General features: G+C 38.1%; 2 protein-coding genes and 1 non-coding gene across 4 annotated transcripts; 2 read left to right on the top strand and 1 right to left on the bottom strand.

The window, feature by feature from the left end:
* Positions 1–23,778: 23,778 nt before the first annotated feature.
* Positions 23,779–23,885, bottom strand: LOC113781809. The gene has a single exon (XR_003469714.1). It is a non-coding gene; the product is annotated as a small nucleolar RNA R71 (small nucleolar RNA).
* A 23,140-nt stretch (positions 23,886–47,025) lies between these two features.
* Positions 47,026–50,100, top strand: LOC113780268. The gene has a single exon (XM_027326082.1). The coding sequence runs from the start codon at positions 47,026–47,028 to the stop codon at positions 50,098–50,100; it is 3,075 nt and encodes a 1,024-aa protein (XP_027181883.1).
* Positions 50,101–52,542: 2,442 nt separating this feature from the next.
* On the top strand, positions 52,543–69,452 carry LOC113779650 (alpha-glucosidase 2-like). Of its 2 annotated transcripts, none has more exons than XM_027325316.1 (23): positions 52,543–52,817; positions 53,571–53,868; positions 53,991–54,059; positions 54,137–54,274; positions 54,353–54,470; positions 55,523–55,605; positions 55,907–56,002; positions 56,489–56,657; positions 56,756–56,898; positions 56,964–57,050; positions 57,235–57,420; positions 58,617–58,784; positions 59,791–59,911; positions 60,010–60,079; positions 60,708–60,795; positions 60,891–61,011; positions 62,749–62,942; positions 63,050–63,158; positions 64,438–64,593; positions 64,773–64,875; positions 65,637–65,810; positions 67,807–67,952; positions 68,970–69,452. In XM_027325316.1, exons 1-23 carry the CDS (start codon positions 52,630–52,632, stop codon positions 69,158–69,160), a joined length of 3,216 nt encoding a protein of 1,071 aa, XP_027181117.1. In that variant the 5' UTR covers positions 52,543–52,629; the 3' UTR covers positions 69,161–69,452. The 2 variants fall into 2 exon arrangements, with proteins under 2 accessions (XP_027181117.1, XP_027181118.1); XM_027325317.1 differs by having other exon boundaries at positions 52,739–52,817; positions 53,612–53,868.
* The last annotated feature ends 2,637 nt before the right edge of the window (positions 69,453–72,089 follow it).

The following is a 72,089-nucleotide window of genomic DNA, read 5'->3' as shown; positions in this document are numbered from 1 at the left end:
TTTCGTGGACGAAATTCTCTTAAGGACTCGAGGATGTGAGGACTCATGTTTGTATTCTTAAAATAGTATTTTTATAATTATTTACTCTAGAATTAGTTAATTATATTATCGTTACATGAACGAGTCAAAAGTTCGCGTATTGCACGTAGAAACGACTAAGTGGAGATTTAAAAAAGTTATACTAGACTGATAAGAGTGAGTAAATATAGTGTTAAAGGAATACATTGGAGGATTAGTGCACAAGTGAATCAAACAAAAGAAAAAAGTGGTAGTACGAAACACTATTTGAGCACTATTCAAAGTTGACTTTGGCTAGCTTTTATTTCCTTTTTTCCTCCAATCTTCCAAAGGAAGGTTCACACAAACAAACTCTCTCTCTCTTCTCCCCTTGCTCGGCCGAACCTCAGGAGGAAAAGGAAGAATACAACTCCATTTCCTTTGGCTCCAATCTTGTTCCAAAACTTCATCTAATCTTCTAGTTCTTGGAGATTCATCTTAACTTGAAGAAAGACAACTTCTTGTGGTGTTTCTTGGAGAGTTTTTGGGTGAAAATTTCTGGTTTCATCAAGGGTTAGGAGGTAACCTTTCATCACCTTTAATCTTTCCATTTTCTTTAAGATTCATGGTTAGTTTTGCATGGGTTTGAAACCCTAAGCAAGAAATAGGCTAGAGGACTTGAGGGGTTTCATTTCTTGCTTTAATCTCTAGGCTAGCGGTCTTGAGGTGAATTATAGGTAGCTGACTTGAGGATTAAAATGCTTGATTTTTGTGTTTATGTGTTAGATGAAAGGATTACGGTTGGAAAATGGAAAAAAAAGTTGAGAAAAGTGTGAGGGTAGAGCTGGCCGAAACTGTCCTGTTGTTGTCTTGCTTGTATTTCGAATATTCGATGCTTGTTTGACTGTGAAATTGAGTAATATATGTTGTATATTATGTGTAGAATGTGCCTTCCAAAAATTGTTTCAATTGGTTGTTTAAAACTAGGGTTTTCGAAAATGGAAGAAATCTGGAATTTGTGATCAGGATGTCCGGACAGTAGCTCTTTGTTTGAACGTAACTCTTTGTACAAAAATCAAAATCTAGTATCATTTGCGGCATTTGAAACTAGACATTTGTAGCTTTTTAACGGTATAAAAATCACCTGCTAGTTCATTTTGAATCAACTGTAGTGATTTGGCAAAGTTGACTGCCTTGTTGTGACTGTCTGTCCGAGAGGAATGGAGAAGCTGCATCTTGTGGCTTTATTTTCTCTCACTTGTGAACTGATTTTGGAAACGTTTCCTTCTAATGAAAAGTGAAATTTTGAACCTAGTTTCCAACGCCATACACCATTCTTAATTTGAACTTGTATTGAGTGAGATGTGGTCTGATTTTAAAAGTACGACAAAACTGGAAACTGGAAAGTTTTTCCCTTCTTGCTGGCCGAATGGTCAGGTTTGTTGTGGGATGTTTTGCTTCAAAAATTTTGATGTCAATTACCCACCAATTGCTCATTAGATGTTTATAGGACCTTGGTTTCAAAAATGAATCGAATTGGGGCTGATTTCATTGTGCAAAACGTTTGAAAAAGAAAGAAAGGCAAGAGGGCAGATTAGCCTTGAAACATTTCACGAACTTTAGTCGTTTTGTTAACTACCTTCCCACGTGAGTTTAAGGAAGTTTAAGTGTACCAAATTTGGTGTAATTTCAATACCATTTCGATACCCAAATGATGTCCCAAAGATTACTCGTCAAATCTTCTTCATTTCCTTGTTGTGTTGGCCGAAAATTGGGAGAGAAAAAGAGAGAGGAAACCACCAACTACAACCTTGAATCTTGCCTTGTTTGAATTGAAACCACAAAACTAAACCGATTAAACTAGCACGAAGGAGTTAAGGAAGCATGTTGGAGTGTACAAAATCCAGCCGATTTTCCACTATTATATCTTGATACTCAAAACTCCAAATTTAATTCCGCTTATTATGTTTGAAACTCTTATTGTGTTGCAAATTTCAGAGCATGATTCGCTTTTTGTGAATTATGTCGAATTCCCAAAGTTGCAGAAAAACCAAAACTGGTCCAAACCTGTCTTTTTCGAACTGAAATTTTGAGCTGAAAATCGAATGCTTTCCGTTTAGAATATTGGAAAAGTATCTTCTAAGAACTTTTAGTATTTTGGATCTAGTTTCCAACGGTACAGAGTTTTCCATTTTTGGACATACTGAGTGTAAGATCTAATTTTTCTAAGTTTGATGCGCAATACTGAAATTTTTCCTATTTCTTAGGAAATGAATTTTTAGAACTGGTCACTTTCTCTCGATATCGATAGACTGTTTTAAACCTCGATTGTATGGAAGAGGCAAGTCTCTCTTGGGACTCTAAACCCTCACTTTTGAATCTCGATTTCGAGAGATCTAAGGTTCTCTTTCATGACATTGTCTTATTATTGCAAGTGTACATTCTTTCTTGTTAGCAAGGGATTTATAAGTAATTATGAGTGATAGTCAATTATTATTTCTTCAGGCGCTTAAGAGGATTTTCAAGAGAATCTCGGGGTGGACGCCTAAAAATTTACTTGCTTATTTACTCACTTTTGACTTGGTGAATGTCAAGTGCATGAATAGTTGTCAATTATGTGAATTGCTTCTTATAGATTAAATGATTTATAAATGTCGAGTCGAGTGTATACATTAGCGCACTCGTTCTGTTTTAATTGATTGTATAACCGAACTGCTCATAATTGAATTATGTGTGATTGTTTGAATACCGAGTGGAGTGAATCTCATCGGCCTATAATGGTATTAGTCGATTGGAGTGAATCTCATCGACTCATAACAGTAACTGGGGGACGCCCAAATCTAAATTGGCCGACCTTGCGATTCGAGCCAGCAAGGGCTTGATCGAGAAGTTCGGTGAACCATGAGATAATCAAAAGCTTGATCTATTAAGAGATCTCGCTTGGTCTACTCAAGAAGTAGTACCTTTTATAGAAGAGCGGGCCTGGGACTGGGGATTGTAACGGTGAACGGGAACTGTAAAATAAGTGGAGTTCTACGGATCTAATACCGACCCGGTTGACGGAGTGTCATCGCGGGGAAGTATGTGATCGAGTTTTGACGAAGCAAGTGGAATCTAACTCCTGAGAGCTCCTGTATCCTTATTGAGTGTGTTTTATTTTAAGTTGTGAATTATTTGAATATTATAGCTTTATTTCCCGTATAAGTGATATTACTACTTGTACTATGTGCTTGCATGTTTTTCTTGGTCTCACTGAGTATTAACTCATCCCTTTAGCTTTATTTTTCTTAACAGGAGCCGAAATGGGATGAATTATGGAGAAGCCAACTTGATGGACTTTTGATTAGGATTTTGAATGTAATTGTTTAGACGACTTTTTGGAGGTTGTATATTTTGGGAATGTTGATGTATTTTGGATAACTTGTGATACAAGATTGAACATTCTTAAGGATGCGACTTTTCTTCACTCCGACTTTTATTTACTCGGTCATTTATCCTTAAGTTTGAATTGAAATTGTATCGAGTCCTGGCGAGAGTTGGGCAGGCATCCCGCAGATACCCTTTGGTTCGCCTTAGGGAGAAGTGAGGGCATCACACTCAAACTTTAGGGGGGGAACAAGAAATCAAATTCTCAGCAGACCTTCAAGAAGATCACTCTTGAGGAATTTCAGTATAGAAAAGACCACAACTTGTGCTTCATGTTTAGAGACAAGTTCACACCTAGTTATGTCTATAAAAACAAAGAACTTCACTTATTGTTGGTTGAGGAAGAAGAGGCTGTTGAGAGCCCATTGAAGGCTAAGGAACAGGATATCATAGAGTATAAGGGTACCGGTGCAATTCATGATATTATGTTGACTTTACATTCTGTATCTGAAGAGTTATCTACCAATATTATCAAGTTGCTAGGACTTTATAGGAAGCATCAACTATAAATCCTTCTTGATGGTGGTAGCACTAACTATTTTATCAAGTCTATAATTGCATAATTGTACCTTGAAAAAATCAAGAAGCATAAGCCTTTCAAGGTTAAGATAGTAGATGGGGTGGTTCTGCAATGTGATCAGTGGATATCTAGAATGCAATGGGAGATTCAAGGGCACAAGTTTACACACAATACATTCATACTAGAATTGGAGCCCTATGACACGATCATTGGGATTGATTGGATGAAATCTTAGTCCCTTGACCTTTGATTTCAAGGAATTGCACTTGTCTTTTGAGAAAACAGGTAAATGGATAGTGCTCAAAGGAGATTCTCACAATACTCCGGTAAAACTGAAGCAAGGATCAGTTGCTTAGATGTACATCAGACACATGGTCAAGGAAGCTTTGCAATAGTCTTGTATGGTGAAAGTTCACAACTCACATGTAACTTCTGTGCCACAATCTATTACTTAGTTATTGGTCAAGTATGAAAGACTTTTTGATGAACCTAAAATCTTACCCCCATCAAGAATTCAAGACCACCAAATTTCCCTTGAACTAGATGCCAAACCATTCAAAATTGTGCCATACAGATATCTTCACTTACAGAAGACAGAAATTCATAGACAAGTGAAAGAAATTGTCTTTTGAAATTATACAAAAATGCCACAGTCTTTTACATCACTAGCTCTTTTAGTCGAAAAGAAAGATGGGAGTTAGAGACTTTGCATTGAACATCAAAGACAAATCTCTCATAAGATTTACTGGATGAACTAGATGGTGCAAAAGTCTTTAAAAAATAGACTTAAGGTCAAGACACCACCAAATAAAAATGTATCTTGCTGACATTCAAAAACTGCATCTAGAACTCATTCTGGTTTATATGAATTTCTTGTTATGCCCTTAGGCTTGATAAATGCACTGCCACCTTTTAAGCTTTTGATGAATTATGTATTTGAGCCATACATCAAAAAATTTGTTCTTGTATTTTTTGATGATATCTTGACCTACAGCTTGATTATCAAACTCATTTGTACCATTTATCCATTATCCTTGAAACTTTTAGAACCCATTCTCTGTAAGCAAAGATGTATAAACGTTCATGTGGCCAAGATAAGGTAGAGCATTTGGGGCATATAGTTACCAGTGCAGGTGTGTGTGCTGATCCAATGATGACTTGGCCTTCTCCTACAAGTATAAAAACTCTTAGAGGTTTTCTTAGGTTGACTAGTTACTGTAGGAGGTTTGTGAAGCGGCATGGTGTATGTCAAAAACACTTACTGATTTATTGAAAAAGGGGCAATTCAGTTGGGTTTTTGCAGCAGAGATAGCATTTGAGAAACTTAAAGTTACTGATTTACTTAAAGTATGAGGACCAAAAAATGATTCTGTTAAAAAAGTTGAAGGACTATTTCAATAATTTCTTCTTTTGTTTCTTTCTTTAAATGTTACATCAGTGAAAAACAATGTTCTTGTGAACTATAGTTTGAAAAGATGAATACCTAACTCCTAACTAATCAAATAGTTGTAGAGATACATAGGGCTGTTAAACATAACAAGTAGCTCGAAAGCTCGTTAGAACTCCACTCGATAAGGCTCGAGCTCGGCTCATTAGTTGTGGTAAACGAGCCTAGCTTGAGCTAGAAATGTGCTCATTTAATTAACGAGGCGAGTTGGTATCTAGGTAGCTCGTTAGAACTCGTTAATAAAGGGCATATTTGTCATTTTAGAAGTCAAAATATAACACTTGTGATTAGGGTTCTCACTTCTCACTTCTCCGTCTCTGTATAATTTTTCTTCTTCTTCTTTGATTTCGTGGTTTCGCCTCTGTGCCTCTCCATCACAACCAAGTGGAGGTTCATTTCGTGGCTTTAATTCCACGATCCACCATCTCCTCCTCTCTGCCTCTCCGCCACATCCTACCTCTCCATTAGCAATTTAGCACCATAAAGGCCTTCATTTTTCACTGCTGCATCTTTAGTTCAGTCTATTTGGTTACCTCCAGCTCCAGCCATCTCTGCTCCAGTCATCTCTAACAAAAATCACTGCAAGCATTCAAGCAACCACTGACCAGTCCAATTTGACTGGTTTCTCCAAACCACCGTGAATTTTGGTAAGTAAAAATACCTACTATTACTTCGTTGGCAAGCTGCTTTAATTCTTGATGAATTTCTAAAATCTAATGAAGCAGGTTGGATGGTACTTGCTTAACATATCTTTTTTTTTTTATCTATAACAACCCCACCACCCACCAAAATTGAAAAAAAAAACACTCCCCTTCTTTCTCATTGTTGTCTACTCGTCTGGTTCAAAGGCTCATTTATTAGGATTTCTGAATTCTTCAACTTTGTTTCTTTATCTTAACATCAAGAATCCATTTATGCTCTTCAGATAACTGATGCTATAGTTGTTGCATGGATTCTTAATGCTACTTTAGTTGTACTAAAATTGGATCATTAATCTTTTTGGAAGGATGATAGGTAGGCTGAGATTTCAATTAAATACCATAGCAGGAGGATATGTAATCTAGTCCTTTAGGGGATTTCCATGTGTTTGAATTGCATTGATATTAGTCATGTGAGTATGCTTGTGGTAATGTGTTTATTTGTTAATTGACTTAACATGTAGTGACTTCTTAAATATTTTCGATGTTGACTGGTTCATCTCTTATCTTGGGAATGACACCGGCTACCTAAACTCAACACAAGGGCAGAGAGGGATCTGCCAAACTCAACATCCCCGATTTTTATATGTAGCCATAGGAAGCAAGAATAATAGTAGTGATCAAATTCAATGCCAATAAAAAAAACACAAACATGGAATTATTATAAAAACAATATGGTAATTGCCAATATAGTAATGTAATGTTTTCTTTACTAGACTAGTAAATTTATGATATGGTAATGTTTTGCTTTAGTCATCTAGTTTAGTTTTTTGTAGTACCCTTGATACATATTTTTTAGTGTCTAAGTAGCAATATCAATATACCATACCTTTGTTGTTATGTTCTTCTTTGTATTCTTTTTGTTAGACTTCACGGATATTGTTAGACTTCACGGATATTGAAGTTTTTGTTGATGTCTTCTTCTTTGAACTTCAAATTTTGGGGCACATGAACTTATCTAAGCTTTAAGGCTATGGCTAGTTAATTAAGTCTTTAAATATTGATATAGAAAGACATAAACAAAGTTATTAATTAAGTTTTAAATTCATATAGCGTATACTCAACTACTGACACTATTAACAATATTTGTGATAGGCTGTTTGACATATATGAGTGCAATTAAATACCTATTTTTATCTGTCTTCTTTTTCATTCTTTTTCTGTCATTTTTTCTTTCTATTTTGGATCATGCTAACAGCAACATTGATTGATTTTTTTCCCTTTCAAAAAACAAGTACGTACAGTCCTCTATTTCATTCATACCAAGGATCATCATCAAGTCCTATTATGGAGGTTGAAAATGAAGTTGTCGATCAAGAACTTGAGGTAGAGGAAAATACTGATGAGATGAGCTAAGAAGAGCCGAATGAAGGAGCAAAAACAGGGCAAAAAAGTGATAATGAAGGAGCAAAACCGTTTGAAAAAAAAATAAAAGAAAAAGAAGTCAACAATATGGGAGGATATGAAAATAGTAAAGCAGGCCGATGGAACAATGAAAGTGCAGTGCAATCACTGCAAAGAACTGTTTGCCAAAAGTGCATCTGGAGCCACTTCTCAACACAAGCGTCACCAAAAAAATTGTCTACAAAAGAAGTTGGCTCTTGGGGAAGAAAATAGAAAAAGACAGCAAATCTTATCCTTCACCGAAAGACTCTCGGATGGTATAATTTATCTAACTAATTTTTCCTATGATCATGCCAAGGCCCGAGAGTTAGCAGCTCATATGGTTCTTGTACATGAATATCCTTTCTCTATGTTGGATCATGTTGTTTTTAACAAATTTATGAAATCTGCATACCCGTTTTATAAAAAGATTAACCTACAAACAATAAAGGAAGATTGTGTGACTACTTACATGCTTGAAATGAGAAGACTGAGAAATACATTAAAAGGCATCAACATGGTTAGTATAACTACAAATTTGTGAAAATCTGATCAAAAAATTCAATACATGGTTGTGACGGGGCATTTTGTTGATAGTGATTGGTATTACAAAAACGGGTCCTAAATTTTTATAATGTCCCACCTCTTCACATAGGAGTAATTATTGCCAATGCTTTAAGTAAGTGTTTTCTTGAGTGGGGGATTGAGAATAAGGTTTCTATTATAACCGTAGACAATGCTTCTTACAATGATGTATACATTAGGAGTCTTAAAGAGGATTTTTCTCTTAAAAAAGGTTAAGCATTGAAGGAAAAATTTTCATGTTAGGTGTTGTGCATATATACTTAATTTGCTTATTCAAGATGGGTTGAATCAAATTATTGATGTGATTGATGTTGTTCGAGAGGGGATTAAGTATTTGAAAAATTCAGAGTCTCGTTTCAATGACTTTGCCAAAATAAAAAACAGCTTTAATTGCCTTCTAAAAAACTTATTTTGGACTGTCCAACTAGGTGGAACAACACCTATTTGATGTTGGCGTCGGCTCTAGAGTTTAGAGATGCATTTCCAAGATATGGGGACATTGATCCGGGGTTTCACTATGTCCCAAGTGAGTATGAGTGGATGAAAGTTGAAGAAGTTTGTAAATTTTTTTGGGTATTTTTTATGAGATCATTAATAGCATTTCTGGATCAGATTACCCAACTGCTAACCTTTTTCTTGTTGAGTTGTATAGGATTAAGGAACTGTTAAATGAAAAAACTCTTGATTTTTCTGATCATATTAGATCTATGGCTGAAAGTATGGCACAAAAATTTGACAAGTATTGGGGAAAAAGTAATGTTTTGATGTCTTTGGGTGCTATTCTTGATCCGAGATATAAAATAGTCCTTGTTAATCATATTTTTCGAGTTATTTATGGCAAGGATACAACCCCTAGGTCTATTGATGAGATTAGACACATTTTTTATGAACTCTATAATGAATATGTAGATGCTCACATCTTATCTCATGGTGAGGAACCACAAAGGGAAGCTGGAAAACGAAAATATGCAGAAATTACAAGTAAATCTACCCAAGGGGCTGCTAAAAATCTTGGAGTTAATGTTCTAATTGGAAAAGAAAATTTTCAAATGATTGTTAGTGAAATTAACAAGGCTCCACTTGAAAAATCAGATTTAGATGTCTATTTAAAAGAGGGCATGCATGTTTGTGATGCAAATACAAATCTTGAAGTCTTGAGTTGGTGGAAAGGGAAGGTGGAGGTTTCCTGTATTGTCAAGGATGGCAAGTGATGTACTCGCTATTCCAGTTACAACCACGGCTTTCGAATCTACTTTCAGTGTTGGTGGTAGAATAATCGATGATCGGCGTGCTTCTATGTCAGTTGAAATAGTGCAAATGTTGCTTTGTGGCAATGATTGGATCCTCAATTTTCATGGGTAAAAAAACAAGTCTCGTGTAAATAAAATATATCTTTTACTACCGGTTTATTTGGTACCTCATTTTACTTTGTTAGGAGTCGTAACTTTCTTGTTTTCGTTTTGTAGGAACCGCTTGATGTTCCCGAATCATCTACAATTGAAGAAATTGATCTTCCAGACATCTGAAGGCTGTTTTCTGGGATATGTAATGCTGTTTGTTGTTGAATTTGTTTGTGTAAAGATGAAATTTTCTTGTGATTGATTATGGAGCTGGATTTGTGAAGCTGGACCTTTCTACAGATTTGTAAAGCTGGATAAATTTTTAGTTATCTAGCATTGTTTTATATAGTTATTTGGCTGCGGTTTGTGTATTTGTTCAGTTGAATCAAATCCTTGGTCTTATGGTTGTTGTCTCCAATGGAATTTGGTTGGAGTTTGTGTAGTTGTTTACTTTTATTCCTGGAGTTTGTGTTTTATGGATGTTATGGTCTTGTATGTTTGTCTCGGATGGAATTTGGCATTGCATTTGGCATTCCTAGATGTTATGGCATTGAATTTCGCATTGTATTTGGCTTATACGTTGTCTCAGACTCTCAGTTGAATCACTGTGAATTTGGTTAAGTTTTGTTGAGTCAAGTTTTGTTGAATTTTGGTTCTGGATAGGGTGTAGCATTTGTTTGCATTTGTTCACTGTTTGACAGAAATTTTGTGAGAACCCGTAATTTTTCCCTTTTCTAGGTTTTATTATATTCAATGGCATGTTTTTCTGCATTTTCTTTATTAGGAAAAGTTTCTAGATAATTTTTATGAGTAAATATAGTTTTTAGGTGAGTTTTCTAGTATTGGTTAGTTTTTAAGAAATTAAGAGCGTATACCGGACGTGGGACCCACTAAGGCAAAAAGTTTGGAAAAATTCGGCTAGTTAGGTTAAGTTTTGGACACTGGGTTTAAATTATCGGGTGCTAAGAGATAATTAGAGATTACCCAAGTGGATTGGTGTGAGAGGAAACAAAGTGATAGCTATGCATTTAATGAAGTGACAAGTGTCACTTAGAGATTGGTTGTACTTTATGACTACTATTCACCTTTTACCATTTGACCAAATAAATCAAAAAAATTACCAAAAATGTACCATTTTCTTCTTCTTCTTGGCCGGCCACTTCAAGCAAAAAGAAAGGGAAAAGCTCTTCAAATACTTGCTTCCATCTTGCTCAAATTCAACAAATCAACCATTTGATCTTGCATTTGTTCCATAAAACCCCTTCACTTAGTGATTGTGAGGTGTTTAGTGGAGTTGTTTGGAAGGCTAAGGTGATTAGTTGCTCCCCCTCTTGTGTTGCTAAGGTGAGTAGTGAAGGAACCCCTCTCCTCCATCTAATGATGTTTAATTCATGATTTGTGGTAGTTTAAGATGTAATTTTATGGATTATATCTTGATTTTGGTTGAATTGGTGAAGTTTTAGAATTATTGGTGATTTTTCTGTTTTCCTATGATTATTATTATGTGGTCATGTATAATGATTAGAAATGATATTTAAGGAAGCTAGAAGGTGGGAAAGGTGGTTAATTGTAAGAAATTTCTGCTTTGGAAAGAAATTTGGAAAGTTAGGGTTTCATGTTCTTACATTCTGCCCGGCACTGTACCTCATAGTTAGGGGCTGAATTGGCCTTGGGTTAAAACATGAAAGTTGTAGGGAATGATAGTTTAGAGATTCCTGCAAAATTTCAGGTCAATCGGAGCAACGTAGCTTGAGAAAAGACTGAAATACCCCTGCTGCCCTGGTTCTACCCGAATTTGATAATTGCGTCTTAATTGGTTAATTTGGTTGGGAATGCTTCTGATTTGGTTGTTGGTGCCTTCTGATTAATTGTATCCTTGTATCTTATATTTCGTATGGCTTTGGAATCACTTGATTTGGACTTAGGTAGCCTGACTTATGATGTTTGAACCAGAATGCGGTTTGTGAACCTGTTTTTGCGGTTCTGGTGTAGTATATTGCATTTTTGACCTGGTTACACTGGAAACTGGATAGAGTAGCCTTCTTCAACATTGTAGCCCTATCTCTTAGCTTCATAACGGTGTATCTTGTACCTCCATCCGATAATCGTAGTGCCAATGATACCAAAACCGCAAAATGATGTCAAAAACTATTTTTTTTTTGGGTAGAGCTTAATTCCATTTCCGGATTTTCCTGGTTTACTCTAGTGCTTATGTATTCTTATGGAGCCCTATTTTGGTGGTATTTGGATTGGTTTATGACCGGTAATCGAGTTTTATTGTGCTTATTTGAATGTTTTAGGACGTGACGGTGGTCCAAGACGCTCTTAGGCGGAAGTGCATGAAATATCATTTGCTTGAGTGGTGAGTGTACTACTCACTTGTTGTTTACAATGTGGCTTTGGTATGTGTGAACTTGATGCCTTGAAGGCTTATTCGCTCCGTTGAACTTAATTGAGTGAGGGTGTACTTGATCGCCCTCACCCATTTGGTATCTCATATGACCGTCTAGGCCTGTCAACGGGCCGGGTCCGGGCCGGAATTAATAATTCCGGACCCGGACCCGTTATACTGGATTAATCCCGGATTCGGCCCGAATACCCGACGGGTCCTTATTATTTCTATCAGACCCGCACCCGACGGGTCCCAAATCCGGGTCGGGCCTACCCGACCCGTCGAAAACCCATTCATGCTACAATTTTGTAGCCTGATTTTTATCACATTTTGCGGACTGTGCAAGCCTTTGCGAAATCAGGGGAGTTAGTTAATTTGCCGAAGAAGCAGAATCAAGCTTTTCTTGCCGAAAATTACAAATAAAATATGTTTTACGCTAAATTACAAACTTATTCGAAACCAATCACAAACATAAATTACAAATTACAAATCTAAATCACAAACCACACACAATAGGATCCACGTACTTTGTGAAACAGATGATCTTACAATTGTTCTTTATTAAAGTCGATGATTTACACAATTGTTCTCCCTCGTTAGTTTACAAAATATCTTCATGCACTCTGCACATTACTGGTCAAGTAGCCTTTTTTTTTAAGACTTGATTAGATAATATCCTCCTGGTGCTCCAGTATTGTTGGTCATGTTCTTGGCCTTTCGTTGATTTCTCGGAATTTGTAATATGGAATTATGGATTCAATTGTTAAATTTTTATATACATACGGTCAGTGACTGTAAGAAAGAAAAATAAACAAAAGGATTCTTAAGGAGTCCACAGATTGGCTACTAGATGAAAGTGAGAATATAGGAAGCACATACCTGGTGCGGACTACGGAGAGGAAAATGTTTGTGGGTCGCGGTCTTCTTCAATTGTTCACCGGAAAAGAGGAGAGAGTGAGACTGCAACTCTGCAAGAGCTGGGCTTCCTTGGAGATGGCCAGATCCGGCGGTTTCTTTGGAGCTGGAGATGGAGAGTCAGACAGCGTCGCTGGTTTCACTTCACTGGCGTCTGGACTCTGGCGGAGGCGGCGGACACAGGACTACGGGAGGCAAGGCAAAAGAGAAAAGAGTGTGAGGGATTGAGGGGAAGAAACCAGAAGGGATGTGCGGTGCGGTGGTGGGGAGTGCCGGAGTGGGTATTAGGGTTAGAAAAATTTGGAAATACATATGAATAATTATGATAGATATCTATATATTTTTAATTATTAATTAATTAAAACGGGTCCGGGTCGGATACGGGTCGGAATTGTATATTCCGTATTCGACCCGTAATTTTATTAGACAAAATGGGTCCGGGTCCGGATCCGGGTCGCGGGTCTATATCTCTATCCGTACTCGACAAATATAGGCGGGTCCGGGTCCGGGTCCGGGTCCAGACCCGGACCGTTGACAGCCCTATGACCGTCTACTGTTTTACTGTATTGATTGAATGATACATGAAATACTGAATTGGTTCATGAATTTGGTGTCGCTTGGACGAGTATCCAACGACCATTACTGATACGACTGAGCTCAACCCCATTGGTAGTCGATTGGATCGAGCCGGCGAGGGCTTGGTCGTGAAAATTGACAAGCCATGGGGACTGCTATATGGAATCTTGTAGTAGTGAGACTCTTGATTCCGTTATACTCGAGTATTACCAAATTTCTACTGTTTGGAGTTCGGATCCGGTAGGGGTATGTTGGGTGGAAGGAATGGAAGTAAAGTGGAGCCTACGGTTGGTTACTCTTAAACATTGACGGAGGGTCAATGAGGTTCGATCAAGAATGCAAACGAGGAAAAGGGCTCTTGAGAGCCGCCCATATCCTTTTATCACCACTATTGATGTGTGCCTTTGCTTACTTTTGATGAATTGGAATGAAAAGTTTTATGCTTATGTGAACTTTGCTGCTTGAGTGGAATTATCTCACTGGGCGTAAGCTCACTCTATTCCCTTTTATTTTCCTTACAGGAAAATAAATACTTTTGGATTGGATTTGATAGTTGGTTGCCGAATTGAGCTAGATGGACATATCTTTTGTATAGCTCCTTGATTGAAACCCTAAATGTCCTTTTGGGTCCGTTTCTCTTTTGATTTGGAAAATCGTACATGTATCCACTTTTGAATAACTTTTGTATGCTACTTTGGATTGTATATACTTAATTTCAACATGTAAATATTTGCTTGATGTTTGGTTGGGTTTTGACGTGTCGGTTACTATTCATGACCGACTCCGATTTCTTTTTTTTTTTATTTTGACATTGTGAATTGTTTACACGCGTTTGTATGTTCCAGAACGTATTAGATCGCTCTAAACTGAACCGTTAGTCCTGGCGAGAGTTGGGCAGGCAGTCCGCTAATCCCTTTGGTTCGCCTTAGGGGAAGGTAGGGCTGTCACAGGTGGTATCAGAGCCTAGGTTTGAATTGGCCTAGGCGTATTAGAAAGGCTCGACTTGAGGATTATGTTAAGTATGTTCCTTAAGGTTATTTTCTTTTATTTTTTCTTTTGGTGTAGGATGGACGGACGGGGTGAGCCTAGTGATAGCCCTCCGGGCGAGCGACCTCGTGGAGCGCTCCCAGTGATTCCATACCAGATCCGGTCCAGAGGGGCCATTGTGCGTTGGAGCCCGGCTAACCGCCTCCGACATTGCGAGTGTCGTCACACGTACGCCTACCCTAATGCCTTAGTGTGGGCCGTGGCTGAGGAGCGTAAGGACTTGGCCGCGGAGAATACTAGACTTGAGGCCGAGGTGACCCAGCTTAGGGCGGCCAATGAGAAACAGGCTGAGCGCATAAAGGGGCTGGAGTACGACGTGCTTGAGGTAGAGGATAGGGTTGATGACCTCTGCACTCAGTTTAGGGAGACACGTGAGCGCGAGTCTAAGCGAGCTCGAAAGGTTAAGGTTCGAGCCGCATCTATCCTAAACCTCTGCGCCGACGTGGTCGAGAGAGTGAGCGACGAGAACTCGTGTGCGGGGCCCGAGGCTGGGGTTGGATCCACCCCGTCAGGTGGGTCTACTAGCCCGTCGACGAACTAGGTCGCGACTCCTAGGATTTTTGGGGATAGTTTTGTTTTCTGTATATAGGGCGGATAGGGAGAAGAGCCTTAGCTAATCGTTTTGTACGTTTGGGTTAGCTATGTGTATATTTCTTTTGATGGGGCCTTTCCCTCGTGAATTGTCCATGTTTGTACTTGACTTGACTGTACTTGACTTGACTGGTTGTTGATATGTGTGTTGTTGCCTTGTTTGGAATGTATATATATGTTTGTAAACGTTTTTGGGTTTTACATACATTGTGCTTGTATGGGTTTAGTACATTTGCCTAGACCAATAGCAGTTCATGAAGGTACACATAGTGGACGGGGACGTGGCGCGGAAATAAGACAACCTACACCGGACAGGGGTACTGGGGAACCCTCATCTGGACCTAATCCTGATCCCAACGTGCAAATCGCTGCCGCTATGCAGCAAATGACCAATTTGCTGGCACAAGTGGTGCAGCAACAGGGCCAAAACACAAACCCTAATCCTGGAAACCCTGGCAACCACGTCGAGAGCGAAGACAGAGCTCTCGAACGATTTTAAAAGTTTGCTCCACCCAAGTTCATTGGGGGGCCCGATCCGGATGTCGCTGAAAGGTGGCTCGAGAAAATGGTCGATATTTTTGCGGCCTTGCACTACACCGAAGAACGGCAGGTGACTTTTGTCGTTTTTCAGTTGGAAGGGGCGGCCCGTTCCTGGTGAAACGTAATACGGTAAAAATGGGAACGGGAACAAACGCCCAAGACTTGGGTGAATTTCATAAGGGAATTCAACGCGAAATTTTTTCCTCCTCTAGTTCAGGAGAGGAAGGAAGATGAGTTCATCCGACTCCGCCAAGGGACTCAATCTGTGGCGGAATACGAGAGTCAATTTACCCGCCTGTCCAAATTTGCGCCTGAGCTGATCATGACCGAGCAACGGCGGATCAAGCGCTTTATCCAGGGCTTGAATGTCGAAATCCAGAAGGACCTCGCAGTGGCTCAAATCAATGCTTTTAGCGAGGTCGTGGAAAAGGCCCAACGAGTAGAGAGTGCTAGATTGCAAGTCCGGAACTTCCAGGCAAAGAAGCGGGGTTTTCCTGGGAGTAGTTCAGGACAGAGTGAGAAGAGTACCCCCTCCAAATTTGGATGAGAAATGGGAGGTGGATGACAGTCGGGTACAGGCAGAGGGACTCCGTCTAGGGGTGACCAAGTTGGGCGAGGCCAAAGAGAAAATTTTCTGGGAGGCTCAGCTTCAGCACCTCGCGGTCCCTGTGGGCATTGTGGGAAGCCAAACCACACGAAAGATAACTGTTGGAGGAAGGAGGGCAAATGTCTGCGATGTGGAAGCGCAGACCACCAGTTGGCTACTTGCCCAGTCCTAAAACAACACGGAAAGGGGAGTCAACCACCGTCGAGGACCAATGCTGGACCAGCTAAGGGAGATGGGTCCAAACCTAAGGTGCCAGTTAGAGTGTATTCGTTAGAACCCCAACAAGTCCCAGATTCCTCAGAGGTCATAGAAGGTACGATCCCTATTTTCCACCGTTTTGCCAAAGTTTTAATTGATCCTGGTGCCACTCATTCCTTTGTTAACCCTGATTTCATGTGTGGCATCGATATAAAACCTGCTAGTTTACCATACGACCTAGAAGTTAGTACACCTACGGGGAATCAACGTTTGGTTACTAGTATGGTTGATAGGGATTGTGAAGTGTGGGTAGGAGAGAAGAGATTGTTAGGGGATTTAATTAGTCTGGCCATCAAAGGGTATGATGTAATTTTGGGTATGGACTGGCTAGCCAAGTATAATGCCCAACTGGATTGTAAAACGAAAGTGATAGCATTCCGTATTCCGGGTGAGGCAACCTTAAGGTTGGATATAAGGGGTAGGTTAGCCTCATCTGCTTTGATTTCGGGCATTCGGGCTAGGAAACTGCTAAGTAGAGGGCCGTAAGGATTTTTAGCCTTTCTGATTAACACCCCCTCGGATAAGTTAAAAGTGGAGGACGTGGCCATAGTAAAGAAATTTTCGGATGTATTTCCTGATGAGTTAGTAGCCCTACCTCCGGAAAGAAAGATAGAATTCAAGATAGACCTGCTACCTGGAACTTCACCCATCTTAAAAACACCATACCGAATGGCCCCTGCAGAGCTCAAGAGAGCTAAGTTGCAATTACAAGACCTTCTGGAGCGGGGATTCATTCAAGAGAGTGGGTCTCCTTGGAGAGCTCCTGTCCTGTTTGTCAAGAAAAAGGACGGAAGTTTGAGAATATGTATTAATTACCGGGGCCTGAACAACGTCACGGTTAAGAATAAGTATCCACTGCCCCACATTGATGAATTGTTCGACCAGCTGCAAGGAGCAGTGGTCTTCTCGAAACTGGACCTCCGACAAGGGTACTACCAATTGTTGATTAGGAGAGAGAATATTCCGAAAATCGCCGTCAACTCGAAATATGGGCATTACAAGTTTGCAGTTATGCCCTTTGGATTAACCAATGCTCCTGCCGTCTTCATGGACCTAATGCATAGGGTTTATAAGCCCTATTTAGATCAATTCGTCGTTGTTTTTCTTGATGACATTTTGGTCTACTCCAAAACTCGCGAGGAGCATGAGCAGCATCTAAGAGTGGTGTTGCAGACTTTAAGGGAACATCAGCTATACGCCAAGTTCAGTAAGTGCGAGTTTTGGCTGGAGAAAATTTCTTTCCTAGGGCATGTAATCTCCCACGAAGGTATCTCGGTTGACCTGGCGAAAGTAGAGGCCGTGACGAATTGGAAGAGGCCAGAAAACCTCACAGAGATCCGCAGTTTTCTAAGGTTAGCTGGGTATTACCGACGTTTCATTAAAAACTTCTCCAAATTAGCAGGTCCTTTAACTGACCTGACGAAGAAACATGGTCGGTTTTTATGGAATGCCCGATGTGAGACGAGTTTTCAAGAATTAAAGAAAAGATTGACCATGACTCCAGTGCTAGTCTTACCAAACGGGGTGGACGGATTTGCTGTGTATACTGACGCGTCACGAGAAGGCCTGAGTTGTGTATTAATGCAGAACCGTAATGTGATCTCTTTTGCCACTAGGAAGTTGAAACTTCATGAACAAAATTACCCAACGCATGATCTGGAGCTAGCTGCCATTATTTTCGCTCTTAAAAAGTGGAGACACTACCTATATGGGGTAACTTTCGAGGTTTACTCCGATCACAAAAGTCTTAGGTACCTCTTCTCACAGAAGGAATTAAACATGAGGCAGCGACGGTGGATGAAATTGTTGGAAGATTACAACTGTACTATCAACTACCATTCGGGAAAAGCGAACGTGGTGGCCGATGTCCTAAGTCGCAAAGCTCAGGTAGCAAGCTTAATGATCAAAGAATGGGATATGTTAGACACCGTGTGTGAGTGGAAACCCTGCCTTGGGAACCATAAAGTGATTTTTGGTAACATTAAGGTAACCTCCACCCTCTTGGAGCGGATTAAAGAAGCGCAAAAAGATGATGCTATGGTACGGAAGTGGGGAGAGAAAGTAAAAAGAGGAGAAACGACTGATTTCAATTTTAGTCCTGAGGGTATTTTAAAATACCGAAATCGAATAGTGGTGCCGAAAGATGAAGCGTTGAAAACGGAGATTTTAGCGGAAGCTCATCGGTCCAAGTATACAATCCATCCGGGTAGTAGTAAGATGTATCAAGATCTGAAAGGAACCTATTGGTGGGATAATATGAAGAAGGAAATCGCTCTGTACGTGCAAAAATGTCTTGTTTGCCAACAGGTTAAGGCGGAACTTCAAAAACCATCGGGTTTGTTACAACCCCTTGAGATACCCGAGTGGAAGTGAAAAAATATCACAATGGACTTCGTTTCAGGTTTGCCACGAACGCAACGAGGACACGATGTCGTTTGGATGATCGTCGATCGATTAACCAAGTCGGCCAATTTCTTGCCGGTAAACATGAAATATTCCATGGACAAGTTGGCTCAACTGTACATGGACGAGATAGTAAAACTACATGGTGTTCCGATCAGTATATCTCCGATCGAGATCCACGTTTCGTATCTAGGTTTTGGCAGAAATTCCAGGAAACGCTAGGGACGAAACTCAACTTGAGCACGACCTATCACCCTCAGACGGATGGACAATCGGAGCGAACCATCCAAACTCTCGAGGATATGCTACGGACTTGCATTCGAGATTTTGGAGGCAACTGGGGTCAACACATGACCTTAGTAGAGTTTGCGTACAACAACAGCTACCATTCATCGATTCAAATGGCCCCATACGAGGCACTATATGGACGAAAATGCCGATCACCGATCTACTGGGACGAAGTTGGCGAGAGAAAGGCATTAGATCCAACCACTATTCCATGGATGGAAGAGGCTCGAGAAAAGGTCAAGTTGATACGGCAACGACTCCAAACAACTCAAAGCCGACAAAAAAGCTACGCAGATAATCGAAGAAAAGACTTGAAATTCGAAGTTGGAGACCATGTGTTTCTCAAGATCACACCCTTACGGAGTGTCACAACAGGCAAAGGAAAGAAGCTCCAACCGAGGTTCGTTGGACCCTACAAGATCCTCCAGAGGGTAGGAACGGTAGCGTATCGCTTAGAGCTGCCATCCAGTCTCTCTAGAATTCACGACGTTTTTCATGTTTCGATGCTAAAAAAGTACTATCCCGACCCATCCCATATCTTACAACCAGAGGAGATCGACATAGACGAATCGCTTGCTTACGAAGAAAAACCTGTCCAAGTGCTTGACCGGAAAGTCAAAGAACTAAGAAACAAGCATATTCCGTTGGTTAAAATATTGTGGAGAAACCATGGGGTAGAAGAAGCTACCTGGGAAGTGGAAGAAGAAATGCGAAAGAAATACCCTGAACTTTTCGTGAGTTAAGGTGAGAAATTTCGAGGGCGAAATTCTTTTAAGGGGGAGAGAGTGTGAGAACCCGTAATTTTTTCCTTTTCTAGGTTTTATTATATTCAATGGCATGTTTTTCTGCATTTTCTTTATTAGAAAAGTTTCTAGATAATTTTTATGAGTAAATATAGTTTTTAGGTGAGTTTTCTAGTATTGGTTAGTTTTTAAGAAATTAAGAGCGTATACCGGACGTGGGACCCACTAAGGCGAAAAGTTTGGAAAAATTCGGCTAGTTAGGTTAAGTTTTGGACACTGGGTTTAAATTATCGGGTGCTAAGAGATAATTAGAGATTACCCAAGTGGATTGGTGTGAGAGGAAACAAAGTGATAGCTATGCATTTAATGAAGTGACAAGTGTCACTTAGAGATTGGTTGTACTTTATGACTACTATTCACCTTTTACCATTTGACCAAATAAATCAAAAAAATTACCAAAAATGTACCATTTTCTTCTTCTTCTTGGCCGGCCACTTCAAGCAAAAAGAAAGGGAAAAGCTCTTCAAATACTTGCTTCCATCTTGCTCAAATTCAACAAATCAACCATTTGATCTTGCATTTGTTCCATAAAACCCCTTCACTTAGTGATTGTGAGGTGTTTAGTGGAGTTGTTTGGAAGGCTAAGGTGATTAGTTGCTCCCCCTCTTGTGTTGCTAAGGTGAGTAGTGAAGGAACCCCTCTCCTCCATCTAATGATGTTTAATTCATGATTTGTGGTAGTTTAAGATGTAATTTTATGGATTATATCTTGATTTTGGTTGAATTGGTGAAGTTTTAAAATTATTGGTGATTTTTCTGTTTTCCTATGATTATTATTATGTGGTCATGTATAATGATTAGAAATGATATTTAAGGAAGCTAGAAGGTGGGAAAGGTGGTTAATTGTAAGAAATTTCTGCTTTGGAAAGAAATTTGGAAAGTTAGGGTTTCATGTTCTTACATTCTGCCCGGCACTGTACCTCATAGTTAGGGGCTGAATTGGCCTTGGGTTAAAACATGAAAGTTGTAGGGAATGATAGTTTAGAGATTCCTGCAAAATTTCAGGTCAATCGGAGCAACGTAGCTTGAGAAAAGACTGAAATACCCCTGCTGCCCTGGTTCTACCCGAATTTGATAATTGCGTCTTAATTGGTTAATTTGGTTGGGAATGCTTCTGATTTGGTTGTTGGTGCCTTCTGATTAATTGTATCCTTGTATCTTATATTTCGTATGGCTTTGGAATCACTTGATTTGGACTTAGGTAGCCTGACTTATGATGTTTGAACCAGAATGCGGTTTGTGAACCTGTTTTTGCGGTTCTGGTGTAGTATATTGCATTTTTGACCTGGTTACACTGGAAACTGGATAGAGTAGCCTTCTTCAACATTGTAGCCCTATCTCTTAGCTTCATAACGGTGTATCTTGCACCTCCATCCGATAATCGTAGCGCCAATGGTGCCAAAACCGCAAAATGATGTCAAAAACTGTTTTTTTTTTGTAGAGCTTAATTCCATTTTCGGATTTTCCTGGTTTACTCTAGTGCTTATGTATTCTTATGGAGCCCTATTTTGGTGGTATTTGGACTTGATTTATGACCGGTAATCGAGTTTTATTGTGCTTATTCGAATGTTTTAGGACGTGACGGTGGTCCAAGACGATCTTAGGCGGAAGTGCATGAAATATCATTTGCTTGAGTGGTGAGTGATAGGGTGCACTTTAGTGGGGTATTTTGGGCGTTATTGCACAATTGTTTGACTAAATATTTCATTAATTGGGTGGATTCTACTGATATTTCATTTTGGTGCCAATTGCAGGATTTGATGCTGAAAAGTGCTTAAAATCGAAGTTCAGAAGAGTCGTCGCACGTGGGGCCCGCTTGATAAGTTGAAGAGACTAATTTGTAATAGACTTTATATTATCTTACTTTTGAGGGAGTCTTGTTGCAAATTCTGAAAAAAATAACAATTGGCGATAGGGAAAAATCCCTTCCCAGAACTTCGGACGAGAACAGAGGGAAGTATTAGACTTCCGTAGGTAGGCAAAACAGAGACTTTTTTAACTTTTTGTCGGGTTTTCTTTCGATTTTTTTATGTTTTTCCTTGGCTCTGAAGGGGGTTGCCCGTAGCTTTTGTAAGAGGAGCAAAAAGCAAGTGAGCCACCATTGTTGACTTTGTATTGTTCTTTCATCTCTTGTTGACTTTGGAATTCTTTGGTTTTTCCCAATTGCATTGACCGAAGTGGGAAATCAGGCAATTGAAACCCCTTCTCTCGTATGTCGCTTGGCAAATAAAGAAAAAGGAAGCAAGAGAGCCGCCATTGTGGACCAATTGAATTTGCTCTTTCAATTCTGCCTTTGACCGAAAATAGAAAGAGAGCCTCAGACTCTCTGCACGATTCGCCGTGGACAACAATTTACAGCCATTGACGTCGGTTGACCAATTTGGAAAAAAAAACAAGGATTGATGGCTCCTGTCAAATACAATCGCTCGGGCCGTCCTCTAATTATGGGGAACTAAACCCCTATTTCTAGTCAAGGGGGCAACTGATGAATTGGTTCAACTAATACTGTGAGATCTAAATCATTTTAATTGTTTTCTTCATTTATTGATATTTATATGTTCCTTGTTTTTAATCGTTATAACCTTGTGTATGATTGATTAGTACGCAATAATTAGTTATTCATATAGGCTATTTTGCTAAATAGGGGGAATTGAATCCGTAATTGTTCGTTACCTCTGTGTTAGTAGCAACTGGCGTAATTGGGTTTATGTCAGGGGAACATATGATCTATCTTAAATAAACCCTCGTAGCGTGTTTGTTAGTTAGGATTGGGCCTTTCTAATTATTAATGCAATCTAGAAATTAAATCCTACGGTCGTACCTAGGGTTGTTTTTGGGTTAGAGAAATAGCTAACGGTCGTACCTTAGCTATCGAGAAATTAAGGAAAGGTTGGTTGTTTATCGCGTGCATGACAACTATAACTAATCTGTTGATAAATGTTGGAATTATTTCTGCATCAATGATCAGTGCATGAACCATTTCTGAAGTGTACCCTTGGCTAGAGCTTCTCTTAATTATTTCTTCGAATTAATTACTTTCTGCATTTAATTTGTTTAGTTGGCATTTAATTCCAAAAACCCCCTATTCATCTTGAATTGAAAAGAAACAAATTTTTCGCTAGTCCCTGAGGAGACGACCCTGCTTACCACTGTCTACTAATTAGTGAATTCAGTTAAATAATTAATTCAAGTATATCGGATTAAGCAAACTCTTCGGGAACAGGGTGAATCAAGTAACCCATTGCACACCTAGAGTCCATGCTCCAGTACTAGAATTGATTATTGACTGCTTCAGGTGGTATTTAGGTTTTATTTATTATTATTGCACAGGTTCGGCACCTGTCAATTTTTGGCGCCGTTGCCGGGAACTTGCGTCTGAATTATTTGTTTCTTTTTTAATTCAGTTTTTATTTTATTTTATTTTATTTTTCTTGGTATTTTTGCTAGTTTATGCCCCATTCTTCTCGCACAGGTGAATTGGTATACGATCCTGAGATTGAGAAAGCAGCGCGTAGGCGAAGGCAAGAGACCAAGAAACGAAAAGAAGGGCATTTATCTACTACAAACGAGTCAGCAGAAGACGAATTTAGCATGGCCAACACGCAAACATTAAGGGAACTGGCTGCCCCGGAGTTGACTCACCAGCCCTTGTGCATCACATTTCTCACTTTCGCTGAGAATACCGCCTTCGAGCTGAAGTCGGGGTTGATTCGCCTCCTACCTTCATTCCACGGTCTTTCTGGGGAAGAACCCCACAAACATGTCAAGGAGTTCGAGGTGATTTGCTCTAGCATGAAACCTCTTGGGATCACTGAGGAGCAAATAAGACTTAGAGCTTTCCCTTTCTCTCTCAAGGATCCAGCGAAGGATTGGATATACTACCTCCCTGCTGGTAGTGTCACCACATGGGCACAGTTGAAAAAGAAATTTCCAGAGAAATTCTTCCTGGCATCCCGGGCTGCGAGTTTGAGGAAGGAGATCTGCAGCATTAAACAGTATCCCGGTGAGTCCTTGTATGAATACTAGGAAAGGTTTAACAAGTTGTGCACTAGATGCCCGCAGCATCAAATTAGTGAACAACTGTTAATCCAATACTTCTATGAAGGGCTCCAATCAACTGATAGGAGTATCATTGACGTTGCGAGTGGGGGAGCACTGGCAAACAAGACACCGAAGGAAGCGTGGGAGCTCATCGAAGCCATGACAGAGAACTCCCAGCAATTTGGCTTTCGTTAGAGCAACCCCACCCGTAGAGTCAACGAGGTAGAGACTTCATCCATACAGCAGCAACTGTCAGAGTTGACGTCTGCTGTTAGGCAATTAGCCATGAGAGACACGCCGCGAGCGAAGGTGTGTGGAATCTGCACTAGCATGGACCATTGCACGGACATGTGCCCCATTTTGCAAGAGGACGGGGCGGAACAGGTAAACATGGCAGGAGGCGTGCCCGCGCCCCGCAGGCAGTATGACCCGTACTCCAACACATACAAATCCGATTGGAGAGACCATCCCAATTTCAGTTATGGGAACCAACCGCAAAACTTACTCTCAAATTGTCCACCAGGGTTTCAGCAACCATGGCAACCGAAACCCCAACCTTCATCCTCTAACACAGGGAGTTCTTTGGAGGATATTGTCAAAAGTCTGGCTACTACTACCTCCCAGATCCAGCAAGAGACTAGACAGCTTCAGCAGGAGACCAGATTATTGACATCGAATATGGCTCAGTTCCAGCAGGAGACCAGATCAGGCATGAAAGATATGGATGCTCGAATAAGCCAATTGGCAACTGCCATCAATCGCCTGGAGTCCCACGCTCATGAAAAATTGCCATCTCAACCCGAAGTAAATCCCAGGAATGTAAGTGCCATGACACTGAGGAGTGGCAAGGAACTGGATGGGCCTAAAGTGGAAAGTTCAAAAAGCAAAAGTGAGGAGGAGATAGAAAAGAAAATCGAAGAGGAAGGACGTATTCGCGAGGATCCTAAGGTACCCTTCACTTCTCCACCCACTATTAAATCTAACTTACCTCCTTTTCCTTGCAGGTTGGAAAAGACAAGAAAAGTAGAGAAGGAAAAAGAGCTTTTGGATGTGTTCCGAAAAGTGGAGATTAACATCCCCTTACTGGATGCAATCAAGCAGATACTGAAATATGCTAAATTTTTAAAGGATTTGTGCACCCACAAGAGGAAGCTAAGGGGAGATGAACGAATGGCGGTGGGAGAAAACGTGTCAGCTATACTTCAAAGGAAACTCCCACCAAAATGTGGAGACCCAAGTATGTTCACCATCCCTTGCAAGATAGGGGGTACCTCGATTAGGAAAGCAATGTTGGATTTAGGGGCGTCAATCAATGTAATGCCTAAAACAATTTATACATCCCTTAATCTTGGTCCGTTAAAAGGCACAGACATTATAATCCAACTTGCAGACCGTACCAATGCTTATCCAGAGGGGTTAGTTGAAGATGTTTTGGTACAGGTCAATGAATTAGTCTTTCCTACAGATTTTTATGTCCTAGATATGGGAGATGAAATGGCACTAAATCCGTCACCTATTTTGTTAGGGAGGCCATTTTTAATCACTGCTAGGACGAAAATAAATGTAAATGAGGGTACCTTGTCAATGGAGTTTGATGGGAAAGTTGTAAATTTTAATATCTTTGATGCGATAAAGTACCCGGATGAGACTAACTCCATTTTTACTTTAAGTGTTGTTGAGCCCCTTGTACAGGAAATGTTTGAATTGGATGGGGACGATGCACTTGAGGTGGCATTAGCCAAACATCTTGAGTTGGGAGCAACTTCTGATGTGGAATTAAGTGAGGAGTTATACCGTGCAGTTGAAGCACTTCATTCGCTTCCATCAATTACTCCAAGGTATGAGCTTATTTCTCTCTTTGTACCAGAAACTCAGACGAAATTGTTGCCTTCTATTGTGCAGACACCTGAGTTGGAACTTAAGCATCTCCCAAAGCATTTGAAGTATGCTTTTCTCGGGGATAATGAGACGCTACCAGTTATCATATCTGCTCATCTATCACCAAGACAAGAAGACAACCTTATTCGTCTTCTTCGAGACCATAAGGAAGCGATTGGGTGGAGCGTAGCAGACATCAAGGGAATTAGCCCCTCCTTGTGCATGCATCGGATCCGGCTTGAGGATGATGCAAAGCCGGTTAGGCAGGCGCAACGGAGATTGAATCCACTAATGATGGAAGTGGTGAAGAAGGAGATACTGAAACTCGTAGAAGTGGGAATCATCTTCGCCATCTCGGAAAGTCCTTGGGTGAGCCCAGTGCAAGTAGTTCCGAAAAAGGCAGGAGTAACAGTTGAAGAGAACCAAGAGGGTGAGATGGTCCCGGTGAGAAAATCCACAGGATGGCGTCAGTGCATTGATTACCGACGTCTGAATGCTGTAACCAAGAAGGACCACTTCCCTCTACCTTTTATTGATCAGATGATAGAAAGGTTAGCTGGTCGTGTCTATTACTGCTTTCTTGACGGTTTCTCAGGTTACTTCCAGATCGCAATAGCACCGGAGGACCAGGAGAAAACTACCTTCACCTGCCCCTTTGGTACATTTGCCTACCGGAGGATGCCGTTCGGCCTCTGCAATGCTCCGGCGAATTTTTAGAGGTGTATGGTAAATATATTTTCTGAATATGTAGAAAAGATTATTGAGGTGTTTATGGATGATTTTAGTGTATATGGAGATAGTTTTGATGAATGCCTGGATAATTTAGCTTTAATTTTGAAGAGATGCATTGAGACAAATTTAGTTCTAAATTGGGAAAAATGTCATTTCATGATGGATCATGGCATTGTTTTAGGGCATGTAGTGTTGGCCAGGGGTATAGAAGTGGATAAAGCAAAGGTCGATATTATTTCTGCTTTGCCTTACCCCGTAAGTGTACGGGAGGTGCGTTCCTTTTTGGGTCACGCAGGGTTCTACAGGAGATTCATCAAAGATTTCTCCAAAATTGGAGCGCCCCTGTTCAAACTGTTGCAGAAGGATGTAGCATTTGACTTCACTGAGGAGTGCAAGGTGGCATTTGACAGGTTGAGGGAGTCATTGACATCACCACCTGTTATCCAACCTCCAGACTGGAACCTCCCATTTGAGATAATGTGTGACGCGAGTGACTATGCAGTGGGAGCGGTGTTGGGGCAACGGATTGGCAGAGCTGCACATGCAATCTACTATGCATCAAAAGCGTTGAATGGATCTCAGCTCAACTACTCTACAACAGAGAAAGAATTGCTAGCTGTGGTTTTCGCATTAGAAAAATTTAGACCTTATTTGTTAGGTACGAAAATAACAGTTTTCTCTGATCATGCAGTTTTAAGGTACTTGATGACGAAGAAAGATGCTAAACCAAGACTCATCAGATGGATCCTGCTCCTTCAGGAGTTCAACTTGGAGATTAAAGATAAAAGTGGGGCAGAAAATTTAGTTGCTGATCACTTGAGCCGTTTGCTTGCTCATAAGGAGGAGCAACCATTGAGGGAGGCATTTTCAGAGGAGCAACTACTTGCCCTTAACTCATCTACACCCTGGTATGCTGATATAGTGAATTTCCTAGTGACTAATCAATTGCCTGCAGGGTGGCCAAAGGCTAAGAGGGACAAGTTGAGGAGTGATGCCAAGTACTACATTTGGGACGACCCCTACTTGTGGAGACAATGCTCGGACCAGATACTAAGAAGATGTGTAAGTGCAGGTGAATTCCACTCCATGTTGAATTTCTGTCATTAGTTTGCATGTGGAGGGCATTTCGGGCCCAAGCGGACAGCTCGCAAAGTGTTGGAGAATGGTTTTTACTGGCCCACCCTTTTTAAAGATGCTTACTTATTTTGCAAATCTTGTGATAGGTGTCAAAGGGTGGGAAATATTTTTCGTAAGGACCAAATGCTTCAAACCCCCATGTTGTTTGTTGAAATTTTTGATGTTTGGGGAATAGATTTTATGTGTCCTTTTCCATCATCTTTTGGTTTCTTATATATCTTGCTCGCGGTTGATTATGTTTCTAAGTGGGTGGAAGTCAAAGTCACCCGTACTAACGATTCCAGGGTGGTTGCAGAGTTCTTAAAATCTAATATCTTTATCCGCTTTGGAATGCCAAGAGCTGTGGTAAGTGATAGAGGGACACATTTCTGTAACAAGACCATCACTGCCTTGTTCCAAAAATACGGCGTGCTCCATAAGGTATCCACACCGTATCACCCGCAGACAAACGGTCAAACCGAAGTGTCAAACAGGGAAATCAAATCAATCTTGGAGAAGATGGTGCGCCCAAATAGGAAGGATTGGAGTTTAAAGTTAAAAGATGCACTATGGGCGTACCGCACCGCGTATAAGACGCCGATTGGGATGTCCCCGTATAGACTTGTCTTCGGTAAGGCTTGCCATCTTCCCGTGGAGTTCGAACACAAGGCGTTTTGGGCAGTGAAGCAGTGTAACATGGGATTAGACGAAGCAGGGGTCCAAAGGAAATTGCAACTACAAGAGCTGGAGGAGATAAGAAATGAAGCATATGAGAATGCCACGATCTATAAGGAAAAGAATAAAATCTTCCATGATCAGCAAGTTGCGAGGAAGTCTTTTGTAGTGGGGCAAAAAGTCCTCTTGTATCACTCGAGACTTAAACTCTTTCCTGGTAAGTTACGTTCTTGTTGGATTGGTCCATTTGTCGTTTCTAATGTATTTCATTATGGTGCAGTGGAGATCTAAAGTTTAAAAAAGGAGAAAAATTTCGTGGTGAACGGCCATCGTCTCAAGCCTTATTATGAGGGGTTCTCTATTGAAGAAGTAGAAGTTGTACACCTCCAAGATCCACTTTATCTTGCTTGAGGGTTTCGGCCATATCTAGCCAAAGACATTAAAGAAAGGCGCTACTTGGGAGGCAACCCAAGACTATTTGTTTCAGTTTTCGTACATTTTTGAAGTTTTAGTTGAGTGTTAGTGTCATTTAATCGTTTGATGTTTGGTGGCAGGGAGTTGGCAGTTAGACGTGCCCACGCCAAGTGGTCACGTCTAAGGAATGGAGTTGGAAAGCGACGACCAGAAGACTCTATAGCAGTTAAGCATGCCCACGCCAGGTGGTCACGTTTAAGTGAAGAAAATTTTCGTCCGCGGACAGAAGACTCTGTAGTAGTTAGGCGTGCCCACGCTAGGTGGTCACGTTGAAGAATCAAAAAGAAAAAATTTTAGAAGGATGGTAAAAAAGACTAGAGAGCAGTTACGCGTGCCTACGCCTAAAACAGGGGCCCCTTGGACAAAAAAAAAAAAAAAGGGGCGAAAAGACGAAATTGTCCTTGTCAAAAAAAAAAAAAAAAAATTTTCAAAGGACCCGAAGCCCTACTCTTTTCCTTCTTCTTTATTTTCTTTTTCTTTCTTCTTCTTCCTTCTTTTCTTTCCTTTTCTTCTTCTCCGCACGCCGCACGATCCGCCGCCACTGCTCACCGCCACTGCTCGCCGCACGCCGCCGCCCCACGCCACAGCCACGACTTGCGCGCCTGCCATCCCAGCACCAGGACAGCGCGAGCCCAGCAACTCGCGCCCAGCCACAACGCGCTTCTCCCCGCGCGCGCGACCAGAGTAGGGACCACCAGCCGCAACAACCATCAGCAGCCTGCCGCGCGCAACTCCAGCTCCTCTCCAGGCACAACCCACGCAGCGCGCGCAGCACCGCGCTCAGTTGACGCACAAGCCCCGCGCGAGCCACCAGCCGCGCGCGAATCGCCCCTGCGCCGCCTCAGCGAGCCTGTCACTTGCCCATCTCGCGCAAGCAACGCACGACTCCAGTTCGCGCGAACCCAGCTCTAGGCCCAGCAGTAGCTGCACACGGCGCGCAGTCATCCACCAGCCGCACTCGCGCGACGCCATCATCTTCATCGGCCAGCGCGCGACCAGCGCGCGACGCCCTCTCCTCCACGGCGTGCGCCAGCAGTGCGCAAGAAAGCCAGTGCGTGTCCCCTTGGTGCAACTCGTAGCAGCAGCCGCCATCTCCATCGCGCCAGCCGTCACCTCTGCTCTAGCGTTCGCACGCGCGTTGCCTTCCTCCACCTCTTTGCCGCCTCTGCTCCCCACTTCATCCACTGCATACTCCATACCTCCGGTGATTTCTTTCTTTATTTTTCTGTCGCTAATTTGCTGAGGCCAGATTACTAGTTTTTATTAGCTGATGCCAGAATTTTACCTTCTTAGCTGAGGCCAGATTGTCGATTTTCTTACTTGATTTTGGTGCTGCGATATATCTGTGGTTGATTGTTGATTATTTGATAAATTTTGAGCTCAACCAGTGATATTTGGGGAAAGTTTTTATTCTAGTTGCCTGTTTAATTAGTTTTTGAGGAAGTTTGCTGTGTTTGTCTAATTAATTAGTTTTTGGGTTAAATTGGTAGTATTTGGGAGTATTTTGCCGTCCACAGGATTAATTAGTTTTTGGGATGAGTGTATTGTCCGTTTCTGCACTTGTTTGTGATTGGGAGCTGTGACTGGGGATTATTTGCTTTGTTGGCTGTTTGTTGACATATTTTGGACACCATTACCCCGCCTTTGTCTGGTCTACTGATACCCAATGACTAAACCCAAAAACAAAGGCAAGAGCAAGCCTTCCACCTCCACCCCTCAGCCTACAGTCCCCTTAGGGGGACCTGCCCCATCAACTGGTCCGGTAGGGCCCCGGACCCGTCTTGGGCGGAATAGGGAGGTTCATATATCCTCTCCGGCCCACTTTGGCGGCAATTTGACCTTCACCCGGGCTGCCGACAAGGAGCGGTACGCCTCAGCGTGCACAAGAAAGATAATTCCTTGTAAATACATCCACGGCCCTACACTTGATCTCCTGAATCTTAAGGATGAGGTCACATAGAACTTAGCTGACATTGGTTGGACCCGCTATGCTACTATCATACTACCTGCTTTTACTGAACTGACGTGGGAATTTTATGCTACTTTTGAGTTCAATATCCCTGATGAATTCTCCGTTACAACTCCTGGGGTAGTGAGGTTTAGGTTAATGGGTAGAGAGTTCAACCAATCTATTACTGAATTTAATTTGGCCCTTGGGTTCATTGATATTCCCTACTCCCAGAGTGAGGAATGTATGCACAGTGCGTGCGAGTACACGAAGCCATTTTTCTCTCATAACATTGGTTATTGGAGAGAATTGTCGGTTGACCGGCACAACTATGACCCCAGTCAGTCTAAGGCATCTTATCTTAAGAGCGCCGCCTACCGTTATTTACATAGATTTATGGCCTACAGTTTCTCAGGTAGGAAGGATAGTCCGGGTACTTTGACCAAACCCGAATTCTTTTTCATTTGGTGCATGGTTACTCGGACTAAGGTCAATTTGGGTAGCTGGTTTGCCCTCCACCTCCGCACTGTGTTAAGTAAGAAAAATAAGCCATTAATCTTAGGCTCATTTATCACTCAATTAGCTGTAAATCTTGGGGTTTTGGACATAAATAATCATAAGTTGCATCGTGCTTGTACTATGGAACCCCTCGATTTGGTTTGTTTGGAGAAAATGGGTCTTGTGCAACAGGTGCATGGCATTTTCCAGTTTTCCCCCCCCCCGGGGCCGATTTCTGTTCCTCCGAAGCGCAGAGCTTCAAAACCCACCGGCCCGGAGGCCGGTGGTCCTTCCACGGATGCCCCCGGACCGTCTTCTTCGGTACCTCCACCGTTTTCCTCCGCCGATAGCCAGTTAACTGCCCTTCGGTTCCAGATGCAGCACATGGACACTCGCATGGAGCGGATGGAGCGTCAAATGGCCGGAATGGCCCAGAATTTAGCACAATACCTCCACCACGTGGGTTTTCGCCCACCGTGCCCTCCACAGCCTTAGTTCACCTCTGCCCTCCTCCGTATTAAGGGCAGTGTTGTTGCTCCAATCGCTTTATTTTCATCTTTATCGGCTTCCATTGAGGGCAATGAAAGGTTTAGGTGTGGAGGAGGGTTAATTATGCATTAGTTGTGCTTTAAGCTGTTTTATGTGCATTTTCCTTGCCTTAGTAGTTCTCTTCTTTAAATTGTGATGAATGCATTTGAGATATGAGTATAAGTAGCAAGTTCATGCCATGGGGTGCTCTATTTTTCTCGATGGTGAATTGATTGATGAATATGCTGAACTTGACATCAATTTGCTCACTTGTGCAATTTTTTAGCCTAATTTTTCGTTTGTTGAGTGATTAGTGCACATGGTTTGTCATTCTAGAACTTGCTCGGTTATGCATGTCAAGACCATATTTAAATGAGTTTAATGCATTGAAATGATAGGGCACCTAGGATTGAGCCATTTTGGACTTATTATTAAAAAACAAAAAAAAAACCCAATCCTTATGCTCATTTACCAATAGAGAGCCAAGTTGAGCCTTAACCCTTATTCTTTGCTTGAGACCCTAGTTTCAGCTGTAAAACCTCTTTTTGGACTTTCTTTTTGAACCCTGTGTGAAGAAGTGCTTTGATTTTAGTACATGGAAATTTGGAGTATTATTTGAGAGGCAATACACATATCTATGGAAAGAAAGAAAAAGAGGGAGAAAAAGAAAAAAAAAGGTGAACAGAAGACAAAGTGCAAGAAATCAATGAACAAAGTTGACTTTTATGGTGCTGGTTGAAAGAAAAAAAAAGAGGGAAAAAAAAGGGAAAAACGAAAAAAAAAGAAAAAAGTGAAAAAAAAGGAAAAAAAGAGAGAGGAAGTAGATGAATGAAAAGAGGAGAAAGAGAAAATCGAAGGCTGTGGCAAGTGCTGATCTACTTCACTTGTGTGATGGTCAAGAATGCCTTGAAGTTTCAAATGTGAAAAAACCTGTGTAATGAATTTCTGAGCACTTTCTTTATACTTTTACACCCTTTTGATTCCTTTCTATCCTACCTTCTCACCCTAACCCCATTACAACCTTGCAAAGTCCCTTGATTGTTGCATTTAAATTCGTAAGTAAGTGGTGGCGATATGATATATGAGCAAGCTTATGGTAGTGTCATTCTATTGTGTTGATTTGAGAGCCATCCTATATACATATCCTATACACTTGGAGTGAATGAGTGCATTTTAACTGCGAGAATTGTCGATTTGGTATATTCTGATTTCGATGAGGTTATTGGGGAATTTGGAATGCCATTTTTGGTATGAACTGCTGTAAAATACTTGGTATCTCGATCGCACTTCTGAGTTGAAGTATGCTTGAGGGCAAGTATAGTTCAGGTGTGGGGGAGATTGATAGGGTGCACTTTAGTGGGGTATTTTGGGCGTTATTGCACAATTGTTTGACTAAATATTTCATTAATTGAGTGGATTCTACTGATATTTCGTTTTGGTGCCAATTGCAGGATTTGATGCTGAAAAGTGCTTAAAATCGAAGTTCAGAAGAGTCGTCGCACGTGGGGCCCGCTTGAGAAGCTGAAGAGACTAATTTGTAATAGACTTTATATTATCTTACTTTTGAGGGAGTCTTGTTGCAAATTCTGAAAAAAATAACAATTGGCGATAGGGAAAAATCCCTTCCCGGAACTTCGGACGAGAACAGAGGGAAGTATTAGACTTCCGTAGGTAGGCAAAACAGAGAGTTTTTTAACTTTTCGTCGGGTTTTCTTTAGGTTTTTTTATGTTTTTCCCTGGCTCTGAAGGGGGTTGCCCGTAGCTTTTGTAAGAGGAGCAAAAAGCAAGTGAGCCACCATTGTTGACTTTGTATTGTTCTTTCATCTCTTGTTGACTTTGGAATTTTTTGGTTTTTCCCAATTGCATTGACCGAAGTGGGAAATCAGGCAATTGAAACCCTTTCTCTCGTATGTCGCTTGGCAAATAAAGAAAAAGGAAGCAAGAGAGCCGCCATTGTGGACCAATTGAATTTGCTCTTTCAATTCTGCCTTTGACCGAAAATAGAAAGAGAGCCTCAGACTCTCTGCACGATTCGCCGTGGACAACAGTTTACAGCCATTGACGTCGGTTGACCAATTTGGAAAAAAAAAAAAACAAGGATTGATGGCTCCTGTCAAATACAATCGCTCGGGCCGTCCTCTAATTATGGGGAACTAAACCCCTATTTCTAGTCAAGGGGGCAACTGATGAATTGGTTCAACTAATATTGTGAGATCTAAACCATTTTAATTGTTTTCTTCATTTATTGATATTTATATGTTCCTTGTTTTTAATCGCTATAGCCTTGTGTATGATTGATTAGTGCGCAATAATTAGTTATTCATATAGGCTATTTTGCTAAATAGGGGGAATTGAATCCGTAATTGTTCGTTACCTCTGTGTTAGTAGCAACTGGCGTAATTGGGTTTATGTCAGGGGAACATATGATCTATCTTAAATAAACCCTCGTAGCGTGTTTGTTAGTTAGGATTGGGCCTTTCTAATTATTAATGCAATCTAGAAATTAAATCCTACGGTCGTACCTAGAGTTGTTTTTGGGTTAGAGAAATAGCTAACGGTCGTACCTTAGCTATCGAGAAATTAAGGAAAGGTTGGTTGTTTATTGCGTGCATGACAACTATAACTAATCTGTTGATAAATGTTGGAATTATTTCTGCATCAATGATTAGTGCATGAACCATTTCTGAAGTGTACCCTTGGCTAGAGCTTCTCTTAATTATTTCTTCAAATTAATTACTTTCTGCATTTAATTTGTTTAGTTGGCATTTAATTCCAAAAACCCCCTATTCATCTTGAATTGAAAAGAAACAAATTTTTCGCTAGTCCCTAAGGAGACGACCCTGCTTACCACGGTCTACTAATTAGTGAATTCAGTTAAATAATTAATTCAAGTATATCGGATTAAGCAAACTCTTCGGGAACAGGGTGAATCAAGTAACCCATTGCACACCTAGAGTCCCTGCTCCAGTACTAGAATTGATTATTGACTGCTTCAGGTGGTATTTAGGTTTTATTTATTATTATTGCACAGGTTCGGCACCTGTCAGTGAGTGTACTACTCACTTGTTGTTTACAATGTGGCTTTGGTATGTGTGAACTTGATACCTTGAAGGCTTATTCGCTCCGTTGAACTTAATTGAGTGAGGGTGTACTTGATCGCCCTCACCTATTTGGTATCTCATATGACCGTCTACTGTTTTACTGTATTGATTGAATGATACATGAAATATTGAATTGGTTCATGAATTTGGTGTCGCTTGGACGAGTATCCAACGACCATTACTGATACGACTGAACTCAACCCCATTGGTAGTCGATTGGATCGAGCCGGCGAGGGTTTCGTCGTGAAAATTGACGAGCCATGGGGACTGTTATATGGAATCTTGTAGTAGTGAGACTCTTGATTCCGGTATACTCGAATATTACCAAATTTCTACTGTTTGGAGTTCGGGCCCGGTAGGGGTATGTTGGGTGGAAGGAATGGAAGTAAAGTGGAGCCTACGGTTGGTTACTCTTAAACATTGACGGAGGGTCAATGAGGTTCGATCAAGAATGCAAATGAGGAAAATGGCTCTTGAGAACCGCCCGTATTCTTTTATCACCACTATTGATGTGTGTCTTTGCTTACTTTTGATGAATTGGAATGAAAAGCTTTATGCTTATGTGAACTTTGCTGCTTGAGTGGTATTATCTCACTGGGCGTAAGCTCACTCTATTCCCTTTTGTTTTCCTTACAGGAAAATAAATACTTTTGGACTGGATTTGATAGTTGGTTGCCGAATTGAGCTAGATGGACATATCTTTTGTATAGCTCCTTGATTGAAACCCTAAATGTCCTTTTGGGTCCGTTTCTCTTTTGATTTGGCAAACCGTACATGTATCCACTTTTGAATAACTTTTGTATGCTACTTTGGATTGTATATGCTTAATTTCAACATGTAAATATTTGCTTGATGTTTGGTTGGGTTTTGACGTGTCGGTTACTATTCATGGCCGACTCCGGTTTCATTTTTTTTTTATTTTGACATTGTGAATTGTTTACGCGCGTTTGTATGTTCCGGAACATATTAGATCGCTCTAAATTGAACCGTTAGTCCTGGCGAGAGTTGGGCAGGCAGTCCGCTAACCCCTTTGGTTCGCCTTAGGGGAAGGTGGGGCTGTCACAAATTTTGAGTTCGAGTTCGAACTTGTGCGAGTTAGATCTCGAGCTCGCTCGATCTCGGCTCGTTTGTGGTAAACGAGTCGAGTACGAGCTCAATCTCGAGTCTCATATCCCCTTGACGAGTCGAGTTTGAGCCCAATTTAAGGCTCGTTTTTGTAGTCGAGCGAGCTCAAGCTAGACTCGAGCTAAGTCTGAGTCGAGTTCACCAGCCCAATACTTGGCTCGCTCGACTTGATTAACAGCTCTAGAAATACAAAATCCATGAACAATTGTTTCATATTTTTAATTATTATTAAGTTTTGTCAAATATCTCACAATCCAAATTTAAACCAAAAACCTATAAACACTTCATGACAAGCATGAGTTTACAATAAATTACAATTTTGTTTAACAGTATTACTGTTACTGTCCTTTCTAGTAAGGGAAAGGGTAGGAATGGTTATGGTTCTAAAGAGTATAACATGTTACATTAATTACACTACAAGAAATTTGGTCATTAGTGACAACATTTCCTAGTGATGAAAAAAGGTTGTCACAAAATGCGGCCCATTAGCAACAATAAGAAAGGTTGTCACAATTAATTGAAAGGGGCAAAGGCAACAGTGATGACCCTTAAATGTCGTCACAAATGGACTCCCGCCAAAGTGCGGGAAACTACATCTATGGCGACTCTCTAAATGTCATTAGTAATAATTCTCTTTTATTTGATAGTTTGTCCATTGTTGTCACTGATAATAATTGATGTAGTTAGTGACAACTTGCTCTTGTCACTATTTTATCTAAAATATTTGTACACGTTTTATAGCTATTATTGTGTATTTTCTTTTTAATGAATTATTAACTATTGGGAACTCAAGTTTTTTCTTGCAAATCAATGCTAGTACAATAATTTAGAGCAAAATTAACCACTAAAATAAACTATTTAAAGCATAACAAAAGTATATTTTCAGTTGGAGCAATGTAACAAAATTTTGCCAACCATTATGACTATTTTCACAAAAATATTAAAAAGTACCAATTGATAATATATTACTAAAATTATACTATTTCAACTAAAGAGTAAAAGTAAAAAACTTTATTTGAAATTTTGCTACCAAACAAGTAGGGGGGAAAAACTAAGGAATTGAAATTCATTGAAAATGAATAAACAAAGAAAGGCATGGGTATTGTAAAACACTTGCAAACAAAAATGGACAAGACCATCGGCTACCAACTCTTTCACTCACTTTCAACACTTAGAACCAATTCACCAAATAGAACTTCTCCTCCTCCTCTCGGCCGAACCAAATAGAGCTTCTCCTCCTCATCTCGATTGATTGATAATGGCTCCGCAACACTGAACAGAAGACCACGACTGCCACCAACTCTTTGCAAAAGGTATGTCCTTTATCTTTTTCTTCCCTAATTTTCCCCTAAATTTTTTGCCCTAATTTTTTTTGCCAAGAATTTTTGTCCAGTTTTTTTGGGTTTCATTTGATTTATGGATGGAGTCATCTTTTCCTTGTGGAATTTGTTTAATTGTGGGTTTATGCCCTAATTAATTTTGCCAACTTTGTCTTGAACAATAGAAGGGTTTTAGTGGGATTGGAGTGTGGGTATGTACGGGTTTGTGATAGGTCTAGGAGGGCAAATGTAATGCTATATTTTCGAGGGGCATAGATAACTAGGAGATAATTTTGTGAACTTTTTGGCGGTGAGTGGTTGCATGTGAGGAAAATAATTGGTGAAGTGGTGTTGGGTGAAGAGGGAAAGGGGAAATAATGATTGGGGGTTAAATTAAGTGGATGAGTAGCCAGAGATATAGTTACAAGGTTTGGTGAAATTTGAGCTTTCAGTTGTTGTTGTTGGGAGGAAAGAATTGTACCCACTCTCAAGAACTTCATTCGGCATTGAAGAACTTTTGAGGTGGAAAACTGAGTTTCTGATACAGGCAACTCCACATGAACAATGTCAATTCCCTTCTACCCAGTAATTAGAAAAGATTACTTACTGCTCGTCTTATCGCCTAATGGCCTACTCTATTGCACCGACACTTCTCTTAGGGAAAAGGCTGGAAACCAAGTAAGAAGAAAATTCAAGACCAAAATAAACTATTGTTTTAAATTTTTGCATTTCTGGTCAGATTGTTCTCGTTTGCAATTTGTTTAAGAATGTACTTACTGCTCCATCAATGTTATCTTGGAACCTTTTCTTTTTTTTCACTTGTCCTTGCATGTTATGCAACGTCACCAGTCCTCCACCATGTTTAGTAGTTACCAAGAATAATTTGGATTAATTAGATTGGAAGAAATTTCTTCTTTGTCTTTTTGGAGCTTTAATTAAGAGATGAAGATTCAAATTTCTTGATTTCGTCAATACATACATACATATATATATTTATATTTATATTGATGAAAAATATGTTCAAGACCAAGGTGACAATAATGTCAAATTCATTTGAGGCAATTAAGATTTAAGAGTAATTGGATCAAATAGAACCAATAAATTTGATTCGTGATACACATATACAAGGGAAACCAAAAACACTTCAGTCCATAATTACTGTCTCTGGGAGGAATGAAATAGTATGGTGGCAATGACATTGCTGTTTACTTGCTTTAACACAAACGACTCCTCTTTTTTTATCTCCAAGTTAGGAATTTAGAGCAAAAGCTGCAAAGGTTATTTTTTCTGCAACGAAAGATGTATTTTTTTGGGTTAAAATTTGGTAAATTGACATGGAAATTTGAAGAGTGAACTGTTTATCCATTTGGAGTGTGCTTTCTCCTTCACATTACATTAGTTTTCTATGTATGGACCTGTTTCTTATTTATTTGGTTTCAATTGGTAATTTTTGCCTATTTCTTGAAAAGGGATCTCCTCAATTCCCAGAAATAGATTGACCTTTGGACTCTTGCCACTCTTGGTTCATTGCTTTATGTTACTATAGATGAATGCAGCTCAAGATTTGATATTTAAGAAATGGGTCTCAAGAACCACTTGCAACTTTCTTGAGTTTCATTTCAAATTTAACATGTCGATGGATGTAAAAAAATTTTATGTTATTTACAGGAAAGGAACTACAAAGACATGATTTTGATTTAAAATTCATGCATTCTTGGGAGTTAGGAAGGTGTTTGTTGGAAGATCTACTTTGCCTATGTCTTGATTGATTTCTATGATGCAAGTTATAGTTATCATTAAAAAGTAGCATCTTTTCATTATTTTCGAGGGATGATTTTATCAACTAGTGAATATTTCTGATTTGTGTTTTGATTTTCCTGCCAATTAATGAATATGATAGGAGTAATTTTCTTTTCCTTCCTTTTGGAAGTTTTTGCATGGTTTAGTTGAGTCATTTGTGTGAGACTAATTGATTCAACTTCCTTTTTTTTGGCATTATCGTTTGCTGACTTATTGGCCAAGAGGGCTCTCAATTAGTTTTAGGACCAATAATTCTTTCTATAGTTTTCTAGTGCTTGTATTAGCTTCAAGTTAGCTTCTTAATCTCTCCTGCAGTCGACTGATTTTTGTTATTATTTGCAGCAATTGAACCTGTTGACAGAGGCTTCAGATTCGGATTCGGGTCTAGGATATTACAATCTACCAATCAAGCTACCATTTTCACTTGTGGTACCTTTATACTCTCTATCTCGTCTTTGCTTTTTTTTTTTCTATTATTTATAGCCAGTCCAATTTTCTATAAATTTATACTTTCTAAATCATCCTAAAAATTGTAATGTTGCTATACTGCTACTAAATGCAGTATGTATATAATGCATATGTAGGTGCACAGTGGTTAATATGATTTAATAGCTAAGACTAATTACTATGATTTTTTTGTACTTTTGTATTCAAGAAATGTTAAATGACGTAGAAGCAGCTAACTTTGGTGAGAATTGGAGAAATTCGGGGGAATATAATAGGGATATTTCAAATGAGCAACAAGGGGAAGCAAGTAGGTTTCTTAGATTATTATCCGAAGCTGAAAAAAGTCTTTACCTAGGTTGTGATAAGTACTCCAAACTCTTCTTTGTTGTCCATATCTTTCTTTTGAAAACCATGAATTGATGGACTTGCAAATCCGCCAATATGTTACTGAAATTTCTCAATCAAGTGTTTCCCATGGTATCATTTCCTAGTTCATACTATGATGCAAAAAATTTAATTCATGAGTTGGGCCTCAAGTGTGAAAAAATACATGCATGTGAAAATGATTGTGCACTATATTCGTAAAAAAATGAAAGCCTAGATCACTGCCCAAATGATAAATGTAAATAACCTCGGTATAAATCTCCTGGTTCTAAAATTCCTAGAAAATTGCCTCGCTATTTCGCATTACAAATGAGGTTGCAAAGAGTATTTTTAAACAAAGAGATAGCTCGTGATATGAGGTGGCATAAGGAGAGACGTGTTGACAGTGAAAACACAATGAGACACCAGGCTGATTCAATAGCTTGGAAGGAGTTTGACAAAACTCATTCATCTTTGGCTAAAGATCCTCGCAGTGTTAGGCTTGGGCTTTCAACTAATGGTTTCAATCCCTATGGAAATATGAATAATACATACAATATGTGGCTTGTAATCCTTGTTCCTTATAATTTTCCACCTTTGAAATGCTTAAAGGAGCCATTTTTCCTATTATCAATGATTATTCCAGGTCCTAAATGCACATGAAATGATATGGATATATTTTTTAGGCCTTTAATTATTGAGCTAAAAGAATTATTTGACACTGGCTTTGAGACTTATGATGCAGCCATAGGAGAAAAATTTATGTTACTTGCTACCCTTTTATGGACAACAAGTGATTTTCCAACATAAGCCTATTTGTCACGCTAGAGTACTAAAGGCTACAATGCACTTGCAAATCGTCCACCATATATTGATGAATTAGGTTAGAATTACCTTCTGACTACTCCTGTAGTCCAAATTTGATTTGCGCATAGGCTGATTTTTGATCTTTACTACTCTTATTACTCATATCTTTATTGATTTTGATCTTGGCTAAACTTCATAAGTGCAGAAGATGAGTGAGAGGAATAAGATCAATAGTCAAAGCAAAAAACCACTCACACAATTGGAACAAAAGCTATTGTAATTGCACAATAACTTTCAGAGAGAGAAGAATTCAAGAAAAAAGTATAACAAGCCAAAAAGCACTCAGCTGAATTGGAAATGGCAGTTCAATCCCAACAACTTATGGAGAGGCTTGTAAACCAACAAAGTGAAATGCAGAACCAAGACACATCTACTCATAGTGAAGGGTAAGCAATTTTCAACTATATATACTTGTCTAAATTGTGTTATGTTTGTAAATGAGACGCTCTTGTAATTTCCAGCATATATGAGACCTTAAATTGTGACTAAGACATACATTTATTATAGATACAGTGGCTGTTGCCATTCAAAAATAGCATAAGTTATTGAACCTTAATCCTTGGTCTGTGACAATATTACCATGTAATTTGCCAAAGAATTTAGTAAATGCTTGTTACGTTGTTTTTTATTTAGGAAATTTGAAGGCTGTTATACGTCTTTGATATTAACAATTTCCTTTGTCTGTGACAATACCTGGTTTTTACTCTCTACAATTGGTTCCTATGTGCATATTAAGAGCTATCTTTGCTTTTATTTTGTCTCTTATTCTGCTCTTTATGTAGTCACTATTTGGATGAGAGTTTAAATAAATGAGACTTTATTTTTTTGTGAATCCTCATTTGATTTTCCTTGTCTCAAGTTTGTTTTGCCATCTACTAATAATTGTTTTTTTCTATTGCAGATATATTGCACATTTTAGAGTTTTGGAAGATGAGTAGCCGAGGCTACTTATTGACTCAAAGACTGGTTATAGTGCTATCTTATGCTTAGGAAATGTTTCGTATAACACAAAAATGTTTTGGGACTTGGATTCGTTTTGTATTGCTCCCTTGCCTTATATGATACAACTCACTCTAATACTACTTGTCAAACTCTTTATAATGTGATGTTGCACATGACTATGATATTGGAAGGATTATTATGATATTTTGGCATTTTCTATTTTAATGGGTGAATGTGTTTGTTATTCATTAAGCATTGTTGGTGGCTCTCATTTTTTTATATTACTTTAGTAAGAAATACATCAAACTACACAGTGACAAGATATTGTAACTGAATCACATTTCTCCAATGACAAGCGCCTATTATCAGTAAATCAGGTGCCTATATTGACAACAATATGTTGTCACTGTTGAAAGGTGTTTAGTGACGACAAAATTGTTAGTAATTGGACCATATACTGATGACTATTGTTGAGTTTTAGTGACGACATTGCTTCATGCATCATTGACAAGAAGCCATGTTGTCACTAAACTTAAAGCATTTACCGATGAGAAAAGTTGTCACAAAAGCGCCTTATTCACTGACGACTTTTAAGTCATCAGTGTATACTTTTACCGACGGGCATTCAGTGACGACCCAGTGATGACCGGAAAGTTGTCAGTAAAATCCATTAGTGATGACTTTTTACTTTTTTGTGACAAGAATAGGTTGTCACTAAAGACCAAATTTCTTGTAGTGTTACTTGTTTTGGTGGCCTTCATGACCACATAAATGTAATACACAAGCAAATCTAACATTGTATATTTCATCTCGCATGTGCGAGAGGACAAATTAAGTACATATATACATAGTCGTGTACCTAATTAATGAATTATATATAATCAAAGTCATCAATCTAAATTAAGTGATTAATGAACTTATCTTTTACATATATGGAAAATTCACATAAATAAAGTATATATATTTTTTATACTATGTACATTTTTGAAACAAGTGATTCATGATAAGATTTATCTTATCAAGGAGGAAGATTCAATGAGTTTTTATCAATAATTAATGATGGAAAAGGTCATTTAAACCTCTATAAATAGGTTTTTAGTTCCTCTCTTCACAAGTTTATGCATTATTTCATGATTAGAGCAAACGTAAGTGAGAGTAGAAGAGAGCATAAGGTCTGTTTCAATTACGTATTCATAATTTACAATTCATGGGTGAAAATCTTAACCTTATACGCAACATTGTTTTAATAAATTGTGATATTTTGTAACTATTTATATCCATCTCAGCATAATAAATACATCTTTTTTATGAGATTTTACAAGTAGTTAACCATAAATTAGAACTTACTAGGCTTGGTGCCCCGCGGGTTCCGCGGGGTGTCCATTATTGACTATCTTAGAGTAATATAAGATTTATTTACTAACATAGACTTAGAGTATTTTGTATGATAATAGAGTTGGAATAGTAGATAGAAGAGTGATATATTGGATTGATTTATTTATAAATAGATATAGTAAAATTGATGTGATTTGTATTGTGTTTTTTAAAATTAATATGATTTGAAAATTTGATGGGTAATATTGGTTTCAAAAAATTTTATTTTTTTATTTTAATTTAGTGATAAGTAAATATTATTTAGATTAATTAATGGAATATACATTATTTTTTAAAGTTGATAGGATGAAAAATTAGGTGGAGAATTACATTAAGAGTGTTATAATTTATTGTACTTTGGGCATTGGTAGTTTATGTATTTTAGGATGATGATATTTTCATAATTTGGATAGCTAGGATGAGAGTGTGCATTGTTGCGGTGGAAAAGTCTATGGAAAGGATATAAAAGAATGATAAGTTTGTTAAAAATTAAATGGATAATAGATTTTTTTTTGGCAAATTTTGATATAGTATTGGTGTTGTGTGATGAGATAAATTAATAATTTGGAATAATTTGATATTATAGCTTGGTAAAATATGTGTTTATTAATTAAGTAGGTTTTTTTCAATAAGTAAAGATGATATTGATTTAGTTATGAATGAATGTGATTGAAATAGATGGAAGTTGTATTTTTTTTAATTAATAGAATATGAATAAGTAAAGAATAATATTAATTTTGAGAGCTAGGAGATTTTATATTAATAGTTTATTGATAAATGGATATTATTGAAAGTAAGGTGATGCGTACAAATTTTTTTTATAAGAAATAGAAATGATTGCACATTAAAATTATAGAGTTTAATCACTGTAATTTGCAGTAGAATTTTTAAATATTTATTGTTTGATGTTTATGTGACTTATTTTAGGTTACTCAAAGTTGTAGTGAATTTTGTATTAATATATAGATATAGGTATACAATATATTTTGTAATATGTATGTGTATATATATATGCATGTGTGTGTGTGTGTTTAGTATTTTATTTTACGTGATATAGTGGTTTAATTTTTTTTTAGTGTTTATATATTTTGTGGTTTTGTTTGTTTGTTATATTTTTATTATTTATTTATTTATCTATGTGTATATATATATATGTATATTCAATATTTTATTTGTGCTTGTATGATTGTTTAATATTGTTTTGGCGTGTCTATCTTTTCTAGTTTTGTTTGTTTGTTATATTTGTGGCATTCCTATTTGTCTTGTGATTCATGTGTCAATATGATTTTTTTTTGAGTTGCATCATGTATATTTTGTCTATATATATATAGGGGTGTGGTTTTAAGTATTTGTATGTAAATTTCTAGTAGTTTGGTTATCTTTATTATAGTTTTAGAGAAAAGTTTGTTTTTTTTTATTTTGGTATATAATTTTTAATTTTTGAAATATTATCAAAGTAACATTTTTGAAATTTACAAAAAAAATCCTATATTTTTAAAAACAATTAGTCGTATTAATGCAAGCTAATACGAAGCGCACAATTGATTTATACTTATAATCAATATTTCTGTAGATATATATATTTTGCAAAAAATGAATATATATATATATATATAAAAGGGCACACAATTAATTATCACTTTGTATTGACCGCATTTATGTTATGTTACTTAATCTTAAAATGCAAAACCTTTAAATTAATAATTCAGTAGTTAACAAATATTATGGAAGTTACATTTTTTAAATAGAGGGGAATTATCCTATATTTTAAAAACCATTGGTTGTATTAATGGAAGCTAATACAAAGTGGCACAATTGATTTATTTTTATTAGATACACACAAAATTTCTGTCGATATATATTCTCTAGAAAATCATTATTTTTGTCGACATATATATTTTGGAGAAAATGAATATATATATATATAAGGCACACAAATAGGATGCAACAATATATATATAGATTTGTATAGCCCAAAAAATCCGCATCTGCATTAAGGAATGTAAGGTAGCGGCTGCACAGCTGCAACAAACAAAAGCAAAGAATCAATAATTAAGAGAGAATATCATCTAAGCAACATCTATATTTTTAAAGCAAGCATAGAGGGAAATAGAGGGAAACTATCCTATATTTTTTAAAGCAAGCATCTAATTAATCGTCATTTTTATAGAGAATAAAAGTGATGTCCTAAAGAAATACTGTCAAATTAACATTTTTGAAATAGAGGGAAATTATCCTATATTTTTCAAAATAGGCATGTAATTAATCATCAGTTTTATAGAGAAGCATCCATTTTTATTCGTTTATAGACAAGTATCTAATTAACTATCACTTTGTATTCACTACATCTATGTTACATCACTCAATCTTAAAATGTAAAAGCTTTAAGCTAATAATTAAATAATTAACAAATATTGTTGAAGTAGCATTTTTATAACAATGTAAGCAAATACAAAGTGACACAATTGATTTATATTTATTAGACACAGAGGAAATTTTCGTCCATATATTTATTTTGTTGAGAAAATGAATATGTTTATAGACACAAATTTTCGTCCATATATTTATCTTGCCAAGAAAATCAATATTTTTATCGATATATAAATTTTGCAAAAAATTAATATATATAAAAATGGACACAACTAATATATCTAGATTTGTATAGCCAAAAAAATTTGCGCGTTCATCGGGGAATTGAAGGTAGTAGCTGCGGGCCTAACAAACAAAAGCAAAGAAACAATAATAAAGAGATATGACAGGTTAAAGACCACAAAGTGCAAATTTGAGATATTAATTACAAAGAAACCAGGACAAAAGGGCATAATCAGAATATAAGGTGCAGACAATCAACTCCACAACCGGCTCAAAAGACACAAAAGTTCAAAATCAGCCACACAATTGCATTGAAACCAGGAAAATTAACTGTAGATGGAGCTCTGCAGCTTTATGTGGTTTAAGAAAGATAAGATAACACTTATTATATGTTAATACGAAGCGGTATAGTTGATTTATATTTATTAGATATGCATAGAATTTTTGTTCATTTATATATATTACATACACAGGATTTTCATTTATTTGCATGTTAATACAAAGTAGTACAATTGATTTATATTGATTAGATACACATAGAATTTTCATTGATTTGTATATATCACATTGATTGATCTATAAGGAAAATTTAAATTATGATTATTTGATATGAATAACACTTATTATATGCTAATATGAAGCGGTACAATTGATTTATATTTATTAGATACACATAGAATTTTGTTCATTTGTATATATTACATACATATAGGATTTTCATTGGTTTGCATGTTAATACAAAGTAGTACAATTGATTTATATTGATTAGATACACATAGAGTTTTCATTAATTTGTATATATTAGATACACACAGAATTTTCACTAATTTGTATATTTTTTAGAAAATTTTAGAAAATCAATATTTTGGTCAATATACACATTTTGGAGAGAGCTAATAAATATAAAAGGATACGGAAAATTATAAACATAAAAACGCAGACAAAGAAAGTGACTGAAAACCACAGAGCTCTAGCTTAGTGGCCACCACCACTCTTGGTGGGGTGCCCTGACCTCTGTCAGGCTGCTAACCAGGCCTTCAAACGAATAAAGGCCCAATTTGGGCATTAGTTAGTTAGTCATCAGAATTAAGAAAACGGTGTCGTTCCAATTTGTATTTCAGGTAGTTAGTTAGTAGCTGTCAGGTTGTTAGAGTTGGTTAAAGGGTGGGTCCCACTGGATGAATGTAACAGAAAACGCTTGTTGAATTCATTTCCTCTTTCTGATTCTTTCTCTCTCTATTTTCTTCTCTCCTGCTTCACTCTGTGTTCTTCCCCAATTTCGTTGAACATCATCAAACCTTCAATCTAACTTCTACCATTCCAGAATCAGTCCTTAGTTCGTGACAATTGGCATCAGAGCAGTTGGTCCTTGGAATCTATACCACGCTCAATGGCCGAAAGCACCAGGTTCCGCACCATCGAAGAACAGGTGAGGAAACAAGAAGCTAAGCTTCAGGAACTCATGGAATCATTGCAGGAATCTAATTCTGAGCAACAGCAAATCAAGAAAGAATTGAAGATGGAGCTTGAAGAAAGCAACAGGCGGATGGAAAATCTGTTAGCAGGAATGGAGCAGAATCTCAACCAGGTCCTGGAGCAGAAATTCAGTGAGTTGCTACTTATGATGAACTCTGGGAGGGAGAAGGCAACTGAAGGAGGTAGCCGGATGGTAGATCAGCCACCACTTCTTCCAACTCCACCAGCTCATCAGAGGCTGCCAGTAGATTATGAGTCCCAGAGGATCTTCAAGAAGGATTGGAGTAAGTTTCAGATTCCAAATCCTCCTAAGATTGAATTGCAAATGTTTACTGGAGAAAATCCTAGGGAATGGTTAAGAAAATGTAACAAATACTTTCTCAATTACCAAGTTCCTAATGAACACAAGGTAGACGTAATTGAGATGTACTTAGAAGGCAGGGCTGACAGATGGTTTCAAGGAGTCAAAATGGAGAGAATTAAGCTTAGTTGGGAAGAATTTGGGGAACTACTCTGTCGCAGGTTTAATGACAGGTCTTGTAAGGATATAGTGGAAGAATTTAATAAGTTGCAGCAGTTAGGGAATATGGAGGATTATCAGGAGAAGTTCGAAGAGTTGAAGGCCTTGATGCTGATAAAGAATCGAAACTTGGATGAGAATTACTTCATTTCTAGCTTCATTAGTGGTCTGAAGGAGGAAATCAAGCCTATGATCAAGATGTTAAAACCTGTCACCCTGGCTGAAGCATTTGAATTGTCTCAGTGGCAGGAGTACTCATTGAAATTGCAGCACAAGAACTATAAGGAGAATGTCAAACCTCTGGGAGAAAACAGGTTAGGACTGACAAGGAGCACTGCAAACACTCAAGGAACTGCTGCCTATAAGGTACCATTCTACAACAGCCACAAATCTCCCAGGACAGGGAATTTGCAGGAAGGTACTAAGGATACTAGGAGACTTTCTGCACAGGAACTGCAGTTTAGGAGAAATAATGGATTGTGTTTCAAATGTGGAGAAAAATATGGGGTAGGACACCAGTGTAAGACTGGCCATGCGAACTGCATGATACTAGAAGAAGAGGACGAAGCCACATTTGAAGATGTTGTGGGGGAACAGGATGAACATACTGAAAATCAGACCATGGATATGTCCTTACATGCCTTATCTGAGGCCTTAAAAAGGAAAACCATAACACTCACAGGGGTTCTGAATGGAGAAGAGGTACTCATCCTAGTTGATACTGGGAGTTCTGACAGTTTTATTAGCAGTAAGTTGGTTATTGGGATGGATATCAAATACCAGTGGGTGGATCAACCTTTCTCTGTTATTATGGGAAATGGAACTAGTGTCACCAGCAATGCTGTGTGTCCTGGGGTGAAGTGGGGTATTAACCAACACCAATTCAGGTTCGATCTTAAGGCAATGGAATTGGGAGGCTGGGATATCATACTAGGTGTGGATTGGATGACACATTTCAGTCCCATCACATTTGACTTTCAACAGCTTAGGATCTCCTTGCACCATGAAGGAGAGGAAATTCATCTACATGGGCAGGCAGATAACTGTGATTTGGACCTGATCAGAGGCAAGGACTTGAGAACCTTCATTGAATACAAAAGACAGATGTGCATGGCCATGAGTTCTCAACAGAGTGAAGAGAACAGCACAGAGTCTATGCCCTTGGCAGTACAAGAACTGTTGCAGGATTATGAAGATATATTTCAGACACCCCACTCATTACCTCCAAGCAGAAATGTGGATCATGAGATACCTCTTAAACCAGATGCTCAACCATTCAAACTCAAACCTTACAGATATCCTCATTGCCACAAGGAGGAAATAGAGAGGCAGGTGACTGAGATGCTGCAGACGGGCATTGTCAAGCACAGCAACAGTCCATTTGCTTCTCCTGTGTTGCTGGTCAAGAAGAAGGAAGGCACCTGGAGGTTCTGTGTGGACTACAGAAAGCTGAACGAACTCACTGTCAAGGACAGATTTCCAATACCCAATGTAGATGAGTTGCTGGATGAATTAGCAGGATCTGTGTTCAAAACTAAACTGGATTTGACTGCAGGTTACCATCAGATCAAGGTCAAGCCACAGGACACTTACAAAACAGCCTTTCAAACCCACTGTGGTCACTTTGAATTCCTGGTAATGCCCTTTGGCCTCACCAATGCTCCTGCAACCTTCCAGTCATTGATGAACCAGGTATTCCAACCTTACCTGAGGAAATTTGTTCTAGTTTTCTTTGATGACATCTTAGTGTATAGCCCCACACTGGAGGAACACATCCAACATTTACGAGTTGTGATGAATATATTGAGGGATAACCAACTCTATGTGAAGAAATCCAAATGTACATTTGCTCAGAAGAGAGTAGACTATTTGGGGCATACCATTACTGACAAGGGAGTTACCATGGATGAATCCAAGGTGAGTAGTATCTTGCAATGGCCTGTGCCACAAACTGTCAAAGAGTTGAGGGGATTCCTGGGGTTAACTGGCTACTACAGGAGGTTTGTTAAGCACTATGGACAGGTGTGCAAGCCTCTGACTGAACTACTCAGAAAGGATAGCTTTGGATGGAACACAAAAGCACAGGAATCTTTTGAGCACTTGAAGAAGCTGATGTGTTCAGCTCCAGTTCTTGGATTACCAGAATTTAAGAAGGAATTTGTTGTTGAAACAGACGCCAGTAGAGGAGGAATTGGGGCAGTTTTGATGCAGGAAGGACACCCCATTGCTTTCCTGAGTAAGGCACTGTCTCCCAGGAACTTAGGCCTGTCAGTTTATGAGAAGGAACTCCTTGCCTTGGTAATGGCAGTCACAAAATGGAGACATTATCTGGTGGGAAACCACTTTGTTATTCGAACTGATCATCAATCTTTAAAATATTTGTTGGATCAAAAACTGAACACTGCTCTCCAGCATAAATGGATGACAAAGCTCATGGAACTGGATTATGCGATACAATACAAAAAATGAGCTGAGAATCAAGTTGCAGATGCCTTGTCTAGAAGATATATGGCTGTTTCAGGCCTTCCACTCAACTCCTGCCTGGCTATTACTGCTGTGAGACCAGGATGGATAGAAGAACTGCAGAAGATTTATGAAGCAGATGAACAGTGTCAAAACCTCATCGCCCAATTACTTTTGGATTCCACTATTCATCCTGATTACACACTGGTAGATGGAGTGCTGAGGTACCAAGGGAAAATCTATGTGGGAAATGCAGGTAACATCAGAAATCAGATTCTTCAAGTGCTTCATGCCTCAGCGTTAGGAGGGCATTCAGGACAGCATGGCTGTTGGCAGAAGGCCAGATCACTGTTCTACTGGCCAGGGATGAAACAGGAGGTGATCACCTTTGTAAGGAACTGTGACACTTGTCAAAGGAACAAATCTGAGAATGTGCCTTATCCTGGTCTGCTACAACCAATTCCAGTTCCTACACAGGCTTGGACTCACATTTCCATGGATTTCATAGAAAAACTGCCTAAGTCACAAGGTTTTGATACTATCCTGGTGGTAATCGATAGGTTCACTAAGTTTGGGCATTTTATTAGGCTCATGCATCCCTTCACTGCCAAGGTGGTTGCACAAGTTTTCTTGGACAATATATACAGGATGCATGGATTACCTGAGTCCATCATCACTGACAGAGATAGGACCTTCACCAGTGGTTTTTGGAAGGAACTATTTCGGGTAATGGGGACAGAACTACACTACACCTCCTCTTACCATCCTCAATCTGATGGGCAAAGTGAAAGGCTCAACCAGTGTGTGGAAAGCTACTTGAGGTGCATGACAGGAGAAATGCCCTCCCAGTGGAGCAAATGGTTGCCTATGGCTGAGTGGTGGTACAATTCTACCTATCACTCCAGCCTCAACATGACACCATTTGAAGCACTGTTTGGTTATAAACCAGTACCATTGCCATTAGGGCCTTATCTAGACTCTGTAGTGCCGGCAGCAACTAATATACTCCAGGAGAGAAACAGGATTTCTATCTGCATAAGGGACAACTTGATCAAGGCTCAACAGAGGATGAAGTACTTTGCTGATCAGCACAGGTCTGAGAGAGAATTTGCCGTGGGAGATTGGGTATTTCTGAAACTTCAACCTTATAGACAACAAACAGTGGCAGTAAGAAAATGCCTCAAACTATCTGCCAAATATTTTGGTCCTTTCCAGGTGGAGGAAAAAGTTGGTTCAGTAGCTTATAGACTGAAGTTGCCAGCAGGCTCCAAAGTACACCCTGTGTTTCATGTTTCACTACTTAAGAAGAAGGTCGGGCCAATGCAAGGGAGCTCCACCAGGCTACCAGAATTGGACGCACAGGATCAATGTCCCCTACACCCAGAAGCAATCTTGAGCAGAAGAGTCATCTTACGTAATGGACAAACTGTCATTCAGTTCTTGATTAAGTGGGAGCAACTGGAACCTGAAGAAGCTTCCTGGGAAGATAAATCCTTCATCGAGAGCCAGTTTCCTACCTTTCAGACTTGAGGACAAGTCTGTTCTTAAGGGGAAGGGATTGTCAGGCTGCTAACCAGGCCTTCAAACGAATAAAGGCCCAATTTGGGCATTAGTTAGTTAGTCATCAGAATTAAGAAAACGGTGTCGTTCCAATTTGTATTTCAGGTAGTTAGTTAGTAGCTGTCAGGTTGTTAGAGTTGGTTAAAGGGTGGGTCCCACTGGATGAATGTAACAGAAAACGCTTGTTGAATTCATTTCCTCTTTCTGATTCTTTCTCTCTCTATTTTCTTCTCTCCTGCTTCACTCTGTGTTCTTCCCCAATTTCGTTGAACATCATCAAACCTTCAATCTAACTTCTACCATTCCAGAATCAGTCCTTAGTTCGTGACAACCTCCCACCAAATTGCCACTTTAGGTGGCAGTCTTAGTTGGCTCTCTTCGATGGAGTCTCTACTCACATCGAATCCCCTCCCCTTCCCCACACATTAGAATAGAAAATCGACACAATTAACTGTAGGTGAGCCTTCCGGCTTTATGTAATTTAGATTAGTTTAGATTAGATGTCGTAGATAGTATCCCCTGTCCCTTCCGGAAACTGGACTTTACCACTTCTATAGCACTTTCTAGCATTTTTGCCTTGTCCATTCTAAACTTTCCCTCACCCGTATACTTCTCTACACCTCCACGTGTCCCACAAGAAGTCTGCACATTTTAGAACCGGAAAGAAAAAGAGTAGTTACTTTCCCTACCTTGTCTTGATGTCTGCAGAGTTCTCAAACACGGGGACTCTTTCTCAAACGCTCCTTGACTTGTCCGGGCAAAGATGTACTTACAATCATAATGGTTGATAAAAATGTTATCTTTCCGTGCGTAGCTCCACTCGCTGTAACAACCCGCAAGAATCTTTAAACCACGCAAAACATTATGGTACTACTAATTAGTCCATTATCAATTCAAGAAGTTTGCCTTAGCTATTAATCTTTGTGAATTAATTATTATACAGAGTGTAATTATTTATTGGGGAATAAATCCCAGATGGAAAAAGCACTTCTTTTTAGTACTAAAGCAAGTGGGCCATTGTTTTTGTCCCAAAAAAATCAGTACACGTGTGGGCTCTCTACTGCATGTAGTTGGAGTCTCAATTCAAGAATCTTAAATGGGTCAGTGACGAAACCCAAGTTCTTGCATTGCTTCCACCTAGGCATCTTCTCAAACTCAAACAGGTTAGTTGTTCCCATAAAATTTGATGCCAGTTCATCAGTTCCATAACATGAATCTAGTTGATTTCAGTTTAATTATATGCATCTAAGTTTGTTAAATGGATAGTTGCTTTTTTGATTTTTATACCCTTAAATTTCTCGGAAATTCGTAGACTCAGATGGATTTGGTTGATGGACTGAACTCTTAGTACTTGAATGTGTGAATGAATTAATTTTGGATCATTATTCTTGTGCAAGTGTTTCAACATTTAGATATTTTTAAGTTCACCTGTTTATTTTATGTTGGATTGATCAGGTACAAGTAAACTGATCCTGGTCATGATTTGAGGGTAATCATGTAAAGTACTTTGAATTGATTTTAACTTCTCTAATTTGGTCAATCACAGCAAGGGATTTTGTACTTGAATTCTTTGGCCCATAAAAAGGGAGTAAGGTGTTGTAATATTTTACAAATTGCAAGACATCGGCATGGAGTAAGCGCTCAGGCTTAAGTAATGATGAGCAGCTTTCGTTTAATGAAGTCTCAGATTCTACTGCAAATTTCTTCTGCATGCAATCGATAAAATGCAATCCTTTGTCCTGTGGTATTCATGTAATCGTTATATAAGTCGTCATTTTCTGTTTTAATGATTGGTAATCAGTTTCCCATGATGAGAAGGTTTGATCTAATGATGAAATCTCTTCTTTTACTGATATTTTAGCCATTTGTCAAAGTTTTCCTGGAAATATGTTCTGATATTATCTCATGGAATGTAGAGAAAAGGGTGAAAATAAGAGATTTTTTGGTGCAATCTTAGTTTACTCTCAGATGGCTGGATGTGAGCGGACAGCAGTGACTGGTGATATGAGATCGGGGAATATGATTTTTGAGCCTATCCTGGAGGATGGAGTTTTCCGTTTCGATTGTTCCACAGATGATAGAAATGCTGCATTTCCAAGTGTTTCTTTTGTCAACCCTGTGGATAGAGAGACACCAATATCTAGTGATCATAGAGTTCCATCATATGTTCCTACTTTTGAATGTGTTCTTGGACAACAGATTGTTAAGATTGAGGTAAGTTACGTATTGCAAAATCTTCTGTAAGTTTGCCTTTTCATCCGTGCTCTTTCATGTGATAATTATGTCATTATCCAAAAAAATCAAGAATGACCTAAGTGAATCTTTTCATGATTTAGTTTCCATATGGTACATCTTTCTACGGAACAGGAGAGGTTAGTGGTCAGCTTGAACGAACAGGAAAGCGGGTATGTCAATTTATTTGGTTTTCTTCGGGCTATATTTTTAAATGTACTCTAGATGAAAATTAATCCATGACTTCTAGGTATTTTCGTGGAACACTGATGCATGGGGTTATGGAGCTGGAACCACCTCCTTGTACCAATCACATCCTTGGGTGCTTGCTGTCCTTCCCGATGGAGGGGCAGTTGGGGTACTTGCGGATACCACAAGGCGTTGTGAGGTACTTTCCATTTCTGATGTACTTTCTATATCTATTAATGGATCTCAATTTGATGACCTAGACCTGTTGTTTTAACAGATTGATTTGCGCAAAGAATTTAATGTGAAGTTTATCGCTCAACTCTCTTATCCCATTATCACATTCGGACCATTTGCTTCACCAACTGATGTTCTGATATCCTTCTCCCGCGCAATTGGTAATTTTTCTCACTTATCTCACTTTTGTCTTTCTTGCGTAACTCAAAATTTAGGTGACAATTAATGCTGAATCAATCACCTTGTTTTCCCTGTATCATAATGGATGATGTCAGGAGAGGGATTAATGGATGACCATGCAATAACACAAAAAGCAATACTCCAAATTTTGTCCAATTTATGACCACCCTACATCCCTAGTGTAGCACTTCTTTCCTGTAAATTAGTATTTAGGACTGCATTGCCAGATCAGGAACAAATCTGATGCTTAAAATGGCATGCCTTAATGTGCTGCTGCCAACTTGAAGTTTTTAAGTATTAATAAATATCACCAATATGATTACCAATACATCAGATTTATCTTGTCACAAAACAAACAAAGATTAAAATATGGGGATGACCTTGACACTCTCAGTTGACTAGAATTCGAAAAAGTTCCTTCTTTTTACTAGAGAAACTGCGTCATTTTTTTACTACACTTTCAAATTTATCTTGGTCTTCCTTCTCATGCTCTCTTTTGTTGCTAGACTTGTAGACATTTTTCCATGAATATAATTAAATCTTTCCGTCTGATATCTGTGATCTGTGTTCCTTCTTTTAATCTCTTTGTGTTGCAAAATCTTGATATCTGTAGCCTGCACTGCATCACTGTGGGTCAGTGACAATGCAACTGAAGCTATAAAATGATAGTGTGTTAGGTACAATTTGAGGGCCTATTGTAAGAATAAACTATGTTGTCCCACCTGATTGATGTTCAGCTGTTGAAGGAGTGATTATCATTGATGTTCAGCTGTTGAAGGAGTGATTATCATAGAAAGTTCTGGAGTAATATTTAGCTCTAAAATCTTTTATTGAATGGTTTGTGATGCTTTCCATCATATAGGAGTTCCTTGGATTTATAATGTGTTACTATTTCTAACTCTCCTGTAAATGCTACCTTTGGATTTGCCTTAACATGCCTAGACTTTTTTCATGATTCCACTTTATTTATCTTATCAGCTTCTCCTTTTTATTCCTGAAGTATTAGTAAATCAAGTATGCATTTTGCTCATAGGTACTGTATTTATGCCCCCAAAATGGTCGTTGGGTTATCACCAATGCCGTTGGAGCTATGCCTCAGATGCAAGAGTTCGTGAAGTTAGTTTGTTTTACTCTTTCCTAAACTACATGGTTTACCTGTTTGTTCTTGTACAATGTCTTATTTAGCACGTTCCAATACATCTATTTATGTTTGTTTTAGGTATTTAATCAGTGGTTTCCTTATGAAGCTTTATAATCAGTGCAGTGCAAGTTCACATCTGCAGATTTCTTTGCTTTAATCAAATTGGAAGTTGTTATTATTGTGCAAGTTCAATAGTTTCAGACAACTCCTGAACTCTATGGTCCTGTCCTTCTGAACTTTGTGCTCTTTTTTTTTTTTTTTTACATTACAATGCAGATCGCAAGGACATTCCGGGAGAAAAATATTCCTTGTGACGTAATTTGGATGGATATAGACTACATGGATGGTTTTCGCTGTTTCACTTTTGACAAGGTAAGTCCTCCTTCATTGCTTGTTACAAATGATGGATTCACTGTTTGTTATTGACATTCCTTCATGGTCAACTATAACTTTCTAATACTGCTGTAACTCTGAGATGTATAACTTTCTGGACAGTGGATTATAAGATATTCATTAGTCATAAATCTTATGCTGCATCACTTTTTTCTTTCACCTTCAGCTTTGCTAAACTTCATTGTTGTTCTTGGGATTTAATAATCACAGAGTTGGCAATATTTGTAGATCTTCCGCAGTCTAAAGATAGCCAAAACACAGATACCTATGGGTAGATGGGCTTGTATCTTCTGTGATCTTGCAGAAGAGAATAAAAACATAGAAATGAGTAATGCAAATAGTTGTAGTTATGCTTCATCATCCTGACGTGCATAGACTCATTATTTTGTTATCAAATTTTATTGGAGTCTACCTCGTCCTTCTTCCTAAGTTTGAACTATGTGGACTATTTTGATTTTGGTTCAGGAACAATTCCCTGATCCCAAATGTCTGGTTGACAATCTTCATCAGAATGGTTTCAAAGCGATCTGGATGCTTGATCCAGGGATTAAATTTGAGAAAGGTTATTTTGTCTATGATAGTGGTTCAGAAAAAGATATTTGGATTCAGACTGCAGATGGGAAGCCTTTTGTAGGTAAATATATGAATTTCACCTTGGTTCTTCTTGAAGCTATTGTACCTTTGTTTGGTCTCCCAACTATTTTATCTTTTACGTGCTATGTCTGGTTTTAGGTGAAGTATGGCCTGGCCCTTGTGTATTTCCAGATTTCACTCAGTCAAAAGCCCGCTCATGGTGGGCTAATCTTGTTAGAGATTTCACTGCCAATGGTGTAGATGGCATTTGGAATGATATGAATGAACCGGCTATTTTCAAGGTGAAGTTTGTGATCTCTCAGCATGTCTTCTCATCTTTTGCTTGCCTAATATTTTCGCATTGCAGACGGTAACAAAGACAATGCCTGAGAACAACATTCACAGGGGAGATGATGAACTCGGAGGCTGCCAGATTCACTCACATTATCACAATGTATGATTCCTTGTTCTCCTTATTTTACTCCATGTTACATGAGAGAACTATGCTTCAGAGTCTTATTTAACGTGCTAAAGCTGACATATTTTAACAATTGGATAATCTTTTGAATCTTTTTTGCTTTTTGTTGTCGGCTACTGGTTATTCTGAAGTTTTTGGTTATACTCGTTATGCATTTTAGGTTTATGGCATGCTGATGGCAAGGTCCACATATGAAGGCATGAAATTAGCTGATCAAAATAGACGTCCATTTGTTCTTACCAGAGCTGGATTTGCAGGTAGTCAAAGATATGCTGCTACATGGACAGGAGACAATCTTTCCACCTGGGAACACCTTGACATGAGCATCTCCATGGTTCTTCAATTGGTAATTGACTGAGAAAAATAATCAGGCTTTGGATTCTGTCTGATACACGCCTGTTTCTTTGTTTGTAAGCACTGTCTGGCTATTGATATGTATTTAACGTGTCAACAAAAAGGAAATTAGAAAGAAACATAATGTTTATCTTAGTAAACATTCTAAATGACGTTTTCTGAATCAATTCTTGTCATTCATTTGATCCACTCGATAGCCCATCTCTTAGCAGGGTTAGGCTGGTCACTGATCTCCCTAGAAATATCAAGCTGCCTAGAGATTTCATAGTGGGAAAATGCATTGCACTTTGCTCTCCCTTCTGAGTAAAGGTTTTCGAGTTTTTGCTTAAAAGGAATCCAATAACCCAACTAAAGAGCTGGTAAACTTGTACATTTGATGCCAAGGTAATAGATCTTAATATTTGGAAATTCATTGTCTCACTGCCTACCATTCTATTTTCATACTAGCTAAGTAGAATTAGACATATGCATGCACATATGCGTAATCCTGCAACTTAGTGGTAAACTTAATCCATTCGCCTAGAATATGTGTTCTTATATTTCATTTCCAGTTTAGTGTGAGTTGTATTCTGATTTTTAAAATTTATAAACCATCTGAGTAGACAACCTTTAGATCTGCACCAAGATGTCACTCCTACTAGTTATAGTTTCAAATGACCTTGTATGTTGTAGATTTAACATAAGTTTGTTATTCTTCTAAATGACACTGTTCCATTTCTTTTTACTAGATGAAAGTTCTTTTTTTTTTTTTTTTTTTTTTAAGCTTGTGTCATGGAGTGGTTCTATCTTCAAATGTTCTATTGTTTGCTAGAGAGAAGAAAATATGTACCATTCAATACTGCTACTCCTTTTATGAATACTCATCCTTGAAATAATACATGCATTCAATATGGATACTATGTTAAATAATTCATCAATAGCTGGCTTTATGAATGTATAGGTAATACTTAGTTCCCTTCTCAAACTCAGACTATTGTTTTATCCTTTCTGATTATGGAGTAAAGTTCAAAGAATGTTACTGCCTTTCTCTTTGTCCTGAATTAGCTGATGTTGATTGAAGTTAGATTTTATGGTTTTGCATATCTGTTTAAACCAATTATGTTTTTATATTTCTTTTCAGTGAAAAGTGGTGATATTTACTTGTCTTATCATGTTTAACTGCTATACCTAAGGCAACTTAAAATACAGGGGCTCAGTGGTCAGCCACTTTCAGGGCCAGATATTGGTGGATTTGCTGGTAATGCAACGCCGAAACTCTTTGGAAGGTGGATGGGTGTTGGGTCCTTGTTTCCATTCTGTCGTGGGCATTCTGAGGCTGATACCAACAATCACGAACCTTGGTCTTTTGGTGAAGAGGTTTGTCCTTGCTTGATATCTCCATAACTCTATTTACTTTAGCAAGGTTTACGTGTGAGTATTCATTCAATTTTAGGGCATTTGTGCATTTTTCAGTGCCCTTTGGTCTTTTGGTGAAGTTTGTCCTTGCTTGATATCTTCAGTACTCAATTTACTTTGGCAAGGTTTAGTGTGAGTTTTCATTCAATTTTTAGGGCAATTTTATGCATTTTTCAGTGCCCTATGAATGAATATGTTGTTGAATTTACCATTATTTTCTTCTCATTTGAAGCATTTGACTGCTGGCTTGCTTCTTAGAATGATACTATTGAATCTCTGCCAAAATAAGAATTTTCCTTTTATTCTGTTGTGAAACAAGGGCTCCATTAACTCTTTCAAGACTTCAAGACCATGATTTATTCATTGGTATACTTACTTCTTTCTACATGGGCATTTTTTAATATTTGTTGAATTAGCCCTGGCCCAATTTCTTACATATATTACTGAAAGCACTGATCTTTTCCATATGGTTGTATACACTTTGAATAGGTGGTGTTCCAAAACTGTAAGAATCTTATCATTTTTCAATTGGACATGGATTGCTACCCTGGCTGCAGTAAATATACTAAGCATATATTGTGTAAGAAAAAGATGAAAGATACCAGCATGATAAAAGTAGAAGCTGATTAATGACAGACCTGGTGGTGACCATGTGAAGTTATGTTGACGATGTGATAGACTCTTATTCTTTTGAGGAGTATCCTTCTGTATTCTGGTGGGAGGTGAAATACATTGGGAGCAAAGACTGATTAGAAAAGAAAAGGGATGCATATACTCAGTCTGTTTCTCAGTCCAATTAGATTTGGACTTTTTTTGCCAAGGAGTTAACTTATATGTGGAGAATGGATTTTGAACCTATACAAACACTACTTGCTTGCGAATCCTGAATTCAGTTTGTTTTTTTGATCATGAGTTTAGGAATCTCTAATGCTTACCGTGTATTCTGGTGAACTTTTTACTCTCACAGTGCGAAGAAGTTTGCCGTCTAGCACTAAAGAGAAGATACCGCCTTTTGCCACACATATACACCTTGTTTTATGTGTCTCATACAAAGGGTATACCTGTGGCAACTCCCATTCTTTTTGCTGGTAAATTCTTGTTATGATCAGTTATTTCGTCCTCATGTTAGTAAAATATTTATTTTCCTAAGTCTTCTGAGTCATAAATTCTTGCTTTCTATGTGCAGATCCAGAAGACCCCAAGCTAAGAACCCGTGAAGATTCATTTATGCTGGGGCCTCTTCTCATATGTGCAAGGTTTTCTTTTAATTACTTCAGAGTTGCTGTACCATGTGGTTGTACAATTGTCTTTACTTTGTGCTAGTCGTTGTGTTTCTCATACTTGGCTCAGCGTATAATTGTATATCCATAACTTTGGAAATTAATGACCGAAGGAACTTATTGGGTGTGTGGAGCTTAGAACTACGAAAACTTCTAATGCTTTCATACCATGCATAAGAGCTTGCTTAGTCAAAACAAAGAAATGGATTGGGAATTATGGGAAAATAGGTTTTGCCTTTGGTAAGGTTGTGAATTAAGCATGTGGTCAGTGAAATAAGGATAAGAGTTGCAACTAGCCTTGGCAATGCTATGGAACTATTAATGAATTCATTACCACTTGGGTTAAGTTGACCCTTCAGGTTTCTTCTTTTTGGAAATACTCTTTAATTATGCTTATCCCTCTAATATTATCTGGCTGAGGCATGCCTTTCTTTCAGTGCTCAGAGTTTACTTTTCTAGGAGGACTGCATTAATATTAATTTTCGATTATTTATCATCCTTTATCTTCTCTTCTTTAACGGTTAGTCTTTATTTGTAATGTTGGTCAATTACACTGTTCTTTAGTCGTAAAAGAATTTCTAATGTTGAAGTTGATCATATGCAGCACTCAGCGTGACCAGGAATTGGATCATACACAACCGAGGTTGCCTAAAGGCATTTGGTTGAGTTTTGACTTCGAAGATTCACATCCGGTATTTGTTGTTTGTCACTGGAAACATGTCTGGGCTTTTGATAGTCTGTGATGCGTTGACTCACCACTTGTTTCATTACTTTATGATTTTATTAGGACTTACCAGCGTTGTATCTAAAAGGTGGATCAATCATCCCTGTTGGTCCCCCATATCAACATGTTGGCGAAGCTAATCTTACCGATGACTTGTGCCTTCTTGTCGCCTTGGATGAACATGGTAATTTGCAACTTGTGAAAAAGATTTTGCAAAATACAAATCTTAAGAAGTAATTATTTGATTGGTCTATTTTGTTATGCTTTTGTAGATAGTGGTATGCTTGAGATTCAAACTTCTCTTGATTTACCACCTCAAACAAGAGATGCCTCAACATGGATTTTTAATACTGTCCATGCCTAAGTTTCATGTTCTTTATGGAGTTGGAAACTTTGTGAAGTTGAGCAATTTTCTCATTTTGTTTCTCCATCTTGGGTGTCCTGCCAGACTATCCAGCTATTTAGTTGATCCTTGAAGCAGCTTAGATTTTTTTTCCCTGTTCCCTGTTCCTTGGATAAGATAGTTCTTTTAATTGCAGAGCATTGGCTTTTCAAAACCTGGGTTTTTGGAACATATAAAAAATTGGAGATGGATTTATTTCAGGGTTACCGTGGCAAATGCAGTTGTTTATGTATTGCTTCCATTACAAATTCTTAGAGTCTATAAAATTTGGTTATGCTAAGTAGTTTTATGTCCCCTAGGTTTGTCAAAAAAGTAATATAAAGTAGTTTAGCTCAATTGCAAGGGAGGCAATACTTCGGTTCACTTAATTTTGTAGACAATGACTGAACACTGTTCAAATGGATTGCATTTCCGTCCTCTATAGAACAGTCAAGATTTTACCTTTCTTCCATTTAGATTTTTTTTTTGACAATTTTGATTCTTATGCGAGAGATTATTGGCAAAGAATGTGTGGTTGTTTCTTTGCATTGTTACATGCACTTGCGGTCCCCATAATAATGAGAGAAATTTTATGGTCTGATTATCCTTTGATCCGATTTTCTTTCTCTTTGAAGATTCTTATCATATCCTCCTAAATTTTTGATTGAGAAAGAAATATCATGTTTTTTAGTGAGAAAGGCACACCCTCTGTGTTAAAACTAAAGGAAAAATTTGATTAAAAAAAAGTATAGAAGTTATTGGGAATTATAATGAGTTAATGGTTTATCCTTGGTAGATTTGTAGTAATAAACATTTAATGAGGCAAAAATGGAAGTTTAATACTAAAAGCCCCTTACTCTGGCTTTATTTAAAGATATTGCACCTCATTACTACTTTAATAAAGCATGAAAATCACTCCCAGTGTAGCACTTTTTTATACTTTTTACCGATGCCCTTATGGCTAGTATAACTTCCCACAACTTCCTAATGTTGAATTGGTCATTCTATCATTTTCTTCTCAATTTCAGTTTTTAATTGTTTCTCCAAATAGCGGACACTTAGGTTGTGCATGTATCCTTGGCACTAAAATATGGAAATTTATTGAATCTGATGGTAATGTGGATTTCTCCTATGAAGGAAGTAAACTGTTGCTCCTCTAATGAAACTAAGAATTGACATTGAAGCAGAGTTGATGAAAACTTGACAAGCCTAGAATACTTAAAATGTGAACCAATTGACTCATGAATCTAGGCCTAGCACATAGAGGATTGGTGAAAGATGATTTGCCAACTATGTAACAAGGAATGGAATTCCACTAGTGCTTTTCTGAAGGTTTTATTGAAAGAATCTGAAAATTGGGGTTTTGTGGCTTAAGCATTATATGTGCTGGCAATCTTTCAGGAGCTATATCTTCTTCTGGTTGACCACATAAATCTTCTTAGGTTAATAGAATATAACTCTGTCTCAATATTGGATGCTGGGACAAGTGGAATATGCAGCATATACGTGGAACTTATATCTAGTTTTTGAAACTTTCAGGTAAAGCTGAAGGTGTCCTTTTTGAGGATGCTGGAGATGGCTATGAGTATACTAAAGGAGGATATCTTTTAACGACATATGTTGCCAAACTCCAGTCATCAGTTTTCACAGTTAGTGTTTCCAAAACTGATGGCTTGTGGGAACGGCCAAATCGTCGCTTACAAGTGAAGTTATTGCTTGGTACAGGTGCTATGGTGCGTATCCTGCCTGTTGAACTCAAAGTTACTATGTCATGTTGCTAGGATCTCTTCAATCTGGAATGCTCTTAGAAAATTTATTGTGTATTTGCACGTTCAAGCAGCTTGAAGCGTGGGGCACTGATGGAGAAACTATGCAAATTATGTTGCCTTCAGAAAATGAAGTATCAAATATGGTGTTAGCAAGTGAAAAACAGCACAAAAGTCGCATGGGTAATATTTTAATTTTTCATACAAAATGCACAAGTTTGGTGTTCTTTCTTCTTTATATTTATTCATTCATATTCAGGAGTAGTTTTATGGCTTGGACTGCTTGTTTATGTTGTATGATCGATGCATCTGTTATATTTCACTGAGCTATTTTACAACTTTAGTCTTATATTTCATGAAAGAAGTAAAGCAGATTAAAATGACCAATTGTACCACAATAGTTATATTAGCTTTATCACTAACGCTCATGCTACTGCCTATACATCATTCCAAGCTTTTGACGACTGGATAGCTGCTAGCATGGCCTGAAAATGTGCTGAATGATTCTGCTAATTGCAAGCCTATTTTGACATTTGAAGTTATTATAATTGCCAAGCTTAGGTTTTGAAATTTACAATCCCCTATCATGAGTGCAATCAGCACCTTTACCATTAAGACAACCTCTTTGGTCTCCTCTACCTCTACACTCTTGTCCTTTTGAAACCGCCTCCTTTAGTATAAGAATCTTTGACTAAGGATGACTTGAATACCTGACTAACATCATCCACCACGGAAAATGCTCAGATCAAAGGTTCTAGAAACACAAAAAAGTGCCTCCTCAAAAGCTGGCAGCTTTGCACCGCCTTAACTGTGAGTTCGTACTTTGTCTGTAGGAAATACAAGAAATCAAATGCTTGACATTTTTCATTTTTTTCCTTTTGGCATCATTTTCAGACAGAGATGAATAGGCGTGACAACCGATAATTCTGTATGGACCTTCTTAAAGACCATGCAGTACTCTGTCTGATGTTACTGTCTGTAAAAATGCACACATGGGAAACTTTTTAACTTTTGAATACTTCGGTCAGGAAGTTCTACACAATTTTTGCACCATCACCCCCCACCCCCCCCCCCCCCCTCCAAAAAAAAGAAGCATACCAACAAATATGAAAATTCTTAAGTTGGCATGTATTTGCTGTAACACACTTGCACATCTATATGACATAGGTAATCAAGATGCAAACATATCATGACCAAATCATTACAAGTAATTGTGTATTTGTTAATTACTTTCTGTGATGAAGTGGGTTGTCAGGGTATTGTCATATCTAATGCATCTCTTTCATTTAACATAATAACAATCAGATATCTTATGGCACTTTTCCATATTTTTGGTTTGAGAAGCTGAAATTAATGTTTGCTACACTCTGATTGGCCTGATAGGTGTTGATGCGTAAATTTAAAAATGTTGTGAATATTTTCTACTGCCATGTGATTTCTGAATTGGTTGTTAAATTTGCAGAGTGTGCTAAAATTATACCAGATGTGGATAATGTTCCTGGACACAAAGGTGTAGAGCTGTCAAGGAGTCCTATTGTTCTGCAAAGTGGAGACTGGGTTCTTAAAGTTGTTCCTTGGATTGGTGGTAGAATTATTTCAATGGAGCATGATCCTTCAGGTAGGAATGCTATATCTTCTTGGATTGCAGAAACAGTAAGTGTTAGGAGCCTGGTAGGAAACGACTCTGTTAACTTGGATCTGCTGTGCCTATCCATATTGCTCAACTTCAGAGATAATGCCCATGAGTTGTTAGGTGTAAAAATTCAGCCATCTTATTTTGCTTGGGCTTCATGACAGGAACTCAGTGGCTTCACAGTAGGGTTGAGATTAGCGGCTATGAAGAGTATAGTGGCACTGAATACCGATCTGCTGGATGTACTGAGGAGTACTCTGTCATTGAGTGAGTTAATGAATAATTGTGCAACTGCATTTATAGTTGTACGTGCTGTCATCTATAAAGGTTGTTTCTAGTTTTCCAGTATAATTAAATCCAACAAACTCCATTAGGCTGTGACGAATATTAGGTTCTGTGGCAAACCCTTATTACAGTTTGATTACACAGCAAACAACTGGCTTGAATTGAATCAATCCTGTAGGTCAATTTGGTAAAATAAGCAAAAGCAGAACATAGTAGCCAATGATAATCATTTGCTTTCTTAAGAGAGTAAAAATATAGCTTTATTGGAAACGACAGTTTGACCATTTGCTGATTAAAGAACCAAAGTTGTCATTGACATGTTGGTGCAAGAAAAAGGAAACATTGTCTCAAGGGGAATGACATTGCTTCTAGTGTTGTATTCGCTCCAAGTTTACCTCAAAGCTGAGCTCTAAGATATATATTTCTCCTCCTGATTTGCAGTTTTGAGTGAATTTGTTTGGTAGTTTAGTTTGAATGCAAATTCATGATAGTATCTTTTGTGAGGGTATTTACTTGAATCTCATGTTACATAAGAAATTGCAAAGATCCTATGACGCCTTGTACTTCTATGCTATTCAAAGTTTGTGTTTGTCCTGGAAACTGTTTTGCAAAGGGCAGTTTACACTGTATCAATGAATGCTATGCAATACTGGGGTCATGTTATTTTCTCTAGTTATTTTCAAAAATGAATTGAACTACCAGTTATTGCATAAATGATTTTTGGAAATATCGTTCTTTTACAGGCGGGATCTGGAGCAGTCTGGGGAAATTGAATCTCTTAAGCTAGAAGGTGACATCGGTGGTGGATTAGTTCTTCAGAGGGAGATATCCTTCTCAAAAGATGACCCTAAAGTTTTCCGAATTGAGTCTGGAATTGTAGCTCGGAAAGTTGGTGCTGGATCGGGAGGATACTCAAGGTTAGATCTGCTTCACCTATTATTGCTGGGAAGGTGTCCTTTAATTGCATGAGATGAACCTCTTGATGTAATTCACAAAATTTCTTCTGGTCTAATTCTTTTAGATACCTTATCTAAAAATAAAAGATTCTACCCATCTATAAAATAGATGGGGTATATCTCGCTGAAGTGGAAGACAATATGTATTTATTATGATCTAAACTATAAATGTGAATGTTGATTCATATCAATTAATTTATACAAGAGGGACTTGTACAAATTATTCATGTGCCAGGAACCAGATTTGAGCTGGTGACATGAGGATTTTCAGTCCTCTGCTCTACCAGCTGAGCTATCCCAACCAGTCCCAATGTAGCAACCTCATCTTATGAGAAAAAGGGGGCTATATCAATTAAAAGAAGGAAAGGGGATTACAAAGTTTTATCTATGTGCATTTGTCTATTGTTGATAGTAGCAATTGATGTTTTTAAAGTCGAAATAAAGTAAAGTATTTTGATTTTTTTTTATTAATTCTTTCTTGATTTGCTTTATTAATGTATTTATCCATAATTTTTTATTGATTCAATAAAATGTTGTGTATTGAGTCTGGTAATATTAATGATACATAAAAATATATCTATGTATGTTCTTTCAACAAAAATTTTTATAAAAGAATCGAATTTAGAGAATAATCGGGCATTTCTCTTTTTTTTTAATATTTGCATAATGTGTTTTGGCAATCCGAATCTTTTAGTATTACAATTTCTTTTATTAGGACTTGTATATATTCTTGGCGTTGGGGTTTTTTTTCTTTTATAATTCTTTCTATTTGATTTATGATTGTGCTTCAGGCTCCTTGACTGTAATAGTATCTCGATTGTCAGTTTTCGAATAGAGAATACAAGGAAAGAAATTCTGTGCACAGCTTGGGATGCTTAATAATGGTTTAAATAGACCACATCCAGATCTAGTTAATGACTACTTGGAACTTAGATCATTATGAAGACTTGATGGTATCCCTTAAATGGACTAATCTTTGAAAATTTAATTAATAGCCAAAAGATCAAGGTTCAATATGAGATTGACCGGAATTAAGGCCAAATAGACACCAAAGCTTAACAAAAAGATACACTTCAGATCTTGTAATGGAGTATGTATTTTGAATGCAAAGTGAATTACGTTATCAGGGCTTGGCTTGGCATGCTGCAAGCTCTATGCAAAGAGTGGGGATGCCTTTTGTAACTGAATTCCTAGAGGGAAGGGCAAAAAGGCACATGATGTGTATTGGCCCAGCAATTTTTCTGAAGCTTCTTCTTGATATCTCTTTTCGAGAAGTGCTATGCAAAATGTCTCTGTCACTAATTGCATGCTAATTTGAGTATCCTTGAAGCATTGTGATTTGTGAGCTGGTCATTAGTAATCTATTCTGATGGAAACTTTTGATATGTGATTTTAAGATAACCAAGCAGTTTCATGGAATGTGTTTACTACTTTTAATGTTTTGGATAGTGAGCAATAAACTTCAGTACTCTAAGCAGCCTCTAGTTTCATTTTTCAGGGGATGCATGTAGGGTAGTGATTGTCCTATTCTGGCAATTGTGTTCTGTGATACTATTGATTTAACAAATTGCCGATTCACCAAGCCAAAACGAATTTTAAATACCATAGTGGCTAGTTGTCTATGAACTTTTAATGCTTGTGGTGCATACTTTCTGCATTATGTGAGTTTTGTCGAAGTATTTGGCAATCTTCTTGTTTGATCGACTTAAAAAGCAATCCAAAGTGAAACTTGAAGCTCTCAACCTTTTAGCTTTCACAATGCATTTTTCTTTCTCTTTGTTTTTTAAAATTGTTTGGGCACTGGGGAAGGGTGGTACAGGTGCACTGTGTTTCAGAAGTTTAAAAGTGCTATTTTCGTGCTTGCTACTTTCTTTCCTTTCCCTCTGTCTCCTCTTTGTGCTTGCCTTTTCGTATTCTTTTCCAATCACTTATAGCATCTGCAATTACTTTTCTGTAGGCTTGTATGCTTGCGAGTGCATCCTACCTTTTCATTGCTCCATCCAACTGAATCATATGTGGAGTTTACCTCCATCGATGGGTCCAAGCATGAAATCTGGCCAGAGTCTGGGGAGCAATATTTTGAGGGGGATCTTCTCCCAAATGGTAAGAACTTCTGTCCTCTCTGTTACATTCAATGCTCGAATATCAAAATGGTCAAAATATACAGCTTCGTAGTAGCAATACCAAAAGTATCCATGTGACTTTTCATGTGGATCTTTTACTTCTTGTTTCATCGTCGCTTGTATCTTCAAAATTTAGATTTGCATTCTTTGACACTGAGTTGCCGGATTCACACTCTCCAAAATTTCCTTCTTTTATGCCAGCCAACTTTTGCTCAGCAACACATGCAAATCGAACTAGAAAGTGAACCATCTCAAGTTTTGATGGTGTTATGATTGTTTATCAGTGGATAGAATTGGTAAACGTGAGAAGCCTTTAGGTGGCTGTTCACGTATCAACATACAAAATCTCAAAGCAAGTTTTCACCAATGAATAAATGTTGAGACTTTCATGTCATTTTGGTTATCATTACACATAGTGGTATTGGTTCAAGTTTCTTATGTTCCCTTTTTGTTTTCTGATCATTTATCATCTCAAGTCAAAGAAGTAATTCTTACCAAGTGAAGACCAGGGAAAGTAGAGAATAGGGGAAACTTATGTCAGAATGATCCGACGTCTGACCAAGTATTTAGTTGTGTTTTCATTTGGCTAATTCGTGTGTCAGGAAAGAAATATGGCTGCATTCTAATGAACTTACTGATATAGGAGCTGAATTTTCAAATCTAGCATCATTTCTGAGTGGGTCTGCAAATGTGTTGTCTCTTGATTAAAGTTATATGGGAAGTTTCACAATTTCTTCATCAATAGAAGCATGCTCTTTGAGTGAGCAAACTGTAGCTAGATTGATTAGGCTATTCAGTTTAGTGGAAGTACAGTTATCAGTTCTGCATCTATAACTATCGAAATTCCTGTAGTACTGCTTATAAATCAAGTTTTTCATCAAACCATTTTGGACCAATTTTGCAGGAGAAACCTGTGGAGAAAATATCAAGCTTCTTCTGACCTGTATTCTGTCACCCTTGGTCTATGTCTAATCTGTCTCTATATTATGGTGTACAGGAGAATGGATGCTTGTAGATAAATGCCTCCGCTTGGCATTAGTCAACCGGTTCAACAAGAATGAAGTCTTCAAGTGTCTCGTACATTGGGGTACTGGAACTGTTAATCTAGAGCTTTGGTCTGAGCAAAGGCCTGTTTCAAATCAATCACCTCTTCAAATAGCTCATGAATACGAGGTGATAAGCATATGAATTGGAACTGGAAAGCCGTCGAGAATTATTAACCTATGTCTCCAATTGTGCACCTTTGTGGTTGTCTTCAAGCTCTACTTGGTCCTCCTTGTAATATAGAAGTCACTTTTTGTGGGTTGAGAATTGGGAATTTTCTCCCCTCAGCAATCAGCTGTTGGCTGGAATGATCAGTAGCCTTAAAACATGTTGGATGCAACAATAAGTCCAGTTTATCAAACATTCAGTTGAGGAAATAATTGTGGGAATCTAATCAAATTGAAATGCATTGGACAGATGCAGATACAATCTTCAATCCCTAGTCCCTACCTAAGGTAGAAATTGCCCGCGTTGGAGGTCTTGCAAGTACATGATATTACAATTAACGTGAAGCGTGCAAATTAAGTTAAAAAACAACTTTGGTTAGATCTGATTAGTTAAATGATTGCGTTTGAGTCTGCAAGAAATGGAGTCAATGATAGATTTTTTTTCCCTGAAGGGATAGCTTTTGCGTATAATTGTTTACTCAATTAAATGAGTGGCAAACAAGCAAGTAATTCGCGAGCAATTCAATCACAATTAGATTCGAGCTCGAGCTTCTCAAATATGGTCATAGAATCAAGCTCAAGCCTTTATGTATTTGGTGCCCAAATTTAAGTCAAAATTTAAGTTTGGGTTGGCTAACATGATATTTATATTTATGATTTTTTATGTAAAAGATATTTTTATTTATAGAGTGCATTCAGGATGTATTATATTTATTGATAAGGTACTAAACAGGTTTGACGTATCTTTCATAAAATTTACAAGAGAATAGAGTGTATACCATATTTAAACTAACAATTTCTTATTAACAAAAGAAAAGGATCCAACACGCTTTCATATCTTAAATCTGATTTTTGGTCGACAAAATTCTGATTACCTCCCCGAGAACTTCTTACTTGGGCGTTGCAACCTCCAACGACCAGGTGACTTCCTTTAGTTTTGTATCCTATCTCTAAGCGTACTCAGAGGCAAAGCATAAAAAGTTATGAAGAAAACTTCTTCTTTTATTAATGAAGAGATTGTAATATAAGATAGGTTTGACAGACTACTCTCTCTCTCTTTATTCACTAGACATGAGAGAAAATTTTACAACATAATTTGGTTTCTTCACTAAGTTGAGTTGCCAAAGTTGAATTGAAAGTTGAAAGTTGAATTCCCTTCTTTACATGCCATCTACCTATTTATATAGGTTGGCGGACTTCAATGTTGGACTTTACTTGATGTTTTCCACGGACTTGTTCTAGCTTCAATCCCGCGGACCTGAACAAAATATTTTGAATTTCGGAAATGACGTAAGTGCTTACATCTTATTCCATACTTTGACTGCTTGAGACCGTGTTCTTATCTTTTTTTTTTTTCTTCCTTAGTACAAGCCGGACATGTGTTTTTTTTGTGCTTTCTCATCCTACACAAAGTTTTGATAGCTTTGTTGCTGGACTTTATTCAACCGTTTTCAAGTAAGTACATGATATTACAACTAACGTGGAGCGTGAAATTAAGTTAAAAACAATTTTGGTTAGATCTGATTAGTTAAATCATTGCATTTGAGTCTGCAAGGAATGGAGTCAATGATAGATATTTTTTTCCTAAAGGATAGCTTTTGCGTATAATTGTTTATCAATTGAAAGGGGTGGCAAACGAGCAAAGTAATTTGGGAGCAACAATTGGATTCATGCTTGAGCTGCTTGAATGTGGTCATCGAATTGAACTCGAGTCTTAAGGTATTCTGCACGAAAGTTCGTCGAGCTTTTCGAGTTTCATATTCTATTATTTTTTTCATAATTGTTAAATTACCTAAAATTCTATATTTTTAAAAAAATTTATATGTCTTACTATTCGAACTTGAGTATAAACTCAATCTCAATTTGCTTCTTGAGCGCATTCGAGTTTGAATTTGAGCTCCCTATACCTTACACGAGCCCAAGTTCGAGTTTCGATATTGAAAATTAATTGACTGCCTAAGGTACCCATTGGATATACACCCTTACCATGAGAAGAGGGAGAGGGGGTACCGTAAGCAAGGTGTCTTCAAACCAGTCTCTAAGCATGAAAGTCTTATGTTTGATAACACTGAAAATTGTCTCTAGTTATATCCATATGTTACATGAAAACGACTTGATCTGCAATAGATTGGGACTTTAACTAAATTTGATTATGTGGTTGTAAATTGCCAATGAAATCAGACTTGCATATAGGCTTACTCAACAATCAACATCTATAACAATATGAAAACATGGGAATCTCACGTATCAAATAATTGATGCTCGCACGAAATTAAAGATGAAGTGCATGAGCATTGAGCAGAGAACCAAATAATTGATGACTACCCAAAATTGAAGAAGAAATGCAAGATTAAACGGTTCAAAAAAGAAAAAAGAAAAAATTAGTACCTACCTAATTTGTTTACTCAATATTTATGTGCACTTAAACATAAAATGAAAAGGTCAATCTTCCTTTTTTTAAAAAAATTTATTTCCTAGTCCAGGAAGGGTGAAATTTAAGGAATGAGAAAGGAAAGAGAAATTTGAACCCAAGAAATCCAAGTCTTGGGTCAATCTTCGTATTGTTGTCATATTTGTAAATTAATAATAATAATAGAATGGACTGGTTTGGGTAATCATTAAATCTTATGTTGGAACAAATATCTTAACGTCACAATAAATTATGCCCAAAATTCGGATCACTTTAATTAAATTGCAGCAATTGATTAATCATTTTAATTTTCTATTAACCTTGATCTTTTTTCATACTAAAACGGAATATATATGTAAAATGGTTAAACTTTTACTTTCCATTGGTAGGACAAATTTTGCAAATCATTTAAAAATTTTACAAATCATTTAGGAGGGGAAATTTTTTAGAGTATTGCCCAAAAATGAAAAATTGAAAAAATGTGGCTACAATATGG

This window comes from Coffea eugenioides, chromosome 8 (genome assembly GCF_003713205.1).
Source record: "Coffea eugenioides isolate CCC68of chromosome 8, Ceug_1.0, whole genome shotgun sequence".
In the NCBI taxonomy this organism is placed as follows: domain Eukaryota; kingdom Viridiplantae; phylum Streptophyta; class Magnoliopsida; order Gentianales; family Rubiaceae; genus Coffea; species Coffea eugenioides.
This window is presented reverse-complemented; position numbering and strand designations above follow the sequence as displayed.

What these genes read in the sequence shown, in the direction of transcription:
- LOC113780268 (XM_027326082.1), top strand. Translation starts at nt 47,026, where the DNA reads ATGGCCGAAAGCACCAGGTTCCGCACCATCGAAGAACAGGTGAGGAAA.
- LOC113779650 (XM_027325316.1), top strand. Translation starts at nt 52,630, where the DNA reads ATGGAAAAAGCACTTCTTTTTAGTACTAAAGCAAGTGGGCCATTGTTT. An exon ending in TGTCGCCTTGGATGAACATG is followed by an intron (nt 61,012 to 62,748) that starts GTAATTTGCAAC and finishes TGAAACTTTCAG; the next exon opens with GTAAAGCTGAAGGTGTCCTT. An exon ending in GGATCGGGAGGATACTCAAG is followed by an intron (nt 65,811 to 67,806) that starts GTTAGATCTGCT and finishes ACTTTTCTGTAG; the next exon opens with GCTTGTATGCTTGCGAGTGC.